General features: G+C 38.1%; 1 protein-coding gene across 1 annotated transcript; it reads right to left on the reverse strand.

The window, feature by feature from the left end:
* Window positions 1-1,156: 1,156 nt before the first annotated feature.
* On the reverse strand, window positions 1,157-48,864 carry LOC119777409 (mitogen-activated protein kinase 1-like). Its single transcript, XM_038276273.1, has 5 exons — window positions 48,436-48,864; window positions 8,053-8,235; window positions 3,597-3,786; window positions 1,857-1,973; window positions 1,157-1,378 (listed from the first exon to the last, which is right to left on the reverse strand). The coding sequence occupies exons 1-5, from the start codon at window positions 48,579-48,581 to the stop codon at window positions 1,172-1,174; spliced, it is 843 nt and encodes a 280-aa protein (XP_038132201.1). The 5' UTR covers window positions 48,582-48,864; the 3' UTR covers window positions 1,157-1,171.
* Between the last annotated feature and the right edge of the window lie 10,926 nt (window positions 48,865-59,790).

Here is a 59,790-nt window from a genome sequence, read left to right on the forward strand (position 1 = left end):
TGAGGAGAAGCTCCATTAGCAGGAGCATGAGGAAGATGAGGAGAAGCTGGAGGAGGAGGGGGATGAGAAACAGTGGCAGCAGCAGAACGAGAAGGAGGGGGAGGATAAGAGAAGCAGCAGCAGGCGTAGGCTGAAGAGCAGGAGCATAGGATGGGAAGGAGCGTGGAGGTGGAGGTCGCTTGGTTCCCGCGGTCGCGACATACCAGGCGGTGCGAGCTGCGAGGGCCGCCCAATGCCACTTGTGGCTTTAATATTTGATTTGTGATCCAACTATAAGAACTATATGAGCTCATTTTTGTTGGGAGACATTTATTGGAGCAATGAAATAATCATAGAAATGTTCTACCATTATTGTCAAAATTGATAAAAAGAAAATGATTTAATGTTGACCAAAATAAAACAGGAAGCAGCTAATTTTTGCTCAAGAAGTCTGGTAGAAACCTCCAAAGTAAGGTTGCAGGAGGTTAGAAACTAAAGTGATTATGACGTTTTATGACTATGTGAAAAAACGCCATAGGGGTGTCATTCCAAGTTTTTTTTTTTTTTCCTCAATCTATTGTTGGTCATAAAATTAAACGGATCTCTGCTGTGAATCCGGGGTTAATACAAGGTTCAGCTGCTGTCAGATCTCTTATAGGTCCACAATCGATAACATTTTAGGCTCAGTATAAAAACAAAAACCTTAGGACTTAATCTATGCTCAAACTAAATTAATAATTGAATTACAACTTTGTCAAGTTAAGAATGGTTAATCTACACATTAGTTACCCAACTTTCATGTCTACATTCAGCATAACAAGCATTTTCTCCTTTTCTGTCGATCAGCTTTAGAATAAAACAACAATGCAATAAAACCCCTTTTCCCTTGTTAGCAACACAAGCAGGGCTTGGTTTTAACGGTCTTTACAATTTTTAGCCTAAAGCTCGTTTTAGGAGCTGAATTCCTTTATGGGTTTGTGGACAGGGTGAATGCCTGGGGGTAGACATGCAAGCTCTCCTAGTTGACACAGCTTAACATTTTCTAAAGGAGAAAGCATGAGCTAATCGAGTCACACCCCAGTCATCATACCCCCTCCCCTTCTAAGAACCAGTTATCCCAATGAGAGCTTTTGTTGGGACATGTTTCACAAAGAAAGCCCCAGCTACTTGAAATTGCCTTTGAAACCTACCGTTAGTGTCTTATTTTCAGTTTGAAAACTGTAAGAACACCCCAAAAGGGAAACAATATTTTTTTGGGACTCTGGATATAGAAACAATATTTACCCAAAATGTGGTTGAGCTGATCCAGGTAGTGCTTTCCAGGGAAGATTGGTCTATTTGACAGCATCTCAGCCAGGATGCACCCCACCGACCAGATGTCTATGGACTTTGTATAGCCCTGAAAGTAACATCAACCACAACCATTATTACCAAAATATTTACAGTAAATATAAGGATTAAAGGGTTGGGTTTGTGGCTCGCAACTAAATTGAGTTAATAAAATATTATGAGCCGTTTAACATTGACAAAAATCAATGTAACAAAGGATAATAACTCAAGTATTACATAAAATAATGATCAATACATTTTGCATCGATTTGGATCAAGCTAACAAAAACAAAACTGTGAGGGACTATTTCTTATTAGCTGAACACAGATTCATAGCTACACAACAACATAATGAAATAAAGAGTGAACACAGATCAGCGCGACGTAACAGCCAGGAAGCATCCTGAACTGAACTAAACCTCAATAAGAAGCCCAAATGTAAAGATCAAAAGTAAACTGTGTGCCAGATACACACACTACACATTTTAAAGCACCTAGTGAAGGGAACTGTAAAAACTAAAACATAAGCAGAAGCTGCAGAGTCTCACCTTGGAGTTAAGCATGATTTCTGGAGCTCTGTACCAACGTGTGGCGACATACTCTGTTAGAAACCCAGTGTGGTCGTGATCAGGATCAGCCACGCGAGCCAAACCAAAGTCACAGATCTGCAGAAAAACAACAGGTTGCATGAAAATTAAACAGAATCTGAATATAAACAAACTGATCTCTAGCATATGCAACCATGCTTTGGTTCATTTTCAGAAGAAGCTTGAATAAAGTCATCATGATCACTAATTTGGACTCGTGTGGCTTTTTTATTATTTATTTAACACACTGTCTTACATTGAGTCATTATATAAATACAAGTGAATTTTATAAGAACCAGTTTTGTGCAAGGTTTGAGCAAAAATATATTTTTTTTGTGAGCCATGCTGTCAAATGTAGACCTACAGCTTTAAATACACAGAAAACCTCGTCCTGGTATTTCATTTTGGCCGTCAACAAATCACCCCCAATCCTACGCCCTCTGCAACTATTCTAGATTTACTGGAATAATTCTGGTTGGATATTTAGTTGCATCCACACCACACCAAGTTGAAGCAGGAAGTGAAGCTAAATGGAGAGAAATGAGCGTGCTTTTCAAGAGCCTGATAAAAAAAAAAAAATGTTTTAGTGATCTTATGTTACACACACAGAGTCTGATATAGTGTACTTTAGAGTCCTGCACGGGTCGAGTTTTACCAACCTGCACCCACCCGAACCCGTTAGGATGACTACCGAACCCGACCCGTCACCCGCGGATATCTTCAATTCAAATCCGAACCCGACCCGACCCGTTGATATTTAACTCGCAACCCGACCCGTTAACACATCAAGTAATAGGCTATAGTACGCGGGCGCTGCAGAACAGCGCCATTAACACTGCTACAGACGTGTATGCACTGACTTTGGCCTTTTTGGAGGGAAGCCCACACTGCCGGCAGGGCTTTAAGCTACAACAAGGGTGACCCCAGTGCCTGATTAATATAACATTTCTGATGTCCATAACAATAGACACATGCATAAAAAAAAAAAAAAATCACCAACTACCCGCCCGCACTAAAAAAATATCTGCCCGAACCCCGTCCCATTTATTTTTATTTATGTATTTTTCACCCGCAAAAGAGCATTTTAGCGGGTGACCCGTCGGGGACCCACGGGTACCCGACCCGTTGCAGGACTCTAGTGTACTTTGGGGTTTTCCTTATCTGGAAGCCAAATTTATTAAATTACAAGAAAAAACGACTAGAGATATTTAACTTAAAGAAACTTTTTTTGAAATGAGCTACAAAAATATGCCTTCTTTTAATGGATGGATTTCTCAAAAATGGAAAACTGGCAAGTTTAAGAGTGTTTACTAACAGAACTTAAGGTATAGTGGAGGATTTTTGCGAATTTTTGAAAAAGACCCACTGTCTTCACTTTAAAAAATATAAAAAATACACAACCCTGTACCCGCTCCCGAGAGGGAATGTCTATTAAACATATGTAAGAGCGTGCACCAGCCCATTTGTTAGATTCAGTTAGATACAGTTAGATTCATGGTGATGAGGAATACATTAGTTAAATTATTTTTCCACTATTAATAAAAACAAAAACAGTTGTCTCAGTTCCAATCCTGCCTGTTGTGGACATATTCTGATTATGTATGTATACACATAGCGGCATGTGAAGGCTAGACAGTGTTTTTTGGACAAGGGTTTAGGGAATACCACACAAATAAGAGAAAAATGTATTTGCACACCAACCTTGAGATCACAGGTGGTGTTGAGAAGAAGGTTTGAGGGCTTCAGGTCCCGGTGCAGGACGTTGGCAGAGTGGATGTACTTGAGCCCTCGTAGGATCTGATAGAGAAAGTAGCAGATGTGGTCGTTGCTCAGGTGTTGAGTCTTCAGGAGCTTGTAGAGGTCCGTCTCCATGAGATCCTGGACGATATATCTGCACCAATTAAAGTTAAAGGCTTTCTACACTTTTATGAGCCTGAGGCTGTTTGGGAAGTGTACTGTTTAGTGAACTAAATGTATAATTAAATCGTGCTGATGCTGAAAATAGTAGCAGAATCCATGTAATTATTTTTCAAGTGGGTACATGCTGGCCATTTGATTTTGGTTTTGTACTGAGAAATCCAAAATCAGAAAAACAGATTCCTGATTTCCAAATAAAATAAAGAATAGAAAAAAAACAAAAAAAAAAACAACAATCCCCTTTTTGTTGTGTTCTTTTGAGATCCCAGATCAGAAACCAATAAACCGACTCATTATACGTTTCACAATACCAAAATTATCAAGACAAATCTAGACATCCGTTCCTGATTCAGCTCCCTCCCCAAGAGTCGTGTGTGTGCATCCAAACCACCATGGACAAAATATTTATACATATTCATACAATTGCATCCCTGAACGTTCAATAAACCTGTCCTCATCATTGTTATTTCTACCAAAGGCATACATGACAAGGACTCCCCACCAACTTTTAAACAGTACGGCTCTGGATCAGGAAGTAAAGTATGAGCCTCAAGGTAGTCCATCAGATATTTATGGTTTTTTATTTCAATATAATGCATTTGTGTATATGATAAAATTAAATCAACAAACTGCCAATAACTATAAATGCAATAGTTTGTGACAAATATTGGTGCAAAACCTGTCTATGCTGGTGCTACGACAGCTCATGGATCACTACCAAAACGAAACAGAGAGGGGAGGGGGAAGATGAATCAGGAGGAAAAGAAGTTTAAATTTGTTTTCTCATTTTGGAATTAGAAAACAGATAACTGGTTGTTGTTTTTTTCTTCTTTTTTGTTACTCGTCTGGGATTCAAAACAAAACAATCTGCTCCTTTTTGTTTTTCCTGTTAGGAAATCAGGAAACTCTTAATTTTCTGATCTTTGAAATCTCAATACAAAACCACAATCCAATAGACAGCAAGTATATGGACGCTTATTGGTTTAGTTCACAAGATGTAGTCAACAATCCCACAATTTCACTTTGTTTAAAATATAGGAAATGAAACGCATGAAAAGGAGGAATCTGGTGGTAGTGAGAGCCAACCTTCATGACCAACATGGGTTTTCATGAAAGAACTTCTGCATGGCTGAAGAAACAAACTGCTAGCATCAATTCTGTTTGACAATTTGGAGGAAAGCAGCCAAGAAAGGCAGGTTGATGAACAATTTGGATTATTTAGGTTCTGACACTAGTATGATCTCTGCATCAGATTCTACCAAATGGTCTGAGTTGGTTCCAGCACAACCAGATGTTTGTCACCAGTTTCACTAGAAATGTTTGGAGACCAAAGATTAAAGAAATTCTAAAACCTTTCCTCTTGCACCCAGTGCCAAGGTTTCCACTAAGATACGGCTCTTTGCTAGGAGTCAGCTGGGGTCAGAAAAGAAAACAAGCTATATTATTCACTACATGGATCAAATGTTAAACTGGATTGAGATCTAGGTGAGGACAATAATGTACAGATAAGTGAAGCTTTTAGTGGTCAGCAAGGGAATCCTACTGTTTGGCAGCTATGCATCCCTATATGTAATAGACTGTGACCAGCTGTGTATTCTTAAACATTTATAATCAGAATTGACAGATTTAGCAATATTAGCTCCTGTACTTCAGATCTACAGTCCCCTGGCTGGACCAGCGGATATCAGATAAGCATCCTATAATGATACTATAACCAAATCCACTGAGGATTTTAATCCAAATTACCCAAAAAGCTCCATCAATGCAGGATCTTCATTTCCTGTTAGCTTTCAAACATCAGCTACAAATAAACAGACCGTTGGCCTTCAAGTCAGATAGACATTGACCAAATAGCTACAAGAAATTACATACATCATACCCGTAGTTTTCTTAATAAATAAGCAAACTGTACCATTTGTAAAAGAAAATTCTTCTGAACATTGCAATTCAACATGCTGTGCAGCATCAACACTGACCAGAGTAGATTGGGAAAACTCTACAAGAGCTTAAGGTTTCAGAGATTTGATAACCCAGCTTACATTTCTATGCTTTGCTTCCCCCCCCCCCCCCCATCTGATACACCAATTGTGGCCATAATGTAAGGCATTAAAAGTGTGCAATTAAATACTATTTGTATTATAAACTACTTCTTGCTTTAAGTAGTGCCAGAATCACCCACTACAGCAGTCACTTCTCCAGAAAGTCCATAAAACAGACAAGTCTCAGCTATTCAATGTGAAACAGAAAAGCTGCTTGTTTTCTATTTTTAGGATAAAAAAGAGCAACAACTTTATTCTCCAACCTACACTATATTGCCAAAAGTATTTGCTCACCTGCCTTGACTCACATATGAGCTTAAGTGACATCCCGTTCCTAATCCATAGGGTTCAATATGACGTCGGTCCACCCTTTGCAGCTAGAACAGCTTCAACTCTTCTGGGAAGGCTGTCCACAAGGTTTAGGAGTGTGTTTATGGGAATTTTTGACCATTCTTCCAGAAGCGCATTTGTGAGGTCGCACACTGATGTTGGACGAGAAGGCCTGGCTCTCAGTCTCCGCTCTAATTCATCCCAAAGGTGTTCTATCGGGTTGAGGTCAGGACTCTGTGCAGGCCAGTCAAGTTCATCCACACCAGACTCTGTCATCCATGTCTTTATGGACCTTGCTTTGTGCACTGGTGCACAGTCATGTTGGAAGAGGAAGGGGCCAGCTCCAAACTGTTCCCACAAAGTTGGGAGCATGGAATTGTCCAAAATGTCTTGGTATGCTGAAGCATTCAGAGTTCCTTTCACTGGAACTAAGGGGCCAAGCCCAGCTCCTGAAAAACAACCCCACACCATAATCCCCCCCTCCACCAAACTTTACACTTGGCACAATGCAGTCAGACAAGTACCGTTCTCCTGGCAACCGCCAAACCCAGACCCGTCCATCAGATTGCCAGATGGAGAAGCGCGATTCGTCACTCCAGAGAACGCGTCTCCACTGCTCTAGAGTCCAGTGGCGGCGTGCTTTACACCACCGCATCCGACGCTTTGCATTGCACTTGGTGATGTATGGCTTGGATGCAGCTGCTCGACCATGGAAACCCATTCCATGAAGCTCTCTGCGCACTGTTCTTGAGCTAATCTGAAGGCCACATGAAGTTTGGAGGTCTGTAGTGATTGACTCTGCAGAAAGTTGGCGACCTCTTCGCACTATGCGCGTCAGCATCCGCTGACCCCGCTCCGTCAGTTTACGTGGCCTACCACTTCGTGGCTGAGTTGCTGTCGTTCCCAAACACTTCCATTTTCTTATAATACAGCTGACAGTTGACTGTGGAATATTTAGGAGCGAGGAAATTTCACGACTGGATTTGTTGCACAGGTGGCATCCTATCACAGTTCCACGCTGGAATTCACTGAGCTCCTGAGAGCGACCCATTCTTTCACAAATGTTTGTAAAAACAGTCTGCATGCCTAGGTGCTTGAATTTATACACCTGTGGCCATGGAAGTGATTGGAACACCTGATTCCAATAATTTGGATGGGTGAGCAAATACTTTTGGCAATATAGTGTATATTACATGTAGGTTTACTTAACAGCACAGCTGTGGCTTTTAAAATGTTCTCATAAAAGCCAACAAAGCAGCTCCAACAGTCTCCTCTCTTTTTCAAGCCAGTTTTTTTCTGTCGCGGTCAGACGATCCAGTTTCTTTAGGTCTGGGATGCAGGCCACTAAACTGTACAATTAAAGATATTTCTGTTTGTAAGCCAAATTTCACAAACCAAGGGTTTTGTCTGTAATGTTAGCTTAACGTCAGCTCAATTTTACATGTTGTTTAACCTTTTTTTGCACTATATTACCATAGCAACTGCTTTTTTTTTTATAAAAAAAGCTTTAAATTAAGAGTGCTAGGCAAGGGTGTAGCATTTTTTTTTTTTCAGTTAAACCTTTCAACTAATTGAAGGCAATAATCTAGCAGTCATAATGGACCATTTTGTTTCTCTGCATTGATGCAAAACCGCCCAACGACGGCGACATGGACTCAATTTACTGCTGTTGTGAGACAGTGAAGAGCATCTGAGGCAAATACATGGTGACAGGTGGCCATTATGTAATAAAATACAAATGAACATCCCTACTCAAACAAAAAAAAAGGCTTATGTGGGCCTTTCCACTCTCCATGTTTCTCTGAGCACCATATACACATTTTAAAAACCTGAGTATACCACCATAATCATTAAACCAAGCACTAGGATACACGTCCTTCATCTGATCGATGGTCGGCGCCCGGATGATGTCATTGATTCCGATGATGTTCTCGTGCTTGAAGCGCAGCAGGATTTTGATTTCTCTCAGGGTGCGCTGGCAGTAGGTCTGGTGCTCGAAGGGGCTGATCTTTTTGATGGCCACGCGGATCTTGTTGTCCCGGTCGTAAGCAGAGCTGGATCAATGAGAAGAAAAGCTTAAGTTTAGAATAAAAAATAAAAAGTTAAAGAGCAGGTTAAAAAACAATGTTTGAAAATGTTTCAGGCATGAAGCCGTGAGACATTCCTGCACATTTGGCATATTTATTTTCATCAAACTAATGTGAGCTGATGTGTTTTGACCATAATAGCCCCTAATGGAACCACAGAACAAAGCCCGATTAAAAAGGAGGGGAAGCACAGTCAGAGTAACAGCTTGGTCACATTTAAGACAAAAAAAAAAAGAGCTCTATATTAAGATTATGATTGGATGGAAATTTATTACGTTGTATGTCTTCATTAGCAATTCCTATAAAAGTATGCAGAGTGAAAAAAACAAAACAAAATTCTGCTTTTAGTTATAATTTCTACTCTATGGATATATTTCAATAAACTGTCAATTTGATAAGATAGTTCTTTTTAGCTTATTTCACCTGAATGAAAATTATAAATTAACTTTGTGATTATTACATCTTAAAAACAAATATACAAATACAATAAGTATAATAATTATCCAATCATGTTTTTTAATTTTCAGCCATAAAAATCTAAACTTTAAATTAGAAAATAATTAGTAGTGAAAAAACAAACAAACATTTTACTCCATTCGGTGTGAAAAACACAGACCGTTTCCTGTATTATGAAAGTGTTTATTTTAGGGAATAAAAAAAAAAAAAAAAAAAAAAAACCTTTTACACCGACATGAGTGACAGATGAGAATTGAGTTTTATGCAGAGGCAAAAGTAAGTCGCTGAGTTCTGTGATAAATGCCGCTTCCTTCCTGTGGTTTGCTGCTGGGAAGCTTTTAAAGTAAAATCTATAGACAGGAAATGTCAGGTCTCAATTTGGAGCACCTTCGCACAAAAACTAGTGAAGCACTGATGACTAGTTTTTAGCCATATTAGACTTAGACAGATTTTGTCATTTTGTGTAGAGGAATGTAAACAAAAGGAAATTTCGTTAAGTACAGCTCGCCAGAAAATGTCATTTTTTTAAAGTAGAGCCTTGAAAACAGTACAAAATACAAAAAAGCAGTAATATAAACATATGACTGTATATTTACAGTTGTAAAATTTCCTTTTAAAAAATCTATTTATTTTTTAAATAATAAAATATCATAAATATAATAAAATAGCCGATTTTACAAATAGAAATTGATCAAATGCCTAAATGTATTGTCCTAAATAACCCAATGTAAAAACTAGGGATGGGGGTCGTTAATATTTATTGATATCGATACCTTTATCGATACTTCTTATCGATTCGAGTCTTTATCGATACCACTATCGATACTTTTCTGTTATTTGGTGGAAAGACGATGCGGCAATATGTTTTTAACAGACAGAAAGGAAGTGGGGAAAAAAATTATTTGAAGAAATGTCTTCTTTTGGTTAAAAAAATTACATAAATTTTCACAATTGTTGGTTAATGTATTGTCTACGGTCACTTTTCATCATGTTTTTAGTGATTAGGAAAATATTTAGCAAATAAATAATTGTATTTTAAATTAAATGTAATTTTTAATAAATGTTGGCATCAGTAGTTTAATTATATATTCTAAAATAATTAAAGCAATATACAACTGTATTACTCATGTTTCTCGCCAAAAACTCAATTTCCCTTTTCTTTACGTTACACTTGAACGCATCATGATAACCTAATTGTCGTTTTACTGAGCCAATCTGAACACATCATCACGCAGCACGTCTGAAACTTGATTTACTTTTCAAGCTAACTAGCTTGTATGCTGCCGATTACAACACGGATTTCACAATTACTGTTTTTAACTGACCGGACAGGCTACAAAGTCTGTGTGCGCGTTTACTCTGAGTGGATGATGAAGACGGGCCCGACTGTGGTGCGGCGGCGGCAGCAGCAGGAGGAGGAGTCTTTTCAACCCGGAGACAGTCGAAGGTACTGCATTTGGCCTTTATTTCATGCACAATACTAATGTGCTTGGCCATTGCGGTTGTTTTCCCCCTTTAGAGAGATGATTTTGCAGCGCAAGTTGCATCTCGCTTCTTCTTTATCTTTGACCTTGGTAAAATGAAGCCAAACTTTAGACCTTTTCGTCCATTCAGCCATCCTCAAGTCGCGAGCGAAGTTAACTGCCAGACTTCACTTGTTTTACTTTTAATATCTGTTTGCTTACAATTTCATTCCAAAACATTGGTGGAGATGCTGCAGTGTTTGGATTGATTAGATTTAAATGCTGTGACGCGACGAGGGACACACAATTATGTTACAGGACCTCCGACCAGACTCGATAGTGGTATCGATAAGCCCAAACGTTATTGATTTTCGGGTTTTGAAAAAAGTGGAACCGGGTCCTTCATAGAACCGGGTTTCGATCCCCATCCCTAGTAAAAACTATGTAAAACAATATAATACTCAACATAACAGTTAAAAGAGGGTTAGATGGTTAATGAAGGTCAAATGCAAGGAGAGAAAGAAAAAGTGTGTTTGTTTTCTTAAAGGCCGTATTGAATTCCAACAATATCCTCTGGAACATCTCTGAATGTCTGCTTACTTTGCCCCCTTTTGTTTTTGCTGCAAACTGCCCTTTTTTCTCCTCTAAAACAGTTAGAGCTTGTGTTTTAAGTGCATTAACAAAGTTTAGTCAAACAACATAAAATGGAAAAAAAGACACCATATATCAAGTAAAATAGGCTCAGCTGTGTTTATATCAGGAAGTAAAAGCGAGACAGATGAAGCACCGGTTCAGTTTTGTGGGTTCGATCAATGCTTTGCAGACTGTTTAAACAAAGGTCACACATCAATACCTCAAGTTCATAGGTATATCCAGGTACATCAAAGTTTAGATCATTTAGAAAGACCAGTTTGATAAATAAGTTCATATGTATTTTAGAAATTAATTACACAGCAATACACTTTAAAATCAGTTTTTTCCCCAAATAATTAAAAAACATTTACTTTTCGGCCAAAAATGTTCCTTTTGGTTCATCCCTACTAAAAATACAAAGTAGAAATATGTGCCTTTCTACTTTCTACATCCAATGAGAATTGTTTTTATGCAATGCTCTTTTACACATTTATTTTGCATCAATGCAGCCAGTGACTGGTAAGATAGTATTGTACTGAAATTGTAAATCCTTCATAAACCTCAAGACCACAGTATATAAATGCATGCCCTTTTATTACCAGAATTTTTTCCTTCCACTCAACCTCCCAATTATATGCTCGAGTACAGCAGCTTCCTGAACAACCACCTTTACAGGCTCAGTTTCTTTTTCATTACAAATGTTCAATGAGCAGTTTACCTATGAATGTGTATGCCAAAACATCCCATTGCTGGATTTGAAATCCTCTTTTTCCTAAATGGCAATTTTTTTGAGGAGCTAAATGACATATGTTTTTGCCCTAAATAAGAAAAAGCTGCACAACCGGAACTGATACAAGTTCCTTCAAATAAATTGAAGGACTCTTATTTTCTAGTTTATAGTGTTGCAATCCATCTAGATACTTGTATCGTATTAGCAGAATAAATCCATCAAGTATAGCTCTAACCATTAGGTTTATGGTGGGTGAGCATCAAATGATGCAGTCACTTTACCAAAAGAAATTGTGAAAAACTGCTGAACATCAAGGTAACAGATATAGAAGGGTTGCAATATTTATGGTTTCCACGACATCCCAGAGCTTCATCATCTACATCCAGTCGAGCATAGTTTTATTTCTGCACATTACAAGCAATGCTAATGTCTGCAAAAGACACCCACACAACAGGACAAAATAAGAAATGAGTTGCTATAGCAATGGGGGTGTAAGGACAAAAATGTAAACACAAGTGTGCCAGCCTTCTGCAAGGGAAATATGAGTGACCTTCCTTTCTACTCGCTCCAGAGGAATGTGTGTGTGCATGTGTGCGTGGGAGGAAAATAAATAGTTTTCCATGTTACTGTTCTACTCGAGCAGATACCCTCGTGTACAGGCAGAAACCTGGATCATGCAAGAGCAGGTTTATCACTGAATTATGATTATTTAAAAGTGGTCAGCAGTGTTTTTGCTTTTCACTGTGAAATACAAAAAGGCTGAATTTGGTTCTGCATTATTCAAATTGGGTAAATGTGTGGACCAATATGTCTTGGTTGCAAAAAATATAAAAAATTGGGTAATTAGAGTTTCTTTCCTTCTTGCTTATCTTATGACAGATGGGGACTATATAAATTATCGAAAGGGATATTTGATGAACGTCAAATGTTTATTGATCTAATGCAATAAAAAAAAAAAAAAAAAAAAAAAAAACTTCATCCAAAAGGGAAAAATTACGAAGTGGGCAAGGTAACGTTTAAAGACGTGTAAGGAATTCAAGCCATACAATTTGGCCATAAGACCGTAAATGTTGTGCTGCAAGCAGGATTGTCATGAGATCTGAATTTTCTTTCTCACACCAAATCCATCTTGAAAGACTCATGCCAATACATCCATCTTGGAACCATCATCAGGTCGGACCAATGACATGCAAGCAGTGTTTTTTGGGGTGGGACATGCAAGAATGATGAGAGTCAGAAGGGCCTTGCTGGGGCATAACAAACATGGCTATGCTGGAGGACTCGCCTGTTGATACCACAATTGACTAAATTTTAGGAAATATAGCAAAAATGTTTCATTTTAAAAAGGAGGCAAAGTGAAGCACTTCCATTTGTAGATGGGAAAGATGTCTGTGCTTTTCTTCCGACAGGAGTTTATCAGCTTACGAGAAGTCAAAATTCGCTGCAATCTGGCTGCTGCCAGGTTACGTTAATGAAACAATATTTAAAAAAAAAATGTAAATCATAACTTTTCTTAAATTTGTATTCAACTGCTGATGAACAAATACAGAAAATCGCCAAACTCTTAATGTGTTATTAGATTGATCTGAATGAAAACCCAAAATGTTTGTGATTCAACAATAAAAGTTTTTGTGTGTAATTTATGCTATGCTCAACTATGATACTTTATCCCTTCATTTTAAAATCAAAATAGGAATTGTTGTTGGTATTAATCCATCTAGAGGTTTTACATCACAGTGTCTACAGTTTCCAAGTCCTTTTAATAGGATCCAAGAGAAAGAACTGCAATGATTAGAATAACAGTAATGTAATCCTGTGCCTCCCCCACCTGTTGCCGTCAGAAGATGGTCCACAATGAGAGAATCATTAGAGCCGACCTTCCCTCCATCCAGAACTACAGGACTAGGATTAGGAAAAGGGGTAACCAACATCTGTGTGGACCCTAATCATCATGGACACAACCGTTAACTAGACGGGCACTGAATATACTTTACCTGCAGGAACATTTATCCTTTTTTACTTAAAAAGTTGAGAACAAGGAAGCAGATTTTCAAACAGGTATTCAAACTTAAAAAAAAAAAAATCTGTCCGCGTTATTAGAGCTGTGCAATATCGAAAAACGTATCATAAACCTTTCATAATGATGATTATTGGTTTTTACTTTACCAATTCCAAAAAAGGACCAGAAGGACAATCATCTCAAATTTAAATTGTATACCCTCATCAGACATACAGTATTTACTATTGATGTTGATCAGGTGTATATTGCAATAGCTATTGATTTACAGTTCAGACCTAGTTAAGAAAAACTAGCATGAACCACAATAACCTAACATTCATGCATGGAAGTTACTTAATGACTCTGCATAAAATTAGCCCTGATTAAATTAGTAAGATTTGATTAAGTTAAGAAATTAAACTACTCTGGTTTTTTAAGACATATGACAGTTACAGAGTTTAAATTACATTCCGTTAGTCCAGCAGTAAACAGAAGGAACTTCTTGAGGAAGTACAAAGTACAAAGAGTGTAGTGCATTTTATGACGCCATCTGTTCATTGGAAGGGTTCTCAATTGCTCCACTTTATCAGCAATATCGCTGCAGAAGTCAGACAACTTTTGTACTTGAGGCTACAGTTAGTATCTGTGGATTTAAATTCCCCTGATAACGGTGGGGAGTGTCCTGCAAGCAGTTCATACTAAACAGATGGTTACACACACACCTACCCACCCACCCATGTCCATCTGAACTTCCAGATATGTTTTCTTTAAATTAGTGCAAAAAAAAAAAAATACCGTAATAAAAAATAAAAAACATAATAAAAAAACTTGAGGTCTATATGCCAAACAATTCAGAAATAACCTTTTTAATATTTCTTTAAAATCAGTGAATGGATGTGAACCAATTAAGACATTGTTTTTCATTTCATTTTTTCCCTTTTTCCCCGCTAAATTTAAGATCATGAAATTAATCAAAGCTAAACCCATTCCTTTTTAAACTGAGTAGAAGGTCAAAGCCATACCAACTTTGAAGCTGCTGCTATAGCCTACATAGGATTTCACAGACCTGAAACTTCATTGAAATTCTTAAAAGCACATTTAATTTACAAGCTGCTTCTTATTCTTGTGCAAATTTATATCCACTTAATCTGTATAAAAAAAGCTCTGCAGGGTCAAAAGGATGTCCTCTGTGCAACAATGCACTCTAAAGAGATTATACTTGGATGCTTTTCCTGTTTCCCTTGCATGTATAATTTTGCCTGAGCATGCTTGGTGTGTAGAGAGGAGCTTGGCTGTGGGGAGGAGGGGGGAGTTTCCATGGCAATAAGAATGCAAGGCTTTTTCTCTGCTGCAGCACCAGCGTTATGCAACAGGACTGTAACCAGGATGATATTAAAGAGACCGTGTTAGAAGAGGAAGATGAGAGGTTCACAGTATATGTTTAAATGCAGATGTATGAACATTGAGGCTTGAATTTTAGATCCAAGGCTTTATAGGCATCATGAAGCTGAAAATCAGGATAGGTTCAGTAACGCATCAAGGATGGTGTGCTGTGCGTGGAAACGCACCATCAAGAAGCAGTGATCAAGTCAATGCAGTAGTAGCAGACTCAAATGTTAGATTATTGACAAGTGATTTCATTTTTTGTTGATTTTTAGATCTCTAAAAAGCCACACAATAATAAAATATCAAATGTTCTTATGGTCCATATATAGTTTTAATACCTCCCTAAACAACAAGTCAGACTGGTATTCTTTTGGCCAATCTAGTGCGAGGGGCTTTGCAAAGGAAAAAAAAAATAATAAAAAAATAAATGTTTTTCCGCCCATTACAGTTTCCACAGCTAAATGCCTCAGACAGAAACCTGTATCTTTCCACATTAGTGAAATATAAGCTTTAAAAACCAATCTTCTTATCGCAATAAAATGGTGGAAAAAAAAAAAGAAAAAGAAAGAAACAAGGGTATGGAGCGATGCATATCGCACCTACATCAACAGAAGAATTACAAAGAGGCAAAAGAAATTACAAAATCATTGTGATAAAAAAAAAGCCCCAACTGTGAGGAAACTTAAGTGGAAGTGACTTTGATGAAGAAACTTTCCTTTCAAGCACTCTGCACACAGACTCCAAGCTGCCGTATTCGCTCATTTACCACTTTACTGTGTTACAACCATTTCTATTACAGGGCAGAGTCCACTTTTACATTAGGGTGAGACGAAGTGTATATTTACAGATCAAACCTCAAACATTAACCACATTAGAAATTCAAAGAACATCTGCATAACTCTACTATTTAAAACATTAAGTGAGAAAAGAAAAAAGCAGAAGTGGTGAGACTACATTTGTTGGTGGAAGCCCAGTCTGTGTTTAAACAAATAGGGAGCAGGGAATTTGTAATGTTCCTTAAAAGTATCATCACCTTTTAAATCATTTTATTTAAAAAAGAAAAAGAGCCAAATGATAGCAAAAGCATTAAAAAAAAAAGTTTAATCACAACAAAAAACAAAACAAAAAATATGTGTGATAATTTTAATCTTCTGCCAACGATTACCCTGTGTGGACTACATGAAACATTTAGCATTTTAAGAATACCTACTTGTGAGATAAAATGTGAGTCAGCTTTGCTAATATTTAAGACAATCTGGATTTGGAAAACATACCACCAATGTCATCAGGTATTTAATGAAAAAGCAAACTTCGACAAAAAAGGAAAAAAAAAACATTGGGCATTGTCGTTTTTCTTACTGTTGATTAAGTAAGCTTTTTTAGAGCTAATCACATTAGCTACATTAACTCATTTCAGCTTAACGAACTCTACAAAGTTAGCCTAGTAAACTAGCCCCACTTGCAGCTGACAAAATCATTTTTGCCTGGGAGTGGTCTAGCCTCGATCAATGCCCGTCGGGCTGGCTAATCACACTGCAGAGATGTGTTTTGAAATTCTGGATGCAAAGCGGGCGGGGTTTTGAGGGAGTGACGACAAAGCAGTGCGGCGCTGGAGAAAGCACAACAAGGAAGATGGCTATCGAACAGTTCTCATTTGACTCAGCTTTGGAATCAGTTTTGGAAGGATTAGACTTGGGTTTTTTTGTTGAAATGTGAGCAGAAAGAGGCTCTACGCTCATTAATTTTTGAGAAGGACAAATTCATGGTTTTACCGACAGGCTGTTTGTTTACACTCCCCCATCAGCTTTCTGTCATGCTTACTACGTCAGTTAGTTGCGCTCATTGGTCAGAACGTTGGCCAATAGGCACAGACATGGTTTGAAAAACAATGTGTTGTTCTCATCAACAATCTTCCGATGTCTCATTCATCGGGGCCAGACTAAATTACACACTTAATCTCACATCTAGTCTGGTTTATCAGGCTACTACAAAGTAATAGCATGGAAACCAAATATTAAAAAAAGTTTACCAAACTATAGAATAAAACTTGAGAACAATCTTCGAGCACCTTAATCTTCAACTTTAGACTACTTTTGGCCTCTGCTTAACTGATCACAAGTGAGGTGTTCAGTAAACCCTCAGAGCAAAGATGAAAGTAAATCAGACTCCTATTCACTAGAGCAGGTTCTAAATGAGATTTCAGTCTCTTAATCAATAGAAAACCATTTTTGGATAAAAGGACATCCTGGGCCTCATGTGGAGCTTCCCTCTTAACTGACTTTGGCTTAACAACTTAGTTGTTTAATTAACATTTTAACACGATAACTAGAAAATCCAAAACTGCTATCACAGTAATGCATCAATATATACTTATAATAACTCATCTTATTTTTTTTCTTCTCAAGGAACATTACTTTGTTCAATAGAGAAAAAAAAAAAAGGTTGATATTAACAGACGACACTATACTATTGTTTATCTGTTTATACATCTAAAGGATCAGCATTACAAGCTTTTCCTGTATTTAACCAAAACTAGAAAGACGAGGTCTGCAGCAGTATGTGGTGAATGTCTGTGTGCTTAGATGCGAATGTAAACAAAACTAAGGGTGTAAAAACTAAATAGCAGCATTCAACCGGAACAATCAACAATCTCAACTTGTTTCAGTTTGACCCGGGTTATCACAGGAAGTAAAAAGATATCAGATCAAAAGAACACAGTTCATCTCAGAGAGAACTTGAGTTAACTTGGGAGAGTCCAGGCAGATGATTAGATCCAAAAAGAATAAAATCTTCATTAGAATAAGATAAAAATTTTCTTATTTGTGCTAGAAGTAGTGATGCAATTGTTTTGCAAACAAGAAAAAAGACTGATCCATAAAGAAATGAAAGAACCGCATACGTCCAGGAAAGCATTAATTCATCAACTTCCTCTAAACTGTAAGGGTTTTACACTGTGGCTGCATGGTGTAGCACTGTTGCCTTGCAGCAAGAATATTTTCTATTCGATTCCCAGCCTGGGGTCTTTCTGCATGGAGTTTGCATGTTCTCCCCATAAATGTATGGGTTCTCTCTGGGTACTCCGGCTTCATCCCACACTCCAAAAACATGACTGTTAGTTTAGCTGGCTTCTTTAAAATGGCCTTAAGTGTGAGTATGTATGTACATGGTTGTACGTCTCCGTTTTGCCCTGCCCTATCCAGGGTGTACCTCCCCAGAGATGGGCACCAACACCACCACAACTCTAACAGAACAAACTGGAGAGGATGGATGGATTTTACATTATTCCCATTTTTAAGGGTAAAACTGATCTAATGGTCGCAAGGCATTGAAATAAAATAGGATCAAGTAAGAAAATGCATTCAAGAAATCCACCGTTTCCTACTTTCTGAATCAACAGTCCAAACTTATATGATTTTAATGTATATGAAATTAAAACTGGCCCTGCAGAAGGATGAAAAAATTCATTATTCAAAACAAAAGCATCTGACTAAGAGCTGGGTTTCAATTGTTTAAATATTAAAATAATTATAGAACACCCTTAACTGCACCTACAGCAGTAGAAAAGAAAAAGAATCAAACGAAGAAGGCCCAACATTTGCATGAGCACATTTTAAGGAAACTGCAGCTTTTGCAACAACACTCTGGCAACGTGAATCAGGCCACGAGATAAGATCAAAGTTGATGGACCAAATGTGCAAATTTTACTTTGCATCACTTAACGGCCTTGGTTTGTTCCCCCTGACAAAGCACAAGAGGAAAAGTGCAATTGGCATTCATTTTGTTTATTAAGGATGCATATCTATGCAACAACGTAGTGCTAAACTCCATAGTTATTAAATCCTTTCATCAGAATGTTGTGATGAAGCTTGCCTTGGCTGCACCAAAGCTGATAGGTGCCTGATCGTTTGTGCGTTTAACTAGCAACTAGCAGGCTGGTCCTGGCAGCTGGGAGCGCCCAAATTACATCTTTGCCTGGATCACAACAGGATTTCACAGTGTCAAGGCTCTTGTTCTCTCCCCTCCTCCCTCATTGGCTGTGGAGTGCTGGTACTGATGTCAGAGGCAGAAGGGTTGCCATGGAGATGGGCGCCACCGTGGCATTTCGAGAGGACAGATCAGATGGCAGAATGAACAAGAGCATCAACATGATAAAAATAAATAAATATGCAGGTCAAGTACCTATGCTCACGATCAGACGGAGAACCACAAAAATATCTGGATTTTGATTAAAAGAAAATAGGAAAAATATTAAAATGGATCAGTGATCTAAATTTACTTTTTTCTTCCTGTTCAAAAATGTCTACAAAAGATTTCAAATCTGACAATAAATGAAAAGCGCATATTCCAGTCATCGCTCATCTTAACTTTTCAGATTAAAAGTCAACAACTTGAGGCATCATTACTGAATAAACTGAAGATACTTTCATTGAAGTTACCTTAAATGCAAATATTTTCTGTTTTTAACGATAACATGCCCAACTGTCACCTGGAAAAACAAGCCTCAAAATGTCTGCCTGGTCTCTTCACAGCTGCTTGCAAGGATGTAAAGTGTAAACTTTATCTTAAAGCATTTTTACACCGAAACAATTAAAAGGAGCAATTCTTTGTTAAACTTGAACTCAGCAGACATGCTGCAGCAGGCCACGTTTTCTTTTTTTTTTTGTTCATGGCCCTTCTGGAAATGCTGCACAAGGTTCAACTGTATAAAATAGCCAAAATAAAAATCTGTTGGTCATAACACACTCCCTACAAGTTACAAATGGGCACACATTCAGATGGCAAGCAAACCACTCCACAGCCAGATAAACTACCATGACCTGGGGTTTTACCAGTGCCAGAGACCAGACCCTGAAAATGATTTCAAACTTTACAAATGTTTGGTGCATCTAAATGAAAATAAATCCTTTGAAGTATGCTGTAAGAGCTAAAACAGGCCTGTAACGCCAACCAACACCCTAATTTGCAAAACTGACCAACTGCATCGATGGCAGAGCCCTTAATAAAGTGATAGGATAAAATTTAAGCAACAATGTACTGGGGCTGTTAAATTAAATAAATTAATATAGACTAAAATATTGGATTAATTTTTTGGGGGGAAAGTGCACATATAAAAATACATTTGAGGCAGGATCAGTTTTCAAATTTGTATAAAGGAGGTGGTTTTAGTTCAATGACAAATTAAAAAGCTGGTAAGATTACAGAGAAAAGTAGAAACCAAGTTTTAATGGCAGACCATGTTACACAAGCCAACAAGAAAATAGCTGTACAACTTCCCAGCACTTCAGCAGCACTCCCCAATCATCTAACTGTTCATGTAGGCGGGAGGAAAAGGCAGAGCATGCCACGACGGCTCCTGATCATCATCGCAGAGGGTAATGTGGTCTCCTGCCATGGTGTGTGCGAACTGAGGCTTTTGTTAAGAGGCCCAGAGAACCGCCAATCTGAAGTCAGACACTGAAAAGCCTCAACATGAGCATCCTTAACCGTTTGCAAGAAGCTATTAAGAAACCAAAATAGCTATGCTGTTGGATCCTTATGGTTTTCAGATTCCAAGAGAGAAATAGACTTTCAGGAGAGCCAACTAACAAATGTGCAGGTAATGATTTTCAACAGATAATAAAAGTGCAACTCTAAAAGAGGAAGAGGAATTTTTGCACCAAACTGACTTATTTCCCTCCAGATCCAGTTTAAGCTAGGAATAGACCAAATATTTGGCTGCCAAAAAACTAAAAATGCACCTTCTAGTCATTTTCAGCAGATCAAAATTTAACACCCAAACAATGTGGTCAGGTAGGGGGAAAAAGGCCAGAAAAACAGCAGAGCTAGCATGCACAAACATTATTGAGCACGAAAAGTAAAGCACTGAAGCAAGTGAGTGAGGGGTTGCGAGTTGAAACGCAGTACATCAGTCTCTCTGTGCGCTCCATTCAGTGGCAAAAAAATGCTATAGAAATCAAAACATCCCCATCCCCATTCTGAATATGAGATTGCGAAACAGAAAAGGAAACGGACACTGAACATGGCCAGTCAGTCTGTGGCGGACGTGTCTGAAAACACAAGAAAGCCTGCCAGCAGGCTTTTAGCTAGCAATGCGTATATATACTAGGGGTGGAACGGTTCACAAAATCCACGGTTCGGTTCGATTCCCGGTTTCTGGTCACGGTTTTCGGTTCGATTCGATACATGTTGATTGTTACCCCGAAATTCCATAAAAAATTATGAAATTAATGAAAAAATCCCCCCAAAAATAATGGATTGTAATTATTTTTAAATGATCCGCGGAAACCCTGGATCATTTCCGTATGTTTTGCTGCTTTGAATTCAATCATCTGGCGCATGCTCTCTAACCTGACAACAGCCAGATGCACGTCTCGCTCATGTCTCGCTCCACCTAGCGAGACATGCATCTGGCTGTTGTCAGGTTACATGCTCTCTACCATCTCCAAGGAACTCAGAGGGGAGCAGACGAAGCCACAGTGGGGGCTGTAGGCTTTGAGCAGCCGGTCTGGAGCGCAGCGGGGCGGAGCGGGGGTTGCTGACGGAGTATGAGGGATTTCGGGGTTAGCATGACATGTTGCTGTTAGCATAAACAAAACGTGTTGCACTTATATCCACAACTTTCTTTACGCCGTCATCGTAGGTCACTCTAAATGCAAAGCGCTCCCATACAGCAGACCTATAAAGTGCTGCTGGCGCGTCTTCCAACCCCAGTTCTTTCCCACTAGCCAGTCTGACACAATTCTCCACAACAACTGATTTTTTTCCCTGCTACACCCGGCTAAGCTGCATCGCTTCTTCTTCTTCTTGTTTACTACTGGAGGTTGGCTTTGGTCGCAGTACCGCCACCTTCTGCTCTGGAGTGTAATCGCTTCCTCTATGAGAAAAAGGAGCAGCGCATGAACCGAACGAAACACACGCGAACCGAACCGAGACAGTCGAACCGAACGATTCTGACGGTTTTCATAAATCGTCCCATCCCTAATATATACATAGTACGCCCTTTACTAAAAAGATTCCCCAGAAACATAGTGTAATATCTAATGTCCCTACGGACAACTTCATTCACGGGAACAAGCATGATGCGCTGTTTGCAAGCAGGTAAGCTTGAAACTTTCAAAAATTTACAAAAAATCAAAATGCCTGATAACTTCAGGATTATTTTGGAGGGTTTCTTTTGTTCTTTGGGACAATTCTGTCTGTGGACTGGGGGGAGAGAACAACAGCTAATGTAAAGGACAACTGGGGAGGGGCGCGATCCATAGCAAATGTCAAACAGATGCAGGGATTTTCTCATGGTTCTTCAAGATAATTTTAGTCTTTATTCCCAAAAGGTGGATAAATGGATGTAGTTTGTGGATAACTGTGCTTATTTTGCCCTTGGGACATTTACAACTGCTAAAGCTGGCCTTCAGTACAACACACCTGCTTAATGTTACGTTCACACCACACGCGCTTCAAGCAGCAAAAAAGCGTCTCCTGCTTCATTTTGACGCTCCTGAAGCACGTCCAGTAAAGTTTATATGTTCAATGGGAGAGAGTGGCTTTGCCATATTTGCTGTGATATGTTGGTAAGAATAATGTACCTTTTCCTGCAAATGCCTTAATTTCTCACACGGCAATGGCATCCAATGAGTTTCCCATCTGGCATTTCAAAAACAAAGGAAACGAAGTTTGGTTCGGTGCCTTGCTCTGTTTCTTCTCCCACCTCACACCTGTCACTGAGGGGGAGAGAGCAGCTGAGACTCTGGGGGTCCTTGCGAGTGGCTGCTCTGTGCAGTGTCGCTGCCAGCTATTGTGTATTGAGCAGTGTCAGCTCAGTGTTATGTGTAAAACATTTTGGGTATGAACACTCAACTAACGATTATTTTAAAAATCGATGAATCGGCCGATTATTTTTTCGATTAATCGATGAATCGGACAAAAATTATTTTTTATATTAACCTCTTTATTCCAAAATAAACATTTTAGACAGAACAAACAAGCACACAAGTACAGGTTGCTCATTAACTGTACTGGTGCAATATGAAAAATAAATGTTTGTGTTAAAACTACGCAAACTTACATGAGAAATGTAGCTGTACATCCACAAAATATAGGGTACTTTGTTTCATAAAGTGCAAAAAAAGACATTTTTGTTTTTTAAAGCCCCTAAGGGGTTCAAACAATAGGTCCCCCCAATTCAACAAATTAGTTTTTTTTAGACTAGAAGAGTTCTGCCTTTTAAGATAGGAAAGTATAGCAGTTAAAGGTGGTACTTGAGAAAATACTTAATTATAGAGATAAAAATAGCCCTGTGATTCAAATTATAAATTGTATTTGGAATAAAAATGAGAGAACTAGGGGTGCTAAAAAAACATCCTCCAAAGACAGATATTTACATGGGAATGTGGCATATAATTAATTGACATATTACTGATCTCGCTGGATTTTATTCTGCTTTACTTCCATAAATTGCAGGATCTTTACTTTATCTTTGCCAGAAGATTTAAACTTTAAAAGCCTTGCCCTCATAATTTGCAAGTTAATTTATTTATAAAGTAAATATAAACGCTGCTGAAGCTAATTCAAATGAAATTAAAAGTAAAATAAGTAGCCAACCTTATCACTGTCTGTAACCTACTAACACGGTAAGGAACGCATCAGATGAGCTACCTGAGAAACTAACGTTATGTTTCCCCACTTTAAAACAAAACAAACATGGTGGTTCCGTGCCATGTTAATTTGTTTTGACAAAAGTTGCATGTTACGACTTTTTTCACTTTACAAAGCGCAGGCTATTTTAATTATTGTGATCAATTTGCGCCTTCAATCCGCATGTGCGCTTCATTTGCAGTCTGGACGCTGAGGGTAAACATCCTGCGGCTCTGACTGCAGCGCTGAGAGGGACTCCTGCGGGAGAATGGGGTTGGGATGGGGGAGGCGCCCCACGGCAGAGTAGGAACGATACATGCTTTCACGTAAGAGTCTCCAAAAGCCGCCAGTGACACCGTAAAAAGTCGCCAGATTTGTCGCTAGTCGCTTTTTTGAAAAATAGTCGCTGAGTTGGCAACACTGCACCTGCAGCACTGGCTCGCTCTGCCGTATTTTTTTTTTCTTCCCCCGTTTCAGTCAAGTGGATGTGATGACGGCGGCCGCGGATGATGCATTAATCACGCAACACAACTAATCGATGATAAAATTCATTGCCAACGCTTTTAAAAATCGATTTTTATTGATTCGTTGTTGCAGCCCTATTTCCCACTATCCCCACCAAGAAGACTTTCGTGAATGCATGTCTACATCAGCAAGTGGGAGCCTTGCTGGTCAGCTTTTCAGAATTCTAAGGAATCACAGCAGTAGATCGAAGGAGACTGTTGGGAAAACAGTGCCAGGACAGGGAGAGGCTACAGCTGATTAGCAAGGCACACTACAGAGGTTGGAATGAGCAGTGGTAGATCGGATAAGTCCACTGGGGAAACAGAATGATGACAGGCAGTAGGACAGCAGTACTTTTGAGAAGCCCGCCAGGGAGAGGCTACGGCTTACAGACTTGCCTCTAGAGGCTGACTGCTGTAAGTAGAAAAATTAAATCAGAGGAGCCTGCCGGGCAGAGAGAGCAGTGCAGTAAAGGTGGCCACTGGTTGGTATCTGCGCTGGAAGGAGGACAACAAAGCAGTCCTTCCAGGGCTAAGTTAAAATGTTTTTTTTAAAAGCCACCTACAAACCTCTTAAGAGCATTCCAGCCTCATACTTTGTCAACATTTTCTCCATCTTCCATTATGATTAAAAAGCTCACCTCTGCTTCCTCCTTCCCTAAGAGTGGTCAATTCATGATTCTTTCTCAACTGCTGTGATTCTTATACACAATAATACAATGTATACGTATAGAATGGCAGTACTGAAGAATTTATAAATCTAATGCTGTGATCAGTGATCGTCAAATGCTGATTTTTCTGATTGCTATACAACTCCTCAAATCTTGATAGTTGCAAAGTCGATGTGGTTAACTTTTCTACCGCATCTCTCTTCTTGTCAGACCCATGAAATTGGTGCTGAATTGCCTAGGCAGAAAATCGTGTCAGGTGTGTTTCTCCCCATTCAATCTTAATGAGTGCTAAGCTCCACAACCTCGTACGACATGATTTTCTGTCAGTTCAGATGCCAAATCATGTTCCATGTGTTCAGAGCTTCATGCTACTACAAAAGCCCTGTTGTGCTGCAGCACACTAGACGTAAGGCATGTGGGAACCAACTATAAACACATGTCTTTAAAGACCAATTGGTAACTTGCTGTTTTGAACGGCAGCCAATGACAGAACCAGCCTTTTTTTGCTTTGATATAAGTTTTTTAAATGCCTATTCCAATAGGTCTTTTCTTACTTGAGTCAGATGACTCCAAACTCTCAATGTCTGGGTTATAACATTTTTTACTCAAATATTAAATTATAAACGTGGTGAGGAAGAAAAGTATCGGGCTTTACGATGAAGTTATTTCAATACTCTAAAAGCAAATGTTCAGAGATAAGTTCTTAAAAAAAAAAAAATCTTGATAGAACTGATTCAGTTATTGAAACACCTTATCTCGTCACTGTGCTGGCTACCAAACCAAAAGCAGAAAAACAAAAATTCTGCAGTTAAATCCATAATCTACATCGCCTCCCCACCTTAAAAAAACCTAAAAGCCTTCAAGCATCATGTTAACACCCTTCACTCAGGATTACATTTATTGTCTCTGCATCATCTTTTGTGGCATCAGTCAAAAAAAAGCTGCAAAAGTGCACATAATGGATGTTGTCATGACAACCACAGGCAACATCTCAGCATATGGCTTTAGGGAGGTTTGCAGATAAAACACTCTTCTCTGGCAGAAAAAAAAGCCAGGAAGAGTTGCCGGTGTACGTTTCCTCCTGACTGATTAAATAAAACTCAGTTTCTACATAAGAAAAATGCATAAAGCAAATTCTTCTGTCATCCATCTAAGAAATTACTTTTTAATAGACCAATTTCCACCATTGTGAAAACTTGTCAGTATTATTGAAAGGATGGATAGAGTACAAGGTTTGACATAGCTAATAAATTCATATATATATATATATATATATATATATATATATATATATATATATATATATATATATATATATATATATATATATATATTAGGGGTGGAACGGTTCACAAAATCCATGGTTCGGTTCGGTTCATGGTTTCGTGGTCACGGTTTTCGGTTCGGTATACGTTTATTGTTACACCAAAAAATAACTTTTTTTTATAAAAATTATAAAAAATAATGAATTTTTAAAAATAAAATTAATGAAAAAAATCCCCCAAAAAATAATGAATTGTAATTTTCAATAATTCGCGGAAACCATGGATCATTTCCGCATGTTTTACTGCTTTGAATTTAATCATCTCGCGCATGCCCTCTACGATCTACAAGGAGCCACAGTGGAGGCTGTATGTTTTGCTTTGGGCAGGCGGTCTGGAGCCATCATCGTAGGTCACTCTAAATGTAAAGTGGTCCCATACAGCAGACCTATGAAGTGCTGCTGGCGCGTCTTCCAACTCCTGTTCTTTCCCACTCGCCATACCCACACAAAACTCCACAACAACTGTTTTTTCTGCTACACCCTGCTACGCGGCTTCGCTTCTTCTTCTTCTTGTTTACTAGCAAATATTAGGGAGACTAAACCTCAGCTGTATATTTCATAAAATCAATGGAAAAATACACATTTTCAAACAAACAGTTGAGGTTAAAGCCTCTGCCTATTAGGTTTGTCACGATACTAAACTTTAAGTGATTAAAAGTGCATTTTCCTCTATTCTGCACTTTAGATGAATAACTGTTTAGGTGCCACTGATGGTGGCACTGTATCGATACTTTTAAAAACGAGTATTGTATCCGGATACAACATTTCAGTATCGATACTTTTTTGAGAATCGATACTTTTGACAACCCTACTGCCTATTGAGGTACTCAGCGAGAAAGTCAGAGCCGTGATTGGATAATGCCAAAATATATGACTTCCATTGAGGCTAAACCTTTTAGGGCGTCTCTGGAGCAGGGGTGGGTCGTAAAGCTGGCTGCTCAATGCTGATTTGCTGACATAAGATTTTTGACTGACGGTGGCCAGACAGCGAAGAGGTTTTCCTCAGGAGTCGAGAGGGAAAAGTCAGTCAGAACGTCTTCTGAACTCTTTCCATGGTTTCTGGAGTTTATTTCACAGTGGTTCACACCAGCCCTTTTCACCAGCTAGAGTAATGCGGTTTATGCGTTTCAGCATTCATTAATGCAATACATTACATTTAGATTTAATTAACAACACTGAGCTCCTTCTCACATATAAAGCCTTAAATGGCCAAGCTCCATCTTATATCAGAGATCTGATTGTTCCTTATGTTCCTAACAGAGCACTTCGCTCTCAATCTGCAGGTTTACTAGTGGTTCCTAGAATTTCTAAAAGTAGAATGGGAGGCAGATCTTTTAGTTATCAGGCTCCTCTCCTGTGGAACCAACTACCAGTTTTAGTCCGTGAGGCAGACACCCTGTCTACTTTTAAGGCTAGGCTTAAAACTTTCCTTTTTGATAAAGCTTATAGTTAGAGTGGCTCAGGTTATCCTGAGCTATCTCTATAGTTATGCTGCTATAGGCTTAGACTTTTGGAGGACATAGGGACCCCCATTTCATCATTCTGCTTCATTCTCTCTCTGTTCTCCTATTCTGCAGAATCTGTTAGTTCAATCTCTAACCTTCTGCTCTCTCTGCTTTTCCTCAGAGTAGCTTTGCCTCGTCTGTTCCTGTTTGGCTGTGACGTCATCCTGGAAAGAAACATCAGCTGTGCTGCTTCTATCAACACCCTTGTTTATAGATGTTGGAGATCGGCCTGTTTTCCAGTGTGGTCCTGTTTCTCTGACCGTGACTGAGTGGATGTGCTTTCTTCGTCCTCTGGCATGGGAGCTGCCTTGGAGCTCGTCTGCCTGGCTGTGTGTTTCCTGGACGGGGCCGCCTTTTACAGCTGCTTTTTGTATCTCTGCTTCTGTCTCCTTGAACCCCAGTCGGCCTCGGCAGATGGCCGCTCACACTGAGCCTGGTTCTGCTGGAGGTTTCTTCCTGTTAAAAGGGAGTTTTTCCTCTCCACTGTCGCTACAAGCATGCTTAGTGTGGGGGATTGTATTTGAGTCAATGAGTCAATGCAATCAACTGGTTTTCCTTAGATAGAAAACTTTGTATCAATTTGATCTGGTTGAACTGTAAAGTGCCTTGAGATGACATGTGTTGTGAATTTGGCGCTATATAAATAAACTGAATTGAATTGAATTGAGCTTTGCCCGTTTCAGAGAGCAGCAGCTGACATATATATAAATACAGATATATGAAATCTCAGAGTTCCATTTAGCTCAAAAAACATTAGCCACTCTAGCTAATTGTCTACAAATTCAATTAGCCACATACAAAGCTGATTAGCCGCAACCCGATTAAGGCATTTGGTTGGAATAGAAACTTCCGCAATTTAAACTAAACTCAAATCGATTTAATACCAGCTTTGATAAAAGGACTTCAATACATTTTGCAGCAGAAATCAAGAAGTCATGTCTGCTGGTTTTAATTAATTTACTACTAAGATTAGCTTTTCATCTGATTACATGCAACCCAAACTGTATATTTTTTAGAAGTAACTTAAAAATGGAGTAGAAATGAAATTTCTTTCATGAAATGTTCTGATGAATTCATAAATCTAGATTGCTGAGAGGTGCTGCTCTCCAAACAATAGTCAATTCAGACATAGTGATCTAATTTTATGTTTAGGAAGTCCCACACTGTTTATTTAGCTTGTAAGTAGCATTTTCTAGCACTTAGGCCTGATTCCTGCCAAAACTAAACAATAAAAAAAAAAGGTATGGATAATGTTTTCTCCAGCAAATCTGCTTGACAATGTATAGCCAAAGAAAAAAAATAAAAATAAAACTGACTGTACAGCTATTTTCAGAAAGAATAGATCGTTCGGAAAAAGTTAATCATGAACAATAACAACCAGCTGACGAGTGAGGCCATAACTTCCTGAAGCCTTTTTTCTGTATGATCGATTTGCATGAATAACAGAGGTTATAATTAAATACACTAGACAGATGCATGTAATTGAGTCCAGAAAAACCGAAGAAGAAAAATCCAACCAGATAGCTCAGTTCTCCGGCCTAGCAAAATAAAGTCATATCAGAACCAATTATTAGAAGCCAGAGACAGGGGATCTGGAGTCAATTCATCTCTATGTCATGTATTTGTTCTGTAAAGCAACTGAAGCAGGTGAGTCCAACCTGTGCAGACTGGACTCACCTGATTTAGTTGCTGGGTAGAACAACAAGTTCTACGATAAATCCATAGGTTTAGATAATCTGAAAAAAGGTTGAAAGTCAGTTTGATTCAGATTTAAGCCCGTTATGTGGTATCCAGGATGTCAGAAAGAGCCTTATCTAAAGCAAGGGTATTTGACTTTAGGGATATACTGCCTCGGGATGTTTACAATAAGACTAACTAATGATAAATGTAATGCAACCCAAGACAAGACGTTGATGCTCAAAATCTTGTCGATATGGTAAGATTACAAAAAAATTTCCGCAAAGAGGAGTCAAGCAAAACTTGAGTGGGGTCGGTTTTTTCACACTGAGCTAGGATAATTGGACAGACTTGGGCTACATCCACATTAATTCGAATAAGGTATCCATCTACACAGAGAAGCTAGAGTGTTAAGATGAAATCGCCTGAAGCCGGAGGAGGCGTTATGCTATGCCAGCGGATGGAATACAACACTACCGAACAAGTATATAAGGTAGAAGAAAGCAGCAAGATGTAAACAAAAAACAAAACAAAAAAGGTTTTTGCAGTGCCATAACAGGTACAACACGAAAATGTGTAAAATCCCCAATAAATTCAGCTTTCGAAACAGATTTCTAAAACAGAACAGTAGCTCCAAAATCTACCGTTGTTTGTATCAGTGCATTGATGCTGAGGGCTACTTGGGCTCCAATATGCAAACATGTTAGTTTCAAGCCTGTTATGCAAATGGTGGTAATGTGAGCCAGGGGCAAAATCTAAATTATCCACTTTGGGAGCAGGTTTGTTTTACAGATGCCTAGATGGGACCCCTGTCTTACCAAGAAAATTATGGAATACGGGCCAAACCAGGTTTTTTTCTGCAGTGAGCCTCTTTGTCCCTCTTTGCATTTAGTCTAGTTATCTTTTTTTGATACAGACAAAATTTAAAATAAAAAAACGTACAATGTGTCACAAAAGTGAGCCATTTTTGATCCATTTTTCTGTCTGATGTTCTACACAAAGAAACCCAGCAAGATTAAGGGACAAGGTGAGGAGAAAAGTTTGATCCCATTTTCCTAGTTACCATGGCATCCACTTCTTCTCCAATAATTAGCTATCAACAAAGAGGGAAGAAATAAAAAAAATGTCCAGAGATTTTCCAAGAAAATAAAAGCACTCAGGGGGTTTGCAGGAGGAGAAAAAAAACAAAAAAAAGACATGGCATACTGTTGAACAAAACAAATCATGCTCTCTGCTGTGCCTCGAAAGGCCAACTAAAATGAAAGACCCTTTTCATTCAGTGGGAAGATCTGAAAGATAAAACATGTCACTCATAAGAACATGTAATATGCAGACATACCCTGTTGACACTTTCATTTTTTATAAACCTCTGACATCATGCTTTCAATCCATTAACCACTCATGTTCTGCACACCTTAAGCCCGGTTTATGCTCAGAAAACAGGTCACCTGCATGTGTCATAGTTAACGCAGATATGCCCCCCGCCCCTTCCGCAAACACTCTGGTGCACCTCCCCAAAATTGAAGGTGACCGCAGACAGAAGGCCTCTGATTGGTCAAATCTACATCCACTCAATGCGTATTTTCTGTTTGGTATCTTAGTATAACCAGCCCTTTAGCATGCAGTTGTAAAGAAACGACGCAAACCTGGTTGCAGTTGATCCACCCTTGTTCCCCCTCTAATCCTCCTGGGTAGGTAATCACAGTGGCATACTGGCTGGACACGAAAGGCTAAATCAGGACACTGGACCAAGTCTGAAGTAGTAATACTTCACAAATCGGCACACTGCTGCGTCACAGACTGCAGGTTTGCAAGCAAGCAGAACCACTGGTTGATCTTCAACTGCCTACGTAATCTGAGAGATAGCTTGCTTAACAGCGACTGCTACGGATATGTTGAGGATGACAAAAACCTTGCTTGTGTTTGCTGGTTGCTTACATGTATTCACTGCTTAGTGAAAGCATTTAAGCAAGCAGGAGCAGAGCTAATGTCTGAAATTGACCAATAAACCTTTCACATTTGCGTCTGCAAAGCTCTGTGATCTCAACAGATTGACCCATAAAATCTAAACAGAAAACAAAGAGGTGTTCTTGGTTGCTTTATTGCCGAGAAAACTAGATAAAAAAAAAAAAAAAATGGCGAAAGCTTCCAGACTACAAAGCCACTTATTTCCCCTTGAGTTGCAATAAGTTAGCAATAATAACTGAACTATGATTAATTTTTGATGAGTGGTTTATCAGAAAAAAAATGTTCCACCAGATTAACTGATGACATTTCTTTTAATCTTGTAGTGTAACACCATCCACTACAGGATCCTGCTATTCCTTCTTAATACAAACCTCAGGGGTATTTGCAAAAGATGTTAATGCCAGAGCGGAGAATGCAAGAACAGAAACATGAATAGATCAAGCGTCCATTCTGGGGTCATTTACAGATCAATAGTTCCCACTTAGATGGGCTGCATGGCACAGCAGTCTTATCTGCATTGCATAGAAGGAGAGAACTTGGTAATAAAAAAAAAAAGTTTATAACGTTTATAAGAAAAACTAGCAACCAATAAGTACGGTAGATGGGTAAGGATTTTGTGTGTCAATGCACTACATAAGGCAAAGTTTCAAGATTCCTCTGGAAGAAACCAAAACAGTTTTACATCTCTATACATTGAAAAAAAAAAATCAAATTTTCCTTCTTTTTTGCCTTTATTCAGTAATCTAATAGGTTCCCATTTTGTTCAATCATAACGTTAATATGTAACAAAAACCTTGTCTATTAAGTGAGTAATTATTAAAGGTGGCACAATAGGTTGTTAAAATATGATGTACAACTTTTTAACTCTATCTTCTAAAAAATATTTCATGTTATGCAAAGATCCTCTCGATACAAAAGTAAGCTCAGGTTTTTCTGACAACTGACACTTCTCCTTATTGTTTCTTGATCAAAAAGATCAAGCAACTTTAGATTTATTAGTTATAAAAATTGCAGCCGTAGTTGTGATTGGTGACCATTAGTTCAAACCTTTAAAAAAAATAAAAAAAAAAGAAAGAGAAAAATCTCTTTTTTTTTTCTATTTAATCACTGCATGGAAACTATTGGCTTCTGGGATTTGTAGTTTACGCATTAACCTTAAACATATGTGCAGAACATTTTCTTAGGCTTAATGTTATTTTTTTTTAAAGAAAAGAAAAACTGAACTATTTGGGATGCAAGCTTTGTTAGCTAATGGAGTTACTCTCCATTTCAGTAAAGGTGGAGTAAGTTGACACCAACAAAATGCTGAAAATCAAAGCGATGGAGGTTTTTAAATGACGTGTGAAAACCATACATCCCCATTAGGCATACATGATTTGAAGCATTAACTGGAATTATCTTCAAGTTAATTTCTCATTACTTTCATGACTAGTACTATAATTCCAGGTGATTAAAATAGCAATGGTGATTAGAATGGGTAAGTCTAACCTATAATACTCTCCCATAGATTTAAGAGATCAATTATTGCTGACCAAAAAACAAAAAAGCACTTAAGTCAGCCAAACAGAGTAAAGCAGTGTAATTCTACACCTTCACGTCATTGAAGATGCTCGTCTCCCAGTTAGACAACTTGACTCCAACTTTTTACAGAGTCTGAAGATAATAAATAACCAGTGCTAGTTAATCTGGTTCCATATGGTGTAAAACAGAGGTGTTGCTATGGAATTTGCAGCATGCAGGCCACAGCAAGTTTAACAGGAAGTATATGTGGATCATAACAAAGTACTGCTGAAAAGCCAACATGAACAGAGGAAAGTTGAAGAAATCTCATAATTTTGGTCTATTAAGCTATATAATTAGACAGTAATTATATGTCTATTTCCTTGCCATTTATGCATATAGTTGTATACTTCTTGTTCCTTTTCCGTCGCACCAAACCACATTCACCTCATGATGACAAACCTTCCAGTTCTTCAAGCAGACAAAAGTGGCTTAATGGAAATGCAACTTGTTAAACGCGACAGATGAAGTTTACATGCTCTTCAAAAGGTATTTCCGAAATCTAACCGAGGGACCTCTGTGAAATACGCGCTGCACCACTTTTGCAGAGTGCTGCACATCAAGAGAAAATGTCCAAGTGCTTCAAAACCTCAGGTTTCATAAAGAATGAGTAAGAAAAGTGCAAGGACTCTCAGGTTCAGAGCTCGGAGCATGCCAAAGCTTTCCAACTATACAGAAACAACGGTAGAGTGCATAACTGTTTTTTTTTGTCCTTACATGAATTATTACAAAATATTTCTTAAGTAGTCTGACCTTACCAAGCTCTTCTAACCATTGCAGCACTCTAAAGCAGTCTAAAGGGTTTCTCTTTTCAGGGTAGTGTTAAAGAAAAATGATTATTTTTAGACTTTAATACAGTTAATCTTATGGCATGTGTAAAAGGTATGTTGTATACTCTCCTTTTCTCATATTTCTTATTTTGAACAAGTTTGTGAAGATAACCTTTCCTTGAACCAGATTACTAAATTTAAGTTTGTTCCTGAAAATTTATGGTGAGGCCCCCCGCATTCCACAAGCTGTCTGTGAAAGCTTATCTTGTGTTTTATGACCCTAAGAATTCTAGATGCCAGGACAAGCTTTCCGCCTTTTCTTGTTAAAACAAAGAAGCAAATGACCCCAGATGTTTGCAGTAAATAAGGGGAAGCCCTAGCAGTGTCAGAGATGGCGTTGGTTGGAGGACCAGGGGCCAGCCCCTTTTTGAATGGATTAGATACAAGAGGATAAAGCTTTCTAAATAGAAGAAAAAGATCAGATTTGCCCTTGCAACTCTCCAAAGATGTCTCTGTACTCTTTGCTTTCTTTCCTCCTATGTCAGGTAATGGAATGTATGTCTCTGTTGTTCTGCAGTTTCTGGTGTAGGTTTGTGCATTGTCTTATTTCTAAAGTGTATGCATTGTCTTATATTGGATTAAACTCTGTAATTCTGTGACGTCAACACGCAATGTTGGTTTTATTACCAAACGCAGCTCGCCGAGTGGACCTGGGGAAGGGAAGAATCAGAAGCCAATCTTTTTCCAAAGTTAACTATGTTAGAATATTTTCTTCCTTTACAATTGGGGGCTCGTGCCGGTTCTGGAATCTCGGCGCGCGGCTGTTTGGTCCTGATTGATCCGTTTCGGCCCGACGCTTCGGTGTGGTAAGACAGTATTTGATTATTTTTCAGTTGTCTGAAGCGCCGTGTGGTCGGACCGGGGCTGATTTGCTGTGTGCGGCCTCACAGAATTCAGATGCTGCAGAGGTAGATAAAATCCCTTCTAAAAGAGTCAGTTGTTTAAGGATTTGAATAAATACACATTACAGGGAACTGTGGCTAGTTCAAACAGAGCCTTTACGTTAACTCTGACTTAAGCTGGGTTTTTTAAAAGAAGGTTTTATTGATTGATTAATTAATTAATTGATTAATTAATAAAGATTAATTTATTCTTTTTACCCTGAGGAGCAATGCCTGGGCCTCTAGAAAAAGTATTTTGGAAATTTGTGTATTGGTTAGTTTTGGCTTGTATCAGCCGGAGATTTCGACTCATCTCCAGTGGACTTATAATTATTTGGGTTAATTGGATCGAGTTGTATCACTCATGGAAAAGGACTAATAGCAGGTTAATTGGACCGAGTTGTATCACTCGTGGAAAATAAAGGACTAATAGCAGGTTGGATCACCTTTCTTTGGCACCCTTAAGCGGGTTGCTTATAGTATAAAGGACTAAAATAAATTATTTGATTTAATACGGGTTCAATCGCTCTCCCCAGCTGAAAAAGAAAAAACCTTTTGTCACTGGGCGGATTGAGTGATCGAATAAACTAAATTGAGGCTTATTTTCGCCTCGAGCTTGACCCAGCTCTGAAGTGTAGGACTAAGAAGTTGAAATGAGAATAAAAGGGATTTGTAAAATTGAAATTGGACAATTAAAAGATGCGTCATACATTCTTTTAGCCGGCTCCTGACGTTTTCTTTTCTTTTTTCTGTCTTTTCTTGACTGAACTACAACGTTGTCTGTGTTTCTGTGTTTTGTATGTTTCTTTGTGTTTGTGGCTGTGTGTCCGTCTTCCCCCGTTATACTGTAGCCTATGTCCCACCACGTGCTGCTGTCTATTCGTCTGTCTGTGTCTGAATTGTGCTGAGATTGTGCGGAAGTGATTTGTGTTTCAAGATTGTGTTCTGAAATATTGTTAAATATTTTTGCTGGATGTTGTATTACTAACTTTCTGTTAAAATGTGCTTCTGTGGGACAGAGGTGTCTCCGTTTTGGATGCAAGTTTTGTTTCACAGCGGGGGGACTGATTGACCCCCCTTATTTGCATGTTGGGAGTGCTTCAGTTCTGTGCTATTTCCAGCTCACGCTTTCAGGATTCTTGGATTTTGATGTGAATTGCTTTAGGACTGTGTTTTGTGTTGAAATGAAAAGTACAAAATAACAGATTTACAGATGTTTTTACTTTCTCAGCGGGTGAAATGTGTTGCATCAGTTCCAGGCTTGAGCACTGGAATGATCCAATTGTTTATTGTAATACTGTAACATTGACAATCACTTAAATTTCTAGGTTTCCTGACAGGAGGGAACACCCTCACTGATTGGAACAGGAGAACATATGGATGTTTTTCTGCGTAACAGTGTTTTCTACACTGTTAATGTGGGACATGTTGAAACGCTAATGAATGACTTTGTTTCTTGTAGGACGATCTTCGTGTGCAGCCCATTTCGCATATTACATGACCACATGAACGGTTTTTGGGTTTTCCTACAGGGGGTCTAGGTAGCCATTTAATAACAGTGGGCTATCATGAAATACGGTTGTGTGTATAATTTGGAGTTTTTAAAAAGGTTCACTCAAAACTGAACAATATTAGAACTATTGGATAATAATGTCTTTTTATTATTTTTTTCAACCATGGTGTTATAATATTTGTGTTTAAGACTTTTACAGGATGAATTTTGGTTTGAAATCTGGGGTAACATCCTGCATCTTTCTTACAATGGGGTGTTGATGAGTGCTTGAGTGTGAATGAGAGTGAATGTGTAGGCTGATGGCCTTTGATGGGTTTTAGGATGCTCTATGTAAATATGACCTCAGTTTAGTGTGTAGCTGTGTGATATTTTTCTTATTTTAAACTATTTAGGTACACTGAAGGTTTTGTTTCATAAATATGTTTTTATTACTGCTTTAAGGGACAATTTTAAGGTAATGACGATTTCATATTTTGGTGTCACAATCTGGTTGAAGCTGAATCTTCTGCTTGTGCAGTGAAATTAATATGAAACGAGAATTCAGCCTTGGCTTAAAGCAGATAGATGTAGTTATTAGGAAATTGTGTTATCCACTTTGACTAACAACACTAACAAACTAACCTAAATTCTAACTGAATAAACTTGGTTTATATTTCATATGGGTGACTGATTGGACATGTTGAAATTTTAGCATAATGGGGGTAAGTTCTTCCATTTTTGTTTTTCCACCTCTAAATTGTTTTTCTTTTGGAAATAAGAAAACACAGGGGGATGTTATAAAGATAAGACATTACAGATGGAACTTTGAAATTTACATAATCTCAGTCTAGTTTGAATACTAGATGGAAGATTTGGAGAAATGGTGGAACATCTTATGATATTTTGGTTTTTCAGCAAATTATTATATAAAAGTGACATACAGGTGCTGGTCATAAAATTAGAATATCATGAAAAAGTAGATTGATTTCAGTAATTCCATTTAAAAAGTGAAACTTGTATATTATATTCATACATTACATACAAACTCATATATTTCAGATGTTTATTTTGTTTAATTTTGATGATTACAAATGACAACAAATGAAAATCTCAAATTCATCATATCAGAAAATTAGAATATTGTGAAAAGGTTCAAAATTGATGGCCCCTGGTGCCACACTCTAATCAGCTAATTAACTCAAACCACCTGCAAAAGCCTTTAAATGGTCTTTCAGTCTAGTTCTATAGGCTACACAATCATGGGGAAGACTGCTGACTTGACAGTTGTCCAAAAGACGACCATCGACACCTTGCACAAGGAGGGCAAGACACAAAAGGTCATCGCTAAAGAGGCTGGCTGTTCACAGAGCTCAGTGTCCAAGCACATTAATAGAGAGGCGAAGGGAAGGAAAAGATGTGGTCGAAAAAAGTGTACAAGCAAGAGAGATAACCGCACCCTGGAGAGGATTGTGAAACAAAACCCATTCAAAAATGTGGGGGAGATTCACAAAGAGTGGACTGCAGCTGGAGTGAGTGCTTCAAGAACCACCACACACAGACGTATGAAAGACATGGGTTTCTGCTGTCGCATTCCTTGTGTCAAGCCACTCTTGAACCACAGACAGCGTCAGAAGCGTCTTGCCTGGGCTAAAGAGAAACAGGACTGGACTGCTGGTGAGTGGTCCAAAGTCATGTTCTCTGATGAAAGTAAATTTTGCATTTCCTTTGGAAATCAAGGTCCCAGAGTCTGGAGGAAAAGAAGAGAGGCACTTCATCCACGTTGCTTGAAGTCCAGTGTAAAGTTTCCACAGTCAGTGATGGTTTGGGGTGCCATGTCATCTGCTGGTGTTGGTCCATTGTGTTTTCTGAGGTCCAGGGTCAACGCAGCCACATACCAGGAAGTTTTAGAGCACTTCATGCTTCCTGCAGCTGACCAACTTTTTGGAGATGCAGATTTCATTTTCCAACAGGACTTGGCACCTGCACACAGTGCCAAAGCTACCAGTACCTGGTTGAAGGACCATGGTATCCCTGTTCTTAATTGGCCAGCAAACTCTCCTGACCTTAACCCCATAGAAAATCTATGGGGTATTGTGAAGAAGAAGATGCAATACACCAGACCCAACAATTCAGAAGAGCTAAAAGCCACTATTAGAGCAACCTGGGCTATCATAACACCTGAGCAGTGCCACAGACTGATCGACTCCATGCCACGCCGCATTGCTGCAGTAATACAGGCCAAAGGAGGCCCAACTAAATACTGAGTGCTGTACATGCTCATACTTTTCACGTTCATACTTTTCAGTTGGCCAACATTTCTATAAATCCTTTGTTTTTATTGGTCTTCAGTAATATTCTAATTTTCTGATATGATGAATTTGAGATTTTCATTTGTTGTCATTTGTAATCATCAAAATTAAACAAAATAAACATCTGAAATATATGAGTTTGTATGTAATGTATGAATATAATATACAAGTTTCACTTTTTAAATGGAATTACTGAAATCAATCTACTTTTTCATGATATTCTAATTTTATGACCAGCACCTGTAGATTCCAAATTGTTTTCAAAATGGTAATTTTATTATATCAACAGGGGGAGAAGCAGAAGTAGACCCTAATTCCTGGTAAATTCTTGGATATGGTTAATGGTAAATTAGTTAATCAATAATTTTGATTTTTTCGATTCAACAATAGTGAATTATGGATTTCTTTAATGTAGAGTCATATGGCCTTCCTGCTTTACTACAATATGGTGTATGTGATATAGAAGCTTCTACTAAATTAGATTTGATCATCTCAAATTGAACGGTTTCAAATAACATCTATGCCATGTCTATTTACATTTAAAATTGTTGATAGATTTTTGCATCACTGCTGACTTTGATTATATACAGTTGGGTGTAAATTGTTAATTTTGAGGAAAATTTTGGTTAAAACTGCTATGGAATTCAAATAAAATGTAAATAATTTCTGAAATTTTAAAATAGGACTTTGTCTTGAAGCGTGGGACAATGATAAGGATGTTTGGTATTTAGTAGAACAATATGAAATTCATAACTATTTGACAAAGTGCAATTCAATCACAACTTTTATTGGTATCAGTACTAGGACATTTTATAGTTTATTCTAATTCTTTAATGACTTTGTGAGGGTTGTGATTTTAGAATTTGTAGTTGATAGTTGGCACAAGCAGAGTGAATGTCATCGAGGTATTGACGTTTATTGATTTTGAACAGTAAGTGTCATTATTTTCTTAATTCTGGCACATCCGATCGTGGACTATTTTAACAAATTTCTATCTATTCTTTTTGCAGTTCAGGATTTGGGGCAGTTGGCCGTTTGTGCTATAACAACAACAAATCTAGCGCCACACGGGAGGAGGCATCACAAGATAAATTTTATTTATAGTAGTGAAAGTAACAAAATGTGGCAAATATAAGTTTTGCTTTTTAATTACTTTGTATTATTTTTTCTCTGGCAGTTCTCCTTCCTTCTGACTTGATGGCAATCTTGGGGGAAGGGTCTTTTGAGCTCAGAGATCATGGGAAGATGTATTTGAAGGGATCTTCTTGATTACCGCATCAGGCCGCTGTTGTTGCTGAACAAAGACATGATGATGCTGAACTGTGCCCATCTTCTGCTGGACTGCTGTATGAAAGACAAACGCTGTTGAGCGATTACGAAGGTCAGTGAAGGCGAACTGTTACCTGGCAACAGATGTCTCCTTTGACTGTTGCTTTTCATGCCTGGCTGAAAACAAAAGGGAGTCAGGCGTTATCTGTGGGAGTCTTCTATGGCTGGAAATCAGCAGTGAGTCGGGACCACAAAGATCATAGACAAACCCGGACGGGGGCTTCAGTAGATGACTGGTCTGCTGGTTTCTATGTCCTGCTCTGTCGACCACGAAAGGCTGACCAAAGTTCATCAAAGCGGGACTGTATCCAGATGTTTCTGCACTCCAGGAATGACTGCTTCTCTAGACACGTTCTGATTCAGCAGATACAGAATTGGGGCATGGCAAGTCGCTCAGCGGTGGTCCTGTTGTGTGTTCTCATGTTTGATCCTGGATTCTCACCTCTGATCATGTGACCTGGGCGCCAAGGCCCACTCCTGGGGTTCCCTTCAGTCTGCAGGTTGGAGACGAAATGGGTGCCAACACAACTTGGTAGTGGTGAATAAGTTCTTTTCTTTAAATTTTTGTAGTGTGTGATGCCATTGTTCTCTTCTTATTTTAGATATAGCACTGAGGCGCCCTGTTTTCTTCACGTCCTGCAGCCCTGCAGTGTAATTCTAGGTGTTGAGGACAACCCCATCTCCTGGGGTCAGAGGTTTTACGATGCAGTTAGGGGTTGGTGTGCACCAACTGTTACGACACTGCATTCCTCCATGATTCACTCTGTTTGTCTCACAAAGTGCTAGTGTGTTTTTTTTTTCCTTTCCTGCCTGAAAAGAATGGGCAGGGACTAACGATTGCAATTACATTCTTTTTTAACTATAGCTGAATTGCATTGTGTGTTACGCTTCATCTACTAAGGAAGATGATCTAAATTTTTATTTGCATAGTACAGTGGCTACCATTCAGTAAAACTAAATTTAAATTTAAATGGAATTTGAAATTAAGGTGTTAAAGTGGATTGGGTGTCTATAGACTGACTTACTGAGCAAATGACACCAAGTTCTGTGTTGTTTTCCTAAATTTAATCAAACATTAAATTCTTTGCTTGAGGTGTGCAGATTGTAACAGCATCTGGGACACCGTGTTTGAATTGCATCCACCTGTGTTACATGAGGCTAAAGTTAGTGGTGATAGCGGATTTCATAACATTTGTTCTGTTATAGAAACAGGGGGACATGAATGGAATTGATCTGATAGGCAAATTTTTAGTTTGGATCTCTGCATTTACTTTTCGGAAAAAGAGGTTATTGAAGTTAAATCAAAATACATTAAATGTTTTACGGTGTATTACCAGCATTAAAGAAGAGCTAACTATTTGGATATGAAATAAGTAAAATGTATAAATTGAATATACTAAACAAAATATTGACTATCAAATAATTTACATAAAATAGTGTTCTTAAACTAAGGAAGGTGATCATTGGATTGTTGTATCTCTATTCATATGTTTTAAAATAAGTTGTTTAACTAAGACATCCAGGAAGGTCTAAACTAAAGATTTACATCATTTAATAAATTTAGCTGTATTGAATCTCTCTCCAAAACTGAAAAGGCATTGATAATTGATAAACAATATAAAAAGGGTAATACATTATTCAATTAAATATTTTATAAATAGGTTTTCAAATGAATAAATGGATCAAAGGTAAAAATGGTTGAAATTTTTGGGATTTAAAATAAGATTGGAATAAAGTAGGTCATTTTTGATATTTAGTGACTCATGTAAAGCAGGCTGATCATTCTTTAAGGTTTTAAAAAATAGAAAATATGATGATTGAAATTAAATTGGTCTAAATTGGAAATTTACAAATTAACAGTTATGGAACTGCTTCTAAAATACAGTTAAGTTTTGGGTTTAACATGATAGGAAACTTTCATTTCTCATGTAGGCCTTATATAAAAAGAGGGTCAAAGGATTGATAAAATACAACTCCAAAGTAGCAGATTTATAATACAAAAGGAAGACAGTGAAGCTGTCATAAAGTGTAGGATCAATCATTAACCAATCAACAGGGTTCTCTCCATATGAGCTCCAGACAGGACGGATGTTTCCAGGACCTGCTACCCGCATTCCAGGATGGAAAGGTAAGCTTGCACATTTATCTCATAAAGATTTCTTCAATGAGTTACAGGTCCTGGCAGCAGAATTTACAAAATACCAGACGTCACAGGAACGTCCAGGCTCGGGATCAGTTCGGGGAATCGACTGGGTGCGCCTGATGGTCATCAAAAGAAAGTGGTCTGAACCTCGCTTCGCCAGACCATACCGAGTCGTGGAGAGTACATCTCAGGCTGTCCGTCTACAAGAGAGAAGGAGACACGTGGTTCCATTGGAGTCAGTGCACATCAGCTGAGGAGCCACGGCGCACGCTGCAGGGCATACAGGAGAATCTACAGTCTCAACCTGCGGTCGAGGAGTGTCTGAGGGCCATCACAGCGCGGAGGAGGATCTGCATTTCCGGGCAGAAGTCTGCCAAAACCACTTCATTTTCCTGAATTACAAGGCTTAAAAGGCCCAGACAGGCACAATAATCCTGTTCCGGTGTCCTTCCATTGAGAAAAGGAGATTGCACCCTCTCCTTAAACTCACTGTTAAATTGGCATAATACTCCAATTTTCAGTGAGCAACGGACACTCAGGTGGAAAACCTGAGGTTTACAACCGAGGAGGAACACGTGAAGGATCCAGCTACAAGATCATCATTAACTTATCTTCTTTTTATTGCGTGTTTTCGTTTTTGCGAACTCTTCAAGAACATTCGTTTCTTTTTGCGCGTATTTTTGGATCGTTTCCTGACGAAGAATTCATATTCATTTTTGAAAGACAATCGAAGGAGCATAGAGACGAACTCTAACTTCTTATTATTGAATTGTGAAAAAAAAAAAAAACTATTTTGTAATTTTTATGTGTTTATGCTATTTTGTAATTTTTATGTGTTTATGATGTATTTCTTGATGTTGTTATTGTTTTTTATTGACAATTTGTAGTTTTTGTGGTGAATATTGTCTTTTAAGTCTGCTGAGCATTTTTTAGTAATTTTGAGATATCTTACTTTTATTTTTTATTTTTTATTTCATATTCTGGGCTGATATTCCTATTGTGTGTTTGCTTCTCTTTCAGATAACTGAGTTTTATGATTTTTCATATTTGATAAGTGAAATGTATTTTTAGTTTAGTTTTTACTGGTTAAAATTTTGTGGTTCATCAGGTGAGTATTAAATTGTTGGACAGCGCAAGATACATTTGATAAGTTTAGATTATGGAGTTCAGTTTTAGACACATGGCCTGGCAGGGGACCTAGGAGGTGCTGTTTAAAAAAGGGGACTGTTATAAAATTGGGCTAATGTTTTAGTTTTTTAGTATACTAAATAATTTTTTGGTTCCTCTATTAGAAGGCTTAATCATTTTATTTGTGAGGTCTGTATGTCTCAGACCTCAAAACGGGGACTGTTAAAGAAAAATTATTATTTTTAGACTTTAATACAGTTAATCTTATGGCATGTGTAAAAGGTATGTTGTATACTCTCCTTTTCTCATATTTCTTATTTTGAACAAGTTTGTGAAGATAACCTTTCCTTGAACCAGATTACTAAATTTAAGTTTGTTCCTGAAAATTTATGGTGAGGCCCCCCGCATTCCACAAGCTGTCTGTGAAAGCTTATCTTGTGTTTTATGACCCTAAGAATTCTAGATGCCAGGACAAGCTTTCCGCCTTTTCTTGTTAAAACAAAGAAGCAAATGACCCCAGATGTTTGCAGTAAATAAGGGGAAGCCCTAGCAGTGTCAGAGATGGCGTTGGTTGGAGGACCGAGGGCCAGCCCCTTTTTGAATGGATTAGATACAAGAGGATAAAGCTTTCTAAATAGAAGAAAAAGATCAGATTTGCCCTTGCAACTCTCCAAAGATGTCTCTGTACTCTTTGCTTTCTTTCCTCCTATGTCAGGTAATGGAATGTATGTCTCTGTTGTTCTGCAGTTTCTGGTGTAGGTTTGTGCATTGTCTTATTTCTAAAGTGTATGCATTGTCTTATATTGGATTAAACTCTGTAATTCTGTGACGTCAACACGCAATGTTGGTTTTATTACCAAACGCAGCTCGCCGAGTGGACCTGGGGAAGGGAAGAATCAGAAGCCAATCTTTTTCCAAAGTTAACTATGTTAGAATATTTTCTTCCTTTACAGTAGCAAACTGCAGAAACCACTTTACATTGTGTTCACCTTAGACCTGCAACACTTTTAACACATTATGGCATCAGAAATGTAATACAACTCAAAACATCCCATCACGTTTTGCTTCAGCTTCAGAAAGTCTGGCTAATGTGAGTCAATGTATCTTTTTTTTTTTTTTTTTTTTTTAAGTAGAGTGGCAAGAAATTCTTTGCACATGTCCAGACGGGATCCACAAATGGATTTAAACATTCCAGAGATTCAAGAGTGGTCAGATCACGCCTGATCTAAAAAGTAGGACCCAAAACAGTTTACAATCACAACTCTATGGGAAAAAAAGTTGGAGTGACGTGATAAAATAGTGACACAAACGAAACTTATTTGAGGTATTTTCAACAACTAAAAGGGTCAACGTTCAGCCTAAAACGATCCATTTGAGGATTTCTGAGAGCAAACTATGTATAAATTACATGTATAAAATTAATAAACAGAATTCAGGTCGAGTTGCTCAGAAGACCATGGCCCATGTGTTTAAGATGTTAATTGACGAGGTAAGAGCGTGCAGACCACACAGTGGTGTGGTCTCCACGTCTAAAACAAGAAGGAAAAAACTCCGTCTAGTCTTCCATTATTTTACAAAATAAAAATTAAGCTTGCGTTAGCCCAAAGGTAGGGCTGGATAAATAACTGCATGGAGGCACTTACTTTTTGATCACATTACATATAACGAAAGAAATAAACTTTCTCACTCCAGACAGTTAAAGTGGGTTTGCTCCCACACATAAGAAAAGAGAACGCTGCACCTGGCACGCAGATCCATGCAACAAGCAAGCACTTCACCACACAACAGTGAAGTCCTGCGATAACAATGCAACCCTGGAGCCTTACATGCATACGTTTGTGATTGCAGCAGGGAGAAGTCAAAATAAAAATTGTGATATTGATTTTTAGCAAATGGTGCGGCTCTAGCTTCAGGTCAATTTGCTCCTTCTACCCCCCCATGCCCACCCCCCAGCCTCATTCTTTCTTCTTTGGGTTCATTTCCCTTTTCCGTTTTGTACACATGTATTTAAAGAAAATGTGAAAACATACCTAAAACATTCATTTCAGAAGGTTTTCTACTACAGCTTGATTAAGCTAGGTGGTCTATAAATGTAACTCCGTTTTTCAATCAACGTTTATACAGGACAGATTATTGGACATTGTGTCCTTCTGCTCCTTGTAGCACAACACAGGGAACAAACTGGTTTTAAATGCTTGGTTATTCCAGTCGTCTGCTCCCGGTGGCCAGCTTGTAGTCCGCTACTTTACACAAACATTTGCATCATAACTGCTCTGCTGTTTCAGAAGGTTCTTATCCAAATAAAAGTGATGGGTGATGCCCGTTTCATTTCAACATGACTGTATTTTTTTTTTTTACAACCTTAGCTAGTTCCAAACTATAACCTAAATTAGAAATCTGATATGCCCATAACTAGAGGTGATCTGATTGATTCCCTGTCAACTAGGCTGTTATTCCTCAATACAATACAAAATCGTACTCTTAATGATACTGTTGTGTTAAAAATATAAAAAATTTGAATGTTCAGCAGCCTCTTATTTTGTATCTTCATTTTAGTCATCGAAACTCATCACTTTAGATGATCATGTTCACATCTAGACGCGAAACACCAGAGTTGACTAAGCACAACCAGAAGTAAATAAGTAAGAGCCATGTGCAAAGCCCGGTTAGTTAAAGGAGCTCTCAGAAAAAAACCCTGGGTATGATGGTTGTTCTTGACTTTAAAGGTTTGGATTTCAAACATCTCAGCCTAATGTTGCAAACATTTCTCATCCTCCTTGTATGTTCTAACAAACGGCAGAGCGAACCAGTTGGTATCTGTGCTGCTTTGCATCACAAAAGTCCTGATTTTGAATGTCACCTCAGGTCTCTGCATGGATTTTGGACGTTTTCCCTGTGCGTCTGTGGGATCTCCACAGGTACTACAGATTTCCTCTAACAGCCCGAGGGTTAAGTTAATTGGTTTCTCTAAATTCTCCTCTGGTATATGATACTTGGTTTGTCCTGCATGTCCGTGTTGCCTTAGGATGGAGTGGCAACTTAACTGCTGGGTATTGGCATAAGCACCCTCACAAACATGCAAAGACAAATGGCTATAGACTATGGGTGGAGAAATAACCAACATCCCATATTTGCATTGCATGAATTTCTCTCTTTCCACAGAACTTAGATTGAAATTTTCTTTAATTCAGATTATTATTTTTCAAGTTCTATATTAATTTTATTCTCATTGCTATGGTAGGTTGTTACCAGTAATATTTATTTATGTGGGTTTATCTGTTCAAGCACCCTAAAAGAAATAAAATCCTAAGCATCTTGCCTTACAGCCATTGGGGTGGGAAACCAATTCAAAGAAAGCAGAGCTTGTATTCCAGCCGAAGACAAAAGAACCACTCTGCTGCTGCTGCTGTTGTTTGACAGAAGGCTCTATGATGTAATCCAATACAGTGTGTTCAGTTAAATGCAGTACAAATAAAAAAAAAAAAAAATAAATAAAAAAAAATAATATATATATATATATATATCCTAAAAAGGTAAGAGAGCACAAAAATGTCTTAAAGAAAATGCACTCTAACTATTACTCATATTTTGGTCATAGAACGTGTCATAAGTTCTATGGTACTCAAGACCTCCATTATTTGTTGGAGATCAAGTCCACGGCTGAAATGATTAATCCATGGTTAAAATAATCCTCAACTAATCTGGTAATCAAATCGTTACCTAGAAAATAACAGACTATAAAAAAAAGACCACGTGTTGAAAAAATAAACTCAATTAGAGCAGCAATAAAGAGAAAAAAAGTCTACCAATAGACATTTTCATTATTAGCTTTTTTGCCATTTCAAAATACATTAAACGTGCACAGTAAAAGCTTTTTCACAATTCCTTTTTTTTTTATTAATAAATGATAATTCAAACGCAGACATTCGAGTTTTTTGTTTCTATGGTTTAAAAACTTTTTGGAAATTAACTATTTTGTGATTTGTAGTACTGACTTTCTATATGTTTTAATGCTAACTCTACAGAAAATACTGTGTCTGCCACAAGCAGGCAGTGGGAAAGAATTTATAGTTAAGAACCAAAATAAATAATTTTATATTGGTATTCCCAATATTTCTTTTATCCTTTTTCCTTTGGATAGGAACAGTCAGCACGAAACTTTTTTTTTTTTTTTTGCACACATACCAACTGGAAAGACCACAACAGATGACTGAGTTTTTAAACATTTTAGATTTACAAATGATTTCATAATGAGAGCTTAAATTAAAAAAAATATATTGGTACACCACTACTATGTAAATTAAACACCAAAGAAAACCCCAGAGCTTTAATTTAATGGTGCCTGAACCAAGATACACAAGCATGCTAATATTTCACCCCTTAATAAGAATTCTTCCATTTATTTCCTTATTTATTTTGAATGAAGATTTAAAAAAAATAAGAATAGGATTCTCATAATTGTCCGAGTGAAATGTATGAAAAGGAGCCGTTAGATGTTCCTGGTGTTTTCTAAATTAAGTAAATGAAATCCAAATCATTTAATTCAAATTGACATCATTGCAGGTTTTATTCACAGCTCAAATCTTAATCAATGCAACTATTTGCTTACTATTCAACCGTGTACAAAAATCCTATGCAATATTTCCCTTTTCTCTCTTTTTTGACTTAAACACATGCTTTGTTTGAGCCTATAGTTTAGTGATTCAGCACATACACAGAAAAATGCACATGCTCATCTTTGTGGTGGGATTACAGTGCTTTAAAAAAATAAAAAAATAAATAAAAAAAGCTGGGCTGTTCTCTCTGATTGTTCTCCCTTAATAAATGTCACCATGTTTCAGCATTTGTGTCTCCACATAATGAGCACTTTGACAGTCAGTATAATGCTTCTAAGTTGCTTTTTTTTTTTTTTTTTTTTTTAAACCTACCCCCTCATACCTTCATACAATAAAATAAAAAAGTGGTTTATAGAGCAGTGTGTGTAGAACATTCCCCATAACTGCTATGGCTTTTGCAGGTTTTGAAGTATTTTAACCCTTGTGGAAACTTTGCTTGTACTAGAAAATCCCCTTGAGATCCTCCCACAACACATTTTTCAGGCACATTATGCAACATCTAAACCTGCACAGGTAGCATGAGTGGGAACATGTTCAACTTGACTGAATGCGAATTAAATCTGCATATCAAAACTTAGCAACACATTATAGTTTCTAAACTAGTCCAAACATAAAGAGCTCGATCCTGCACAGAGTGACATGTCTAATATAAATCTTACAGGTATTCACTTTAAGTGAATGTCAAAAGTTTGTGGATTAAAATCAGTAAATCTACTTTCTTGAGGCTAAACCTTCCTGGGTAAAGTGTGAGACTCTCTGGAGGTTAAAAAACTGTGATTTAATCTGTTTGGCTAAACAAACGGCTCGAGCGCTGCCTGCTAGCTAGTGCATGACAAGTTGTATTGAACAGATTTTTTTTTCCAAATAGAAAAAAAGGAAAGAAAAAAAGAACCGGTTCGATGGTTAAATGGAAACTTTAAAAGTAAAACTCACCACACCATGCCGTAGGCTCCTTCCCCGATGTAGGAGAGGTTGCTGTACCGAGGCCCGACGTCGAAGGCCTGTCCGCGGACCAGCTCGGTTCCTGGGCCGGGGCTGGGGCCGCAGCCAGCAGGGGCAGACACCGCAGCTGTCGCCATTATGAGGATTGGCTTTTCTACCGAAGCGTTCGGATAAAACAAGAGCGAATTAAAGTCGACGTAAAGCTGCTCTGTGTTTGTGTTGTTTTTTCTGTTCCTGTATCCGCAGTGACTGTAGAAGGGTTTGGAAAGAGGTGGGAGGCCTTTCGATACCAAGTGGGTTTTTTTCTCCTTTTCTGTTAGCGCTCGATCGAAGCGACCACACCGCTGCTGAGCTGAGGCAGGCGGGGAGGCAGGAGCGACCAGCCGAGGAGAGGAGAGAAGGAGAGGAGAGGCTGCTGCAGGAAATAACACAGCAGGTCATGTGACCAACTTTTCCTTTTTTTTCCCTCCTCCATGCTGAGAAGAACACGTTTCATTTAATATGATGTCTTGGTCCCCCATACATAATTTTTTAGTAAACACAAATCACAAATTATAATTATTATTTGAATAGAAACTCATTTTATTGTCCTACAGGAGGGGAATCTGGTGTTACAGCAGCAAGAAGATTATAGAAAAACGATCACAGAAATGCACGGAAGAGGATTAGGGCCACTGATAAAAAAAAAAAAAGTTGATTGATTTTTAAATACAATAATATGGGGAAAAAGTCAGAATTTCTGACTTTAATCTCAGAACTCTGACTTTAATTTTAGAACCCTGGCTTTAATCTCTGAATTCTGACTTTAATCTCAGAACTCTGAATGTAATCTCAGAACTCTGACTTTAATTTCAGAACTCTGAATTTGATCTCAGATCTCTGACTTTAATCTCAGAATTCCAACTTTAATCTCAGAATTCTGATGTTTTTCTCAGAATTCTGGCGTTAATCTCACAACTCTCATTCTAATCTCATAATTCTGACTTTAATCTCAGAATTCTGACTTTAGTCTCAGAACTTTGACTTTAATCCCAGAATTCTGACTTTTTTCTTTTTTTATAAACTGTACTGTAAAGTGTTTTAACAATAGAAATACTAGTGTTTCGCTGATGCCATTTTTTTGTCCCGATACCTGGCTGTGCAGTATCGGCCGATACCATACTGTTTGAAATTGATGTGTGTGTGTGCGTATATGAACAACTGCACAATACTTGGATGTGAAATAATTGCCTTCATGGCTTTGTCAAGCTGCTGCCTACCTTTGTGAAGCAGGAAAAAAGACTAACACAAAGTGAATCCAGTAGAACCTTTTATTCCCTACCTGGAATGGGTGACAATAGTTGAATAAACTTTTGGCTCTCAAAATGGTATTAGTGCCCTATTTGTTGATACTCGCTGATACGATACCAGTGCTGGATCAGGGCCCTGTCCGATACTGGTATCGGTATCGGTGCAACACAGTGTTGGTGCAAAACAAATAAATACTGTGCACCTGGAGAATAAATAACCAATATACAGCTATGGACATTTTTACAGTAATTGATATTTGAAAATAGCAGCAACATTAGAGATATGCTAACTTCAAAATCAGCATGAATCTAACAATTTATTGAGGTTGTTGGGAACAGTGGTGGTTATAAAGTCTAACAGCTGCTGAGAGGAAGGATCTGTGATAGCGCTCCCTGGTGCATTTAGGGTGCAGCAGTCTGTCACTGATGGAGCTCTCCAGTTCTGCAATCTTAAGTTCAGCATTTACTAATATTACATTCTGAGTTGTTCTAGGAGACACCAATAATAAAACATTAATGCATATCTGATTATCATTAAAAATAAAATCATCAAATTCAAATAGAAATTTTTCTCTTTTCTAAAAACAGACAACTCCTAGACATATATGTTAACTGTTTTTTTGTTTTTTTGCAATGAATATAAAATAACAGAAACAGCAAAAATAAATTTTTCCACACTTTACAAGCCTTTGGAGCTAATTAAGAGCTTAATCTTGTGACGTCATTGTTATTAAAGAAATAGTACACCCAAAACATGATTAGCCTTCATTTTCTACTCACCCCCATGCTGAACAACACCCTGGAGTACTTTTTTGATATCTCAAATGCATCTGGAGATCTGGGAGGCTTCTTGCTGTCTGCTGACATTCAAATTAGTGATGTCCCGATCCAGGTTTTTGCACTTCCGATCCGATACCGATATTGTTTTTGGACTTCCGATCCGATACCGATACTGGCCGATACCAGCCTATCCGAGCATGTATTTAAGTTTAAGTTAAAGTATTTAGCCTTAGTTGTAAGACTCATGTTGAAAAGGGTTTTAGTACTCTTGATAACATCTAGCCAGCTAAATTAGGTGAGATTGAATAAAACACAATGCTTGGTAACAACAAACTTACCTGTTTATTAAGAGATAAACACAAACTGGACAAAATTATGAATAGCAATCTGAAATTGCACAGTGAACAGTAAAACCGTAAACAGTTAAAGGTGCAAGTATTACTGTAAGTTTTAATAAAAATGCAAAACAGGGAAACACTGGCGCAAAATAGTGGAATGGATCGTTTCAATCAGCGAAACTGGAAAATACGGACCGGATAAAAAAAAAAAAACTGGATCGGCAGTCTGGATCGGCATTTTACATGCTTTGCCGATACGCATTTTTTTGCCAATATCGGCGTCCCGATCCGATACGTGGATCGGATCGTGACAAGCCTAATTCAAATAATGGAGGTCTACGGTGCCCGAGGCAGAAAGGTCCATAAAAGTCCACAAAAAACGTGTCAATATTCCTCCATACTGGTCGTCCAATGTATTCCAAGTGTCCTGAGTGGGTAGCGTCCATAATTTACTCGAAACAAAGTCATTTAGAATGTTTTTAGAGCATAAACAGTAGTGTATAGGATTTCCTAAAAGCGCCTTCACCTACGGAAACCGCGGCAGACCAAACCAGACGAAAGTGCGCATTCAGCTCGGCAAAGAACTCATGCTCTTCCTCAACACTGAAGTCCTCAGACATTTTTCTTTCGTTGTTTCTTTCTTTGCACAGGTAAACAGCACATTTCTTCTTCTACGCTTGCATTATCGGCAGAGCAGACGCTGAATGCGCACTTTCGTCTGGTTTGGTCTGCCGCGGTTTCCGTAGACTCGTGAACGCGCTTTTAGGAAATCCTATACACTACTGTTTATGCTCTAAAAACATTCTAAATTACTTCGTTTCGAGTAAATTATGGACGCTACCCACTCAGGACACTTGGAATACATTGGACGAGCAGTATATTGACACGTTTTTTGTGGACTTTTATGGACCTTTCTGCCTCGGGCGCTATGGACCTCCATTATTTGAATGTCAGCAGACAGCAAGAAGCCTCCCAGATCTCCAGATGCCTTTGAGATATCAAAAAAGTACTCCAGAGTGTTGTTCAGCATGGGGGTGAGTAGAAAATGAAGGCTAATCATGTTTTGGGTGTACTATTCTTTAACAATAAATGTGAGAGCTTTGCACATCGTGAAAAAAAGAGAAATAAAGAAATATTTTATCTATTTTTTTTGGTTTTAAGGTTTCTTTTAGAAAGAAAAAAGGAGGTTTAAATTTGAATCACTTTAGGATTAAAGACAGAATGATAAAAAAAATTATGAAAGATTTATCAACAATAAAGTTAGCCATTCCTTATGTACATAAGTTTGAAATGTTACAGTAAAATATACTTTTGTAACAAATGATTTTAGCATATGAGCACCCTTTGGACGCAAACTTGATATGCAACACCAAACTAGTCAAGGAATAAAGTATTAGTTCAGTATTATATAATAGTTCAGTGTTCTACTTTTTCTTTAGGAAAGTATTTACCTTTTGATCTTCATACTTTGAAGATTTTAGACTTGATGCAAAAAAACACCTGTAAAGTGTATGCTACACACAGGGCCTCTACTGGCCCTGAAAATATCTTCGTGTGGCTATTTTAATTTAACCTATCATCTACCTACTTATTTTTGTTTTTTTTTACTACACAGTCATGATAGAAACCATATGTTACAAAAGCCTGCACTAAACTTTTCACAGTATGTATATTATTCTCCACGAAGGTCTCTGATATTAGAAGCTCTTATCTGCAGATTTCGGATTCTTGTCTTCACAATGTTTACTTATAACTTCATGTAGTGTTACCATTCATTTTTTTACAACTTTAAACTTAAAAATTATTGGGCGTATAAAAAAATGCTCAAAAATTAATCTTTGTGATATTATCAAATAGGTCTCTGGATTTCACTTGTATTTTAATGCATTACTGTTTTTAATAATTAATAGGATATTTTGAGTGTAAAATTTGAAATTAGAATTCTCAGAGCTAAACAGGTTGCAAAATGTACAACTTGAATAGATTTGACTTTAGATTTAGACAAACTTTATTACAGTGCCTACAGCTTACAACAGTGAAATAAATCTTACCATTGTAAGTGGTAATGTATATTAAGTGCAGCAGTAATCAAAATGTAAAAAAATGTAGGAGAAAAGGAACCCAGTTTAAAAAAAATAATGGTGCAAAAGGACTTTAATATGGAAGTGCAGTGCAAAATAAATATGGTGCAAAATGCAGTAGAACATTAAGTTGTCCTTTTTAAAAGTATTATAACAGTTCAGCGATGTATCAGTATGATGGCAGCGGGAAAAAAGCTCTTGCAGAATCTTCTGGATCTGCAGTGGATGCAGCGAAGCCTCTTCCCAGAACACCTTTAGTTCTTCTGGTGACATAATTTAGTGATCCCAAAGAATTTAAAGAGAAGATTGCAGACACAATACAAAAATATGAAGCTATAAAAAGTTTGCGATTGAAACTTCACTATAGAGCAATAAACTAGCATAAAAAACATGCCTGAAATTTACAAAAACAACAAAAATAAATCCATGAAATTATTACAAGAGTTCGAAACCCACTCCCACAGCCTCCACTCTGGGTCCCTGAGCAAGATCCTTAACCCCACACTGCTCCCCGGGCCCTGCACAGTTAATTTCTCCACTGTGAGATCCATAAAGTTCAGTTTATTTATTTTTTCAATTTATTTCCACCTGAAGGTAATATTCTGTGTATATTTTAAAACTCTGCTTGTGAAAACCTTTGATAAAGTGGACTTTGATAAAGACTTAGCAACTGTGCAAATGTGCAGAAATGTTAAATGTATGACAAATCTATAAAATAGTGAATTCAGTACTCTTGTATGTTAAATAATTCCTACTGTGTATTAGATCCGGGTAATACGTTCCCCTTCATTTTATCATATATCAAATACAAACACACTATGTCAACAGACACTAGTCAAGTACATGTGTATATTTTTGGAGGAAATGTGAAATGTTTAAGAGGTTAGGTTATGTATTTTGAACAGAAACAAAATATCAGGACACACCTTTTTTCCCCCCATTTTTAATAGCCAATGGCTACTGAACAGTGGTGTTTATGAAGGTTGAATGTTGAGTTTCGCAGACTACAAAAACGAACTGAAACAGTACGCCTAGAATTGTGTCAACAGGGTGTGTAATGCGAGGTTAGGATATTGAGCAAGCACTTCCTATAAAATACCGTCATGCTGCACTTGTGCCCCGCGCACTGACCTGCTGTAAGATGGATGGATCATACTTCCTGTTTAGGCTAAAGCTGGGTCTGGCGCCAGGAAAACCAGTCCAGTGAAGCTAGTCCATCTATAGTGTTCTCCTACATGTATTATTACTGCTTTACATCATATCTTTATGACCATCTAGATTTATTTAAATAATTTCCTACACTGCTTTTTCTCAAAGTAGGGCAGGATTCTGGTAGAGGTGTCTTGAATGAGCTGCAGCAGCTATTTTTTGTTGTCCGTTTACACACTTAAAACAACAGAAAAGTGTCTCATACATTCTTATATTCAGATACACTATATTGCCAAAAGTATTTGCTCACCCATCCAAATTATTGGAATCAGGTGTTCCAATCACTTCCATGGCCACAGGTGTATAAATTCAAGCACCTAGGCATGCAGACTGTTTTTACAAACATTTGTGAAAGAATGGGTCGCTCTCAGGAGCTCAGTGAATTCCAGCGTGGAACTGTGATAGGATGCCACCTGTGCAACAAATCCAGTCGTGAAATTTCCTCGCTCCTAAATATTCCACAGTCAACTGTCAGCTGTATTATAAGAAAATGGAAGTGTTTGGGAACGACAGCAACTCAGCCACGAAGAGGTAGGCCACGTAAACTGACGGAGCGGGGTCAGCGGATGCTGACGCGCATAGTGCGAAGAGGTCGCCAACTTTCTGCAGAGTCAATCACTACAGACCTCCAAACTTCATGTGGCCTTCAGATTAGCTCAAGAACAGTGCGCAGAGAGCTTCATGGAATGGGTTTCCATGGTCGAGCAGCTGCATCCAAGCCATACATCACCAAGTGCAATGCAAAGCGTCGGATGCGGTGGTGTAAAGCACGCCGCCACTGGACTCTAGAGCAGTGGAGACGCGTTCTCTGGAGTGACGAATCGCGCTTCTCCATCTGGCAATCTGATGGACGGGTCTGGGTTTGGCGGTTGCCAGGAGAACGGTACTTGTCTGACTGCATTGTGCCAAGTGTAAAGTTTGGTGGAGGGGGGATTATGGTGTGAGGTTGTTTTTCAGGAGCTGGGCTTGGCCCCTTAGTTCCAGTGAAAGGAACTCTGAATGCTTCAGCATACCAAGACATTTTGGACAATTCCATGCTCCCAACTTTGTGGGAACAGTTTGGAGCTGGCCCCTTCCTCTTCCAACATGACTGTGCACCAGTGCACAAAGCAAGGTCCATAAAGACATGGATGACAGAGTCTGGTGTGGATGAACTTGACTGGCCTGCACAGAGTCCTGACCTCAACCCAATAGAACACCTTTGGGATGAATTAGAGCGGAGACTGAGAGCCAGGCCTTCTCGTCCAACATCAGTGTGCGACCTCACAAATGCGCTTCTGGAAGAATGGTCAAAAATTCCCATAAACACACTCCTAAACCTTGTGGACAGCCTTCCCAGAAGAGTTGAAGCTGTTCTAGCTGCAAAGGGTGGACCGACGTCATATTGAACCCTATGGATTAGGAACGGGATGTCACTTAAGCTCATATGTGAGTCAAGGCAGGTGAGCAAATACTTTTGGCAATATAGTGTATGTTTAGGTTAAGTTGAGTTATAAAGCTATGAGCCATTGTCTGAAAATCATTTAATCATGGTGCAACCATCACAACTGTTGATGTAGAGGCCACAACAAATACGTGGAAGAAGGTGCTCAGACAAGCCAATAATAAACTGCTTGGCTTACATGCAAAAAGCTATGTGGAAAACAATATTCATGAACCCCAGGGAGAAACATGGGGATTTCTGCATCATGTTTAGCATGGAAAAGAGAAGCTGGTCAGTGTTGATAGGAGTAAAACACAGGACAATCCTGGGAGAACACCAGTTTGATTCTGTAAAAGGCCAGAGACCTAGAACAAAAGTTTTTAAGATTGTATTGATCCCTGAGGGAAATTAAATTCTGTCGTAACTATTAAATAATTTTATCCAACCAGTTGTGGTAAATGTTGATAGGCACGAAGGATCTTCTGTAGCAATCAGTCTTGAAACCTCTGACTGAAGACACTCTGTTGTTGTAGTGTGTCTTCCTAGGACGATGCTTATGTTTTATTATTGTTCTTTACTTTGGGAAATTCTAGCCAGAGGTTCTGGAGGAGTTCCTGGAGCAGAGTCGGCCTCCTTTATCAGCTTGTTGAACTTCTTTCAGTCATTTGCACTGATGCTGTCACCCCAACAGATAATGGCAGAAGAGATCATACTCTCCACAACAGACGTATAGAAGATCTGAAGAGTCTTGCTGCAAATCCCTAAGGACCTAAGCTTCCTTAGGAAGTACAGTCTGCTCTGTGCTTTCTTGTAGACGGCTTCATAAGTTGCATCTTTAGTTTGTTGTCCAGGTGAACACCAAAGTATTTATACTTGTCTACCACATTAATTTCTTCTATTAAAGTTAATTGGATTCAACTTGTTCCTTTTTCTCATTAAATCTAAAGTCCTCTCCCTTATTTTTTTTTTTATTCATCATCAGAGGATTGTTTCCACACAAGCTTTTCACCCCCCATCTTTGATCCACCCAATGACTGCAGAGTCATCCGACTATTTCTGCAGACCACAGGACACCTAAATATTGTCAGTGTTTCTCTCCACACACCTGACTTGAATGAAAAGGTGATTAGCATTTTTTTTCAGCATTTGATGGCTGCTGAGGAGGTGATGCAATCATTTGAATCAACTGACACATCTAAAACTAGAAGGACGGTTTGTAGCACTGAGGACCCCGTCATATGTGGAACTCTGTGCTGATGACAACTGGTCTGTTTGATCCAGGCAATTGTTAATTTTCTTAAAAAGAATTTATTTTCTTTAAAATTAAGTCAGCCTGAATCCTGTTAAAGGTTCTGGAGAAATCAAAGCACAGCATCCTCACAGTGCTGTCTGCATTTTCTCAATAACAGTGGGTTTGTTGAAGCAGGTGTATGATGGCATCTTCAACTCCAACTCCACGACAATGAGTAAACTCCAGGGGGTCCTGATAGTGGGTTGTTTTCTTGGTAAAAGTGGACCAACAGAAGTCTCTGTAAAACCTTCATGATGTGGGATTTCAGGGTAACAAGTCTATAGTCACTGAGGATGGCTGGCTGAGTTTTTTTTTTTTTGGCACTGGAATAAGGCAGGATGTCTTGGGTCTCCAGGGTCAGGCTTGAAGAGGTGCTGTAGAATCCCACAGACCTTCTCTCCACTCTGGATCTGACTTTGTGCCAACAAACAGCATTTTATATTTTCCCCATCTCTTTCCATCCTAATTCCTGTCTTCCTGAAATAAAATAAAGGACAATAGAGCCACAAAAATGTCACCAAAAAGGTGATCCTATAACATACTGACCCAGAAGGATGAAAGCAAGTGTACCTTTTGTATAAATTTTTTTTAATGATCTTTCAGTTATAGAGAGTAGAAAGAAAAATAAACCACTTCATGATCATCTATCACATAAAAAGGCAAAAGTATAAAAGTGTGTAGAACTGCCTGCATGGCACTGCATTTGTTAGAAGGGAGGTAAAATGAGATCATATGTTATTTGTAGCCGACAAGATGACAAAAGTAAACATGAATTGGAGCATCCACATACACTCGATGAAATTGTTGGCATCCCTCGTTTCATGAAAGACAAACCCACAATTGTCAGAAAAATAACTTGAATCGGACAAAAGTAATAATTAAAAGCTCTATGAAAAAGATAACATTAAAGTCGGATATTGCATTTCGACCATGCTTGAAAACAATAAATCCTCCTGAGAGGTTTTAGGTAAAGGTAGCCTCCCTAAATTAGCCACATTTGATTCGCTCTGCTTTGCTTTGCTCCAGATCTGCACTCTACATAGAGATAACATTGGAATCCTTTGCTACAGCTGCGAAACTCTCGTTCGGTGTGAAAATACCGTTACACATATCATTCAGAAGTTTTAGATCCAGGCGACTGTAGCTTACGTCCCTGGATGTGGCAGCAGGAGGAAGATAGAGGGCAAATCAAAAAGATGCATAAAATGAATGGTAACAAAGGAACCCAGAAAAACTTTTATAGGGATTAAAGGTGTACATCAAGCTCAAGGAACATCAGTGTCAGATTGCGCCATCTGTCATTTTTTTAACCTTAGCGGACATTATTATTAAAAATAAATTAGAAAAAAAACTAAACAGACAGGAATTTGTCAAATTATATGCTGTCAAGCCAAAAAGCTTTTGGGAAATGTTCCTATAGACAGATGAGAAAAAAAATTGAACTTTTCTTTTGCCAAAGCACATTAGCTCAATAATCATAGGTGAAAAAATGAAGCAGAAGAAAAGAACACTGACTCTGGTGTGAAATATGGAGGGGAATGTTCTGCACCTGCTTTGCTTCATCTGCAAAAGGTGTCTTGAATCTCTGCAGGTTTCAATGAAATCTCAAGTGATTTTAGAGAGAAATGTGTACTTAGTTTCTGAAAGCTTGGTCTCAGTAGCAGGTCATTGGTCTTGTAACAGAACAATGACCCAAAACAGAACGAGAAACACCCAAGAGTGGCTAAGAGGAAAACCTTGGTCTATTCTGAGGTGGCCTGCTATGATCCCTGACCTAAATCTGTGGATTGAATCGGTGATTATTTTTCCATCATGTTTTTTTCAGTCATGTTTTCATTTTATTTCATTTTTTTAACAGGATATGATGAAGCAAATTCTAAAACAACATATGTTTTTACTTCTATGACTAAAATCTGACATTTCCCTACTGGTGTTTATACATTTCATATCAGCTGTTAATGCTGAAATGTCACCAGATTCTGTGACAGTACCTTAACAACAGGAAGGAAACACTGTGCAGATTAGCTCTTCTGGTTGAATCAATTGCTGCTAAATGGGCCACTTAAAAAAAAAACAACAACAGAGAGCTGTTTCTTTTTTTAATCACATCAGTGCTCTAAATGCTGCTGGCGTCAAATGTACACCACTGAATGCCACTGTACAGACACCAAAAGCAGCTGAAAGGGATTCACGGTGGTTTAAATTGAGGCATATTAGAGTAAGAAAACATTTCTGTATTATATTGCTGTTTGTTAAAAATAGAAAAAAAAGAAGCTATACTGATATGGGTTTATCATTAAAAGAAGAAAACAGTCATTTGACACTGTTTTTCTTTTTTCTTTTAACACCTCCAAACCGCTAGATGGGGATATTATATAAAAAAAAAAACATAAAACGAAAACAAACACAAAGCAGTAGAAGATATGAGCTGTAAAGTTAGACTTTTGTCACAGCATTTCCTTTAACCTAAGATTAAAGTAAAATTCTCATACAATTTTTTTTTGTGGTGATTTTAGCATTGGAGAGCATTTTTACTCATATACCTACTAAACATATATTTTATGTAGTACAGTTAGGTTCAATGAGGTTTTTTGTACTCACATAAAAATAAAAGTGAAGATGGATAGAATAAATGTATGTGTGTATGTGCTTTTGCTTTGTTTTCTGTTTAGGTCACATTTATTTGCATTACAAAAACATGCTGACCCAATAATGGCATTCCAACAAATTACCAACCTAAAGAGAAACAAAGAGTCAAAGAGAAACAAATACAGGCTTAAATAACAAATCTGTGTACTTTTGAGACCACTGTATATATATTTTCTTTTTTCAGAACAAATATCTGCAATTGCTTGTGTTCTCCTATCTATCTATCTATCTATCTATCTATCTATCTATCTATCTATCTATCTATCTATCTATCTATCTATCTATC

This window comes from Cyprinodon tularosa, unplaced genomic scaffold (genome assembly GCF_016077235.1).
Source record: "Cyprinodon tularosa strain WSP-4 unplaced genomic scaffold, ASM1607723v1 ctg1237, whole genome shotgun sequence".
NCBI classification, from domain to species: Eukaryota; Metazoa; Chordata; class Actinopteri; order Cyprinodontiformes; family Cyprinodontidae; genus Cyprinodon; species Cyprinodon tularosa.

Bases quoted from the DNA above. Each gene is read 5' to 3' on its own strand.
- LOC119777409 (XM_038276273.1), bottom strand. From the start codon at position 48,581: ATGGCGACAGCTGCGGTGTCTGCCCCTGCTGGCTGCGGCCCCAGCCCC. The intron at 8,236-48,435 runs GTGAGTTTTACT...TCATTGATCCAG, and splicing joins GGAGCCTACGGCATGGTGTG to CTCTGCTTACGACCGGGACA. The intron at 1,974-3,596 runs GTTGGTGTGCAA...GTTTTTCTGCAG, and splicing joins ACACCACCTGTGATCTCAAG to ATCTGTGACTTTGGTTTGGC.